General features: G+C 38.6%; 1 long non-coding RNA gene across 1 annotated transcript; it reads left to right on the top strand.

Annotated features, from left to right (window-relative positions):
- Positions 1-44,029: 44,029 nt before the first annotated feature.
- Positions 44,030-57,368, top strand: LOC118491086. Its single transcript, XR_004890321.1, has 3 exons — positions 44,030-44,040; positions 50,959-50,963; positions 56,724-57,368. It is a non-coding gene; the product is annotated as an uncharacterized LOC118491086 (long non-coding RNA).
- Positions 57,369-72,089: the final 14,721 nt, after the last annotated feature.

Genomic DNA, 72,089 nt, shown 5'->3' with positions numbered 1-72,089 from the left:
AGATAATGTGCCAAATCAAAAATGGGTTGTGAAAGGTTCAGGTAATAGTTCTGGTGATGAATCTGATTCCATAAAATCAGAAGAGCCACGTGTTGAGAAAAAGGTTGAAAAGAAAGTTCCAACTATGAACGATGAAAATTTTCCACCATTGCGTGCCGAAAATTTTATGAAGAAAGTTGGAAAAGTTGAAATTTCAAATCAATTTTATTCTGACAAGAAGAAATTTGATGTTGAAAAAACTTTCAACGGAAATGTGAAACGTATCTTTGGAAAAATGGTCAACGGTAAGGCCAAAAGTATCAAAGATTTTTATGCTTCCATAGGACGTGTTTACAAGTCTGTTGAAAGAAAAGATGAAGAAGATGTTGTTACACCCAAGGAAGGTCAGGCTTGGGTGGATATATTTTTCAAAGAGTAAAAACCTGACTTGCCGGAGATCCCAAGTTGGTAATCGTGGATCATGAATTGGCATCATTTTTATCATGTTTGTATAATGTGTTTGAGAAGTTTTGCAGGACTTGCCGGAACTCCCAGGTTTGTAAGCGAGGAGTAGGAATCGGCACCTCGAGAATTCAACCAGCAGATGGTAATTGGTTGAAAAACAGGTTTGAAGTCTGGTTTGTGCATATCTGCATATGGTAAATCAAGGACATTAATTTGTACTTGAATTTTTCTTACAAGTGTTTGAAAGTCAATGTGATGATAAGTTTCCCCATAACCTACGATTGGTAAAATACATCGAACTGATTTTCCGGAAAAACCATTTTGATTAAAACAAACTTGAGTGTTTTGAAATCATTTATGGGAAAATAGTTTGTTGTGAGGGGGAGTTCTGATTGTTTAAGCCAAACGGATGGAGAATTGAGGCGACTCGATATCAGTTATCATGTTCTGTATAGTTTGTTTTCAATTTTCTTTAGATGTATTTGAATTTTAGGGGGAGTAAGAATTTTTTTTAGAAAATCCAAAAACATCAGAAAATTTGAAAAAGCCAAAAACATGATAAAACTGAAAAATGAGTTTTTGTTGCATAAAAGAGGAGATGATAGTACATCAGTGGACTATCACGACACGCTAAAGAAATGTAAAGTCAAAATGTGATAAACAATCTTACTGTGGATGTGTCAGTAGGTTTTCGCACATTTAGTAAGCTGTAACGAGATATAAACCTTAAATCAAACTTGCTTGTTCTGTGGGTTAACACAAACTTGGATATATAGGTAACCCCTGAAATCTTGTTTGAAAGGTCCCGTATTCTGAGATATTAGGTCTTTATGCTTAGTGATATCTGGGGTATTATCCCGGGACTTCTGCTGTATGGAAATACTGACCTAGTCCCCGGATAATACTTTCTACAAAAAGCTTTGAAACATAAGCTCGCCCTCAGCATGCTGATGAAACAATAAAATTGATAGTTGCTGCTGTTGTAATTAAAAGATCCTCTAAAGGGGACCCACCTAAAGTCGAAGTCGTCATCTCTCTGCGTATACGGAAGTATCGACCTGAGCTCTCACGGCCCTCGCACATAACCCCTTTACAGATATCATCTGTGGTATACTCACCTGTAAGACTGAATATTGGGATCTGGATATGGGAGTATATTCAAGTAGTGGGACACACGGATAAGTTTAAGTATCTAAGACACTTATTGCGTATCTCGAAACAGTTGAAATCTGTGTGAAAATTTAAGAGGACAAACATACTGACAATCTAGGTAAATTGTTTAGAACTTAAAATGAAATCAAGCTTAATGGTGTTTGATGATATGTCTCAGAAACTGATATGATCCTCTTGCACAAACTCACAAAAAATATTGTCTGTAAATATTTTATTTCTGTATTGTTTCATGTTTTTACATGTAGTGTTAGTTACTTTGTTTTTGAAAAAATTCAAAAAGATTTTCGGCAACTAGTGTTGAGAAGCTGATTTTCTAAGTTCAAAGTGCTGAACATGAAGAACAGGTTTGGGAGAGTGAATTTGAAGTTGTTAAGTTTGCTTGAATAGAGACAGTAAAAGCTTCTGAATTCAAAATCATTTCTGTAATTTACCATCATAGTCTCTAAACTGTAGAAAAGATTTAATCGTTGAAGAAACTTATGGTTGGGTAGAGATTGTGCAGGTGAACATTTGCCAGGTAATGATCCTAAGAGAGAATGGAGTCAGGTATCGATCTTGAACCTGATAGAATCCTGTGCACGATCTGAGTATGAAGCTGTGAATTCCAGACTACGATCCCAGCAGTTTGAGAGGGGGAGTCTGAAGACAAAAGTTGAAGAAGCAGTTAGAGCCAGTTCTGATCTTGGAAATTGCAATCAAGAAAGAGAAGCTTGTTAGTGATGAAGCTAGAGTTTGCGGACTCTTGCAATGATATATTCTTCTGAGGATGTTTGAAGACTGATAAAGACTGTAGATTGACAAGTGAGAAGACTCGAAGACTCCGTCAACATCCGAGGGGGAGTCTGTTGGTGCACTTACGTCTGTCGACTACGTCTTCCATCGAGTCTTAGAGTTGGATAGATTAGACATGGCACGAAATCCTAGAAACTAGAGATTGTATAGATTCACTTGTATGTTATTAGCTAGGTTAGCTTATGTGTCAGTCTAATAGGTCCGCTTGAATGGTCATGTTGGTTTCGCTTGAACGGCATTAGTGTAGGTCCGCTTATACGGTCATGACCATATAAGCGGAACCTCATTATCTATATATAGGTGTACTTTCAAGCGGACCATAACACATAGTTAAGGGTGTATTCTTCCGGTGAGCCACGAAGTGCTGCCGAAGTGCTGTCAGAACGTGTAATCGAGTTATTGATCAATACAACAGCAAGTTTAAGTGAATGTGACTGAAATAGCACCAAATCATTAGTTTCCGCCTCTTGATTTGGATAGGCATTCTTCTGATCGACTCAAACAGGGCCGAAACACGATCCTACAGCGCAGTTGCTCCTTGTGACCCAGAAAACTTAAGCGGCTTCGCAGAATTGAAGCTCTTGAAGTTACACGATGCATTATTGTTGTTATTATTGTTGTTGTATATCTCATGGTCTTGGGTCACAACGCCGGGAAGCACAGCAGCCACTTGCTGAGAGACCAGGGCTGCGATTTCTTCAATAGTGAAAGATTGTGCTTCACGTCAAGGAGGCATTGTCTAACAAGGAAATAAGAGAAACGAGTGAGGTTGAAAAGCAAAAGAGGTGTCGATAAAACACAAGAGAGGCGATCGTTTGTTCGTTACCTCGAACAAACAAACGATACGCAGAGATTAATCAAAGTAAATGGGTCAATTGTCACACCCCGACCACGTAAAACAACAAAACGTGGCGGAAACGTCGGGGAGTGTTGTAACAGAATCATTGTTTCACAACCATGGAATAAATAATTTTGTTTTATTGAATAAATGAACTCGTTGTTCTAATACAATCAAATAAGTACAACTATTATCTTTCAAGTTTTAAAGTCGCTAAGGCACGAGTCCCTCCTAAGTGTAGCATATATCATCAATCATCACAAAGCAGCACCTGAAACATGTGTAAAAATAGGTACGTCAGCATAAAAATGCCTGTGAGATACATAGGTTTTATTGATTTAGGATTCATGACTTATAAGTTTAAGGAAAATGTTTTAATAAAAGTAGTCATGATCCTTGTAAAAAGTTTTGTTTCCAAAAATGCATTAGTTTTGATAAAAGGTTTGTAGCATATACAAAATATACTTTGGTTTAGGAAAGTCGAAATAGTAACATATTAAAATATATTTTAGATCAAAATCGTTAACACAAGTGTACTAAATAACGCCACGGTATGTAATATGATGAAAACACTTATATATAAGAAGTACCAGCGGCGTATCTACCATGTATCCATCACATTACACCCGTCCCGTTATCTAAACACTAACCAAAACCCAATTGTTAAACAGATAGTATATTAAATATACTTTAGTTGTTAAAATAATTTTCAGTAGTATATCAAAAGTATACTTTGGATTTATAAATAACATATTTAAACTATGCTTTGGTTATGAAAATAACATATTAAACTATGTTTTGGTTTTACAAATAACATATCAAAAAATGTTTTGGGTTTTTTATAAATAACATATCAAAATATGCTTTGGATTTGATAAATAAAATATTTGTTGGTTTTGTACAATATCACATATGAGAGCATATCAAACTATACTTTTGGGAGTATAACTTAATATACAAAAATAATGTGATTTAAGAACTCATTCAGACCTAGCGCATCAAAATACACCTTTGAGACTATAGAAATACCACAAAGGCAATCCCTATTTGGATGGAGCAACAAATTGGTTTCAGGCATTCCATGACAACAGGAATGGGGTGTCAAATCCTATAGCGCTATATCATACTACCAACCGGTCTGGTGAACAAAAATAAATACTATTCCAACAGTTAATTTGATAATTTTTGAAAAATCAATGTTTAAACCATAGATAATCATTTAGTTTGTCAAAAGATAAGTACTAACATGTATAATCAATTATACTTTGAAATCATGAAAATAACAGATAGGTACACATGCTTCACCCCAAAACAGTTGAAAACAGAAAAAGAGGGGAACTATGTACTCACTTGAGAGTGCTTAGGAGTCTTGAACAACTACCAAGCAAGCTAGAGGGGGCACGGAATCAAACGGCACCTAGTATTGATAACTACACAAATAAACCGAACCTAAATCGGGAGATCGGATAGTATGGGGTCTCGTAAACCAAATAAGTGTGGGAACTCATTTGATATGGTTTAACAATACCTACATACTAAAATGAAACCTATCCTAAGTGCTTACGACCCATCACGACCCGTTTAGGTAGCTTACGCTACTTTAACGCGTCGTTTGCATAAAACGCGTTCGGACCGCCTAACTAGTCCTATGACAAGTATTATATGCCTAAACATATTTAATTATGTTGCATAATCAGCTAAGTGACAAAATTTTGGGTTACATATGCTTAAATATCAGTTATCATAAAAAGGGCATTTTGGTAATTTACCTAAGGCATATAAACAACCTATCATACAACTACTTAAACTAGGTGACCATAAAGTTTGATCTCGGAAGGTTATTCCCTATACAACTATGGTCACTAAACATGTTTGGTCGGATCCTAATGATCGACCAAACGGGTCGTGTTCGAAAGTCTAAGCGGGTGTTTAGTCCGCTTGACTTACGACTCTACACAAGCACTAAACTAAAAAGTGACGAGCTAAACATGCTAAAACATGTTTAGTTAAGTTAGAAAACAGGTTTGGTATCAAAAAAAAATGGTTTTGATACCTATAAGTAGCTTGGTTACAAAATACGCGAGAATACGCATTTTGGCCGAAGCTACGACTCGTCACTAAGCCTAGATAACGTAGTAATCAGTAGGTATAGTCACTAGGGACTATGACCATCGTGATTACGCTCACTTTATGAAGTTCAAACGAACTTCGCGTTGACCATAAACTGGTCAAAGCAGAATGTAACACCTCGAAATCTTGTGTCCAATAATGTATTGACACGTGTCTTGAGTTGACACGTGGCATTTAATATTAAATAAAGGACTAAAATTGACAAACCTTGAAAGTATGTAAATTCGAGGGTTATAAATGTCAAACAAGGGTAAGTATACTGTATAGTAACCCTAAACGATGCTCGTACCTTCAAACGAATAAATCATGGATCGTACGGAAGCAAAACGCGGAAGAAAGTGAGAGATTACAAGCTGCGGGGGTTAACTGTGTCAACATGTTTAATTATACCTCTGAGTGACCCTTTGACGTACCCGAGGCTTTGTAACAGTAAAATACGCTCACTGGAATGTACTATATAAATTCCGCGAAGTTCCGTTTTAAAACGAGAAAGATATGATCAAATTCGTACGAGAAGGGTTAAAAGCGTCAACAATGAAAGTTGAGGCTTTCCGAATAATTAATAAGATAACCTGGGACTTGACAGTACGGGTAAATTACACGAGGCCCTTAGTTGTAAATAATCAAGGGCCAAATCGCAAAGTTACCCCTTTAAACCCGAAAGGTCAGGTTATTAATTACCAAAGATTTCGTTACTAAATACCAGGATATTGTTAATCATTACAAAAGATTGAAAAAGATTTAAAAACAACCTTTACGGACCGCAAGGGTCCTGCCTTACGGACCGTAAAGGGGTGAATGATTAAGCTTGTCTCCGCCACAGGCTTACGGACCGCAAGGCCCAAGCCATACGGTCCGTAAGCGATGCCCAGCGACAGAAAGTTGGATGTTGGCTGTTTAAAGCAGTAAAAAATATATGAATGGGTTTCCCAGAGGTATGGGCGTCCCCTACTCGACCCATAGCACCTTAGGACACCTGCCATTGATCCATACTCATTTATAGGATGTGTTGTAAGGATCATAAGGCCCATCTTGCACTATAAAAGGCCATTCATAGTTCACTATTAGAACACACCTCAAAAACTCACCTTCTGATCATTCTTGGAGCTCTCAAGCTTTACTCTATCATTCTAAGTCATGCACTAACCCTCTGTAAGTTGTCGAATCTTTTGTGGTTTAGTTTTTGCTTAGTATTTAGCTAAAAATCAAACCGTCGTAATTACGGTTTGACTTCGAGATTAGTCTACAATGGCTCAGTCATATCTCGAATTGAAAGTAGTTATGTGTTGGTATTTATGTGGGTAATAAACCCCAAAAAGGGTTCCCCCTGATCACCACTCTAACTAGTTCAAATATCGAGTCAAACGTATGCTTAAAAAGTCAACAGAAAGCCATTTTTGCGATTCTTGCATAATCTGTAATATAGATAGTATGAAACCTGTTTGAACACTCATAAAACATGATATTAAGTATATTAACTTGTCTAAGCACGTTGATTCGGCCATTTGATATATTGACACGGTTCGAAGCCGAATGTCGCAAAAGTTTGACTTTTGCTTTGACTTCAGTTCTGACCCGTTTTAGTGCAATGTAGATATGCCTTAGGACACTCTTAGGACCAGGTCACGTGATGGTTTCACCCTCTGTGACCGGTTCGTTGTTTGTCCGAGTCTTTTACGCATTTCCGTTAATTACTTAAAAGTTGACCGTAACGCCCTTTTTAAAATAAAACGAGTATTTCGGACACGTAAAGGGACCATAACCTTGCTTACTAAATTCTAAGCATGTCCCTAAAGATTCACGCCAATCCGAGGTCTAGAATGGGAGTTATGCTAAATAGCGCATTTATAAGAAACTTTTGTAATAAACGGCGCAATTAGCATAACGCCTACCTAAACCAAGATTTCGTCACCAAAACTTTTACCCACTGTAGTAAAATAATATTTTGGGATTTTTAAAGATTTTTAATTAATTTTAACCTGCTCATAACCTGCGGTGATGGCTACGGTTCGGTAAACACCGAATATGCCCTTTTTGGCCAAAACTTGAGTTCTACAAGGTCTTTTGACCCGATTCCAGTTGCTACTGATTTTAAATAATAAATAAGATATTTTAGACTTATTAAACTGATCGGGAAACTCAGGTTTCCTATAGAACTCAGAAAGCCCTTTAAAAGTCTTTAAAATGACCGGAAAACCCTACGGGGCGTATAATGAACTAAATCTCGTTACGGGCATTATGGAAGATATCCTACTGATACCACAACCTCTTTAAAGTATATTGACTTAGGAAAACAGTGTAGGACTCCCACGGTTACCCGTTGCGCCTATTGCGTGCACGGTTCGGCTTATGTAACTAGTTTACATAAATTAGCCGATACGGGTCAAACCATATCATTTTGACCCCAAGATTCAGAGTGTGAATATTAAACCCGCATAAAACAAGTCTCCGAACTTGTTGGGGTCAGAATCACATTCCATTCTCGGTTTTCGCCTTTCACGCGATTAAACCGTATCTATCCCTCGAAACTAACCGGTCTAGGCTACGGCTAATATAAAGACCCGTTAGGATTCTAATAGGTTATTTTAAAACCTTCGTTCCAGAATAGGAGCCCCAGTAAAAGATATCTGTGATTTAACCGATTAAGGACAATACTTGCAAAGGTAAATACTTTTAACTTATTTTCCCTTATACGGGCTTGGGTTACGGTATATAAAATACCGCTTGATTGAGCATCAAATCTTCCATCGCTTAGGTGGTTAATTGAATAATTTGATCGGCTCATTTAAACAGTCTTGTTACTTAAAAGCCTTTGGGGGGTTAATGACCATGTCCCGGATATCCTTGGCATCATTCGAAGAAATGGCCACGACCTTGACAGTCGGGTGTAGGCGTACACCCGGTATTATGTCTATATTATTAAAAGACGTAGCCGATGGTTTACCCACCTCGGTTTTATGCAATGTGGCGTGTCTATTGATCTTTAACCCGGACTAGATCCGGGCTACTGAACGCAAAGAAGGAACATGTAATTCGTTCACAAGATTATAATTTTAAATAATTCTCCCAAGTTATAAAAGAATTTGTGCCTCGTGCATTCAAATCAATTTTAATAAACATTTTACAAAAGTGTCGGTTGAATGTATTTACCAGTGTAAACTGACGTATTTTTCCAAAAAGATTAAGTGCAGGTACTACACGTAATCGGCTGGCAATAGCTCCTTAGCATCTTAAGAAGTCTTGCAAGCTTGATGTCTTATCTGTTGAACAACATTTTTATTTATTTTGATCCCTCCTGTGGATACTATTCAACTACTTGTGATACATTCGATATTACAGTAAATGGTTGAATTATATTTATCTTTATGCTTCCGCTGTGCATTTATATATTGTGGTTTGACTATATTGTTGCCAACTACGTCACGGTAATCCCCCACCGGGCCCACCGGTGATACACGTGGAAATCGGGGTGTGACAGGTTGGTATCAGAGCCAACATTGAGTGAATTAAACACTATCCTAATGTGTTTAATCTCAATGACACAATTGCACATACTTGAGTGTAGACAAGAACATAGGACAAACTCGAATTGTTATTCCAAGGTTGTCTTTTTCTTTTATTATTGTTATTTAAAGCTTTGAAAGCAGGAAATATGCCGCCAGTGATTTTTCGAGGAAGAGGAAGGGGAAGAAGAGGCAGAGGAAAGATCGTTACTCACCACGATCATGAAGCTGGACCTTCAAATACGCGAGCTCCTTCGACCACAAGGAGTGAAGAACCGCAAAGGTGAAGAGACCTTTATGAACCTGCGAGGCATTCCACCTCGCATAGCTCGACGCCATCGTACCGGCACTCATTCGGGCCAAATTCCGAAAATGATCCCAATAACCCGCAACCCTCCTTCATACCTCTACAGCGTTCGGTATCGCACCGAAATTTTGACGACCCTACTCCATACTTCAGAGGTCAGTTTAATCCAGCTGACTACATCCCGGAACCTTCAGGCTTTGTTCCGTTAGGACCACAAGATCACTTCTCCGAAGATCATATGGACGAGGATACTGATCCGACAGAACCTGCTCGTGGTACGCCCACGCACCCAATAGAAATCTCTGATGGGTCATCCTTTCATGGTACACCCTATCAGGGTCCAGATAGCTTCATGGCATTGTTTAATCAACACGAGTGGTACCACACGCCACAGACATCACAACAGCCGCAACATCCGCAAGATCCCTCCGAGGATCCACGTTTCGTGGCAGTTACGCCACCACCTCCGCCACCGGTACAGCCAGTAATGCCTGATCCGCCAAGGCGTAGGAGGACAAATGCTCGTATGTCCACCCGAGGAGGGGAATTCCACTTCAGTACCCCTCGACACTCTAGTAGTAGCCACTACCCGCCACTACAAGAAGAAGGACCTTCAAGTCCTGTACAGGAGGCGAACTCCGCACCAGCTGCACCAACTTCGCCACCATTTGGGTATAACCACCCAATACCTGCATACATGGGTCCATCGGCTTATAACCCGTTCGAACCGTCATCGCAAGCACATTACAACTACAACTATGAGCGCGACCCATATGTGGTAGCGGCTAGGTATAATGCTCGCTATCCCGACGGAGCTCTTGGAAACATGGGAGTACCGGACTACTCAGCTCATGGGTATCCAGCACCTCCCAAACCTCCAGTTCCGCAACAGGCGCCACAACCACGTTTCTCTCCTCCCGAACAAGAAGAAATACTCCACCGTTTGAGCCGTGTGGAAAGAGACTTCGAGGAAGAACGTAAGAGCCACCGAGGATTCCTCAAGGGCTTAGCAAACCTACTGAAGGGCAAGAAGAAGAAACGTGACCATTAGTCCTTATGTATGTTCTAATGTAATGTTTATTTTTTTAAAAAAAAGTCCCTACGTGGACGTTTATCGTATTTCAGTCCCTACGTGGACTTATCTTTAGTCCCTGCGTGGACACTTATCTTGTATTAGTCCCTGCGTGGACTTGTCACTTATATTAAACCTCTATGTAGGTGTGTACTATTTAAAAGTCCCGTTTAGGGCGGTGTGTAATCGTATTAAAATTATGGAATGTTATATTATGAATTTCATTTTGTTATTACTATATATGAAATAAATCAAAATCATTCCTTTTAATTTGATCTGCCTAAATAAAGAATCTTCAGAGTGAAACCTAGCCAGGTGTCTTTTAAGATCCGGCCAAGATGGTAAGACCTAATTAAAAGATTCAGATCCCCTGTTAACCTCTGTAAACATGTTAACAATCATGGCAGATGTGATTCGTTAAAATTATACACGCCATTCTTATGCAAGAGTCCTCTAAAAGGATTCCAAAGCCCAAATTAATGATATAGTAAATCATGGGTTAAATCATCAATGAAGATGATCACTCGTTTAAACATCCATTAGCGATGTAGCGCCTACGGGCCGAACTACCAAACATCCGTTAGTGATGTAATGCCTACGGACCATACATATTGTCATAATAAGGCAAAAGACAGTGGTGGTTTAGGACTCCCTGTCAGAAGGAGTAAAAGGACTACGGTTCAAACCTTCATACCTTGATTCTCCGAAATCTCGGCTAATGTTATAATAACGTCCTCGTGACTAGGCTTTTATGCCACTAGCAATATTAATTGTGATTAGGATAAGTATGTTCAAATCCTAAATAAAAAGTGAGTAACAAATTAACCAGATACGGTCTTCGTTACCATGGTTAAAGAATTGCCATAAAAGACAATTCAATAATAAACTCCTAAATAAAATTTTCATTATCTTCTGCAGCAGATACAAGCTGCTATGGCGAATCCTAATGGAGAAAATAGTCACACAAGTGAAGATGATTATGATAATGCCCAAGTAAATTTAACGGGCGCTCAACTAAAGGCTCTTGTCGACAACGCTGTGCAAGCAGCTCTAGATCGACAATATACAGAATCTCGAAGCAGAACAGTTTCGAAACCACCATCGAAGCCAAAGACACACTCAAAAACCCACAGCAAACCACTATCCAAACCCAAGAAGGACGATGATAACCACTCGTCCAAGCCCAAGAAGGACGACGACAATCACTCGTCAAATGAAAATAGTGTTCGTCGCGAAAGGGAGTATACTGATGCTTCCCGTGCCAGGGGCTGCACATACAAGTACTTTATGTCTTGTAAACCCCGAGACTTTACGGGGGAGAAGGGTGCCGTCGAATGTATGACATGGCTGGATGAGATGGACACTGTGGTGGACATCAGTGGCTGCGCGGAAAGGGATGTAGTGAAGTTTGTGTCGCAGTCGTTTAAGGGAGAGGCCCTAGCTTGGTGGAGGGCGCTGGTTCAGGCCTCGGGAAAAGCTGTGCTTTACAGCATGACGTGGGGGGAATTCGTTTCTCTCATCAAAGAAAATTACTGCCCTCAGCATGAGGTGGAGAAGATAGAGTCCGATTTTGTGTCATTGGTCATGACAAATCTGGACTGCCAGGCCTACTTGACGAGCTTCAACACGATGTCTCGCTTGGTTCCATATCTAGTAACCCCGGAACCAAGGAGAATCGCTCGTTTTATCGGGGGTTTAGAACCCGCGATAAAGGCTAGTGTGAAGGCCTTTCGGCCAACGACCTTCAGGTCTGTGACTGACCTCTCTTTGTCCCTCACAATGGACGCGGTCCGACTGAGATCGCAGAGGAACAAAGAAGCCGAGAAGAGGAAGCGTGAGGATGATACCTCACGAAGGTCGGGAAAGAAACACCGTGGAAACGGTGATGGAAAGAGAGGGACCGAGTCGAGAAAAGATGGGCAACAATCCGGAGAGAAGCCCAAGCGCAAAAACTGCCAAAAATTCCACTTTGGGAAGTGCAGGTTTGGGCCGAACTCACAGTCCCAGTCAAAGACGCATGCTTGTGGACTGTGCAAGTCCAAAGACCACAAGACTATGGACTGTAAGAAGATTAAAGACGCGACCTGCTACAACTGTAGTGAGAAGGGGCACATCAGGAGCAACTGCCCCAAGCTCGCCAAGAAGACCGAGGAAACCAAAAAGAATAACGCTAGAGTCTTCAAAATGGATGTGAAGGAAGCATTGCAGGACGACAACGTAATCACAGGTACTTTCCTCGTGAATAATATATTTGCAAGAGTAATTTTCGATTCAGGCGCTGATAAATCCTTTGTAGACCAAAAATTTTGCAAATTGCTGAACATGCCTATCAAAACCCTAAATGTGAAATACGAGGTAGAGCTAGCAGACGGCACTGAGAAACCGTCTCCACTATATTAGAGGGATGTATGATATCCATTAAGAACCATTCTTTTCCTCTATCTCTACTTCCCTTTAATCTGGCTGGTTTTGACATCGTTCTGGGTATGGACTGGTTATCCCATAACCAGGCCCAGATCGTCTGCAACAGAAAACAAATAGTGCTAAAGACCCCGACTAGTGAAACGCTCACCATTCGAGGAGATACGCAGTATGGATTGCCCGAGAATGTAACTATGCTCAAGGCTTCAAGATGCTTAAAAAGAGGTTGTGTCATCTACATGGCACAGGTGATAATTGAAGAGCCCAAACCAAAGATAGAGGACATTCCTGTCATTTCGGAGTATCCAGAAGTTTTCCCCGAAGATCTACCTGGGTTGCCACCAGATAGACAAGTGGAATTCAGAATAGATATCATCCCTGGAGCAGCTCCTATTGCTAGAGCACCCTACCGGCTAGCACCGATTGAAATGAAGGAATTGAGGACCCAGCTGGATGAACTGTTAGCAAAAGGTTTCATCAAGCCTAGTTCATCTCCCTAGGGAGCACCTGTCCTTTTTGTTAAGAAAAAGGACGGATCGATGCGTCTGTGCATCGATTATCGTGAACTTAATAAGGTCACGATAAAGAATAGATACCCATTGCCAAGGATCGACGATTTGTTTGATCAATTGCAAGGGGCTAGCTATTTCTCAAAGATCGACTTGAGGTCGGGCTACCATCAGCTGAAGGTCAGAGATGAAGACGTGCATAAAACAGCATTTAGGACTCGCTACGGTCACTACGAGTTCCTAGTGATGCCTTTTGGGCTCACAAATGCACCGGCTGTGTTCATGGATCTCATGAATCGCGTCTGTAAGCCGTACTTAGACAAGTTTGTCATCGTTTTCATCGACGACATTCTTATCTATTCAAAGAATAAAGCTGACCATGAGAAACACCTACGATGTATTCTCAAATTGCTGCATCGCGAGAAACTCTATGCCAAATTCTCTAAATGCGAATTCTGGCTACGAGAAGTCCAATTTCTTGGACATGTCGTAAGCGAGCATGGTATCCAGGTGGATCCCGCTAAGGTAGAGGCGGTTATGAATTGGCAAGAGCCAAAGACGCCCACAGAGATCCGTAGTTTTCTGGGATTGGCAGGATACTACAGAAGATTCATTGAGAATTTCTCAAGGATTGCTGCGCCCTTAACTTCTCTAACCAAGAAGAAGGAAAAGTTTATTTGGGGCCCTAAGCAGCAAGAATCCTTTGATATTTTGAAACAAAGGTTGAGCAAAGCTCCTGTGTTGACACTACCGGAAGGTACAGAAGAGTTCGTAGTCTACTGCGACGCGTCACACACTGGCATGGGGTGTGTGCTCATGCAGAAAGGCAAGGTGATTGCCTATGCTTCAAGACAGTTAAAGGTGCACGAAAAGAATTACACCACCCATGACTTGGAGTTGGGTGCCGTTGTGTTCGCACTAAAACTGTGGAGGCATTATCTATACGGGATCAAGTTTGTGATCTATTCAGATCACAAAAGCCTTCAACATTTGTTCAATCAGAAGGAGCTAAACATGAGGCAACGCCGTTGGATGGAGACCTTGAACGATTATGATTGTGAGATTAGATACCATCCTGGCAAGGCGAATGTAGTCGCTGATGCCCTGAGCCGGAAAGAAAGGATGAAACCCATCCGAATCAATGCTAGGAGGATGGAAGTAAAGAATAACTTGATTGAAAGGATATTAGCTGCACAGCGAGAGGCTGTGTTGGAAGCTAATTATCATAAGGAAAAGTTAGGAGTAACTGAGGAGCAGTTAACTCTTCACAAGGATGGACTTTTGAGATTGAATGGGCGAATATGGGTTCCTATTTATGGAGGACTACGAGATGTTATCCTCCAGGAAGCCCATAGTTCCAAATATTCTGTCCATCCTGGAGCAGACAAAATGTATCAGGATTTAAAGGCAAATTATTGGTGGATAGGCTTGAAAAAGTCTGTAGCCGCTTATGTAGCCAAATGCTTGACTTGTGCGCAAGTCAAGGCTGAGCATCAAAAGCCATCTGGCTTGCTACAACAGCCTGAACTTCCTGAATGGAAGTGGGAGTGTGTAACTATGGATTTTATTACCAAGTTACCAAAAATGAGCAAAGGAAACGACACAATATGGGTTATAGTCGATCGACTGACTAAGTCAGCTCATTTCTTACCCATCAAGGAGACTTATAGCTCCGACACATTGGCCCAGCTATACGTAGATAAGATTGTAGCCTTGCATGGTATACCTGTGTCTATTATCTCAGATCGAGATACTAGATACACGTGCCATTTCTGGAAAAGTTTCCAGCAATCTTTGGGCACACGTTTGAACTTTAGTACGGCTTACCATCCTCAGACAGACGGCCAGAGTGAGCGTACTATTCAAACGTTAGAAGACATGCTGCGGGCATGTGCAATAGATTTGGGTGGTAGTTGGGATAAGAACCTACCACTAATCGAATTCTCCTACAATAATAGCTACCATACCAGCATAAAGGCTGCGCCTTTCGAGGCATTATACGGTAGGAAGTGTAGATCGCCTGTTTGTTGGGCGGAAGTGGGAGAGGTCCAATTATCAGGACCAGAGATAGTTTTCGAGACAACGGACAAGATTGTCCAGATTCGGGAACGTCTCAAAGCTGCCCGTGATAGGCAGAAAAGCTACGCTGACCCAAAGCGTAAGGATTTTCACTTCGAGGTAGGTGAAAAAGTGCTACTAAAGGTATCACCCTGGAAGGGGGTGATGCGTTTTGGTAAGAAGGGTAAACTGAGTCCGAGATACATAGGACCTTTTGAGGTTATCGAACGCGTCGGGTCGGTTGCCTACAAATTGAACTTACCAGAAGAGCTCAATGGAATTCACAATGTGTTCCACATCGGCAATCTAAAGAAATGCTTCGCTGATGAATCATTGGTGATCCCACACACAGATGTGCATATAGATGAGAGCTTGAAATTTGTGGAGAAGCCTTTGTCGATTGAAGACCGATAGGTGAAAAAGCTCCGAAGAAAACATGTGCCGATAGTTAAGGTTAAATGGGATGCCCGGAGAGGTCCCGAATTCACGTGGGAAGTTGAATCCACGATGAAGGAGAAATATCCCTATTTGTTTGAGTAAATCTCGGGTCGAGATTTATTTTAAGGGGGTGAGGATGTAACACCTCGAAATTTTGTGTCCAATAATGTATTGACACGTGTCTTGAGTTGACACGTGGCATTTAATATTAAATAAAGGACTAAAATTGACAAACCTTGAAAGTATGTAAATTCGAGGGTTATAAATGTCAAACAAGGGTAAGTATACTGTATAGTAACCCTAAACGATGCTCGTACCTTCAAACGAATAAATCATGGATCGTACGGAAGCAAAACGCGGAAGAAAGTGAGAGATTACAAGCTGCGGGGGTTAACTGTGTCAACATGTTTAATTATACCTCTGAGTGACCCTTTGACGTACCCGAGGCTTTGTAACAGTAAAATACGCTCACTGGAATGTACTATATAAATTCCGCGAAGTTCCGTTTTAAAACGAGAAAGATATGATCAAATTCGTACGAGAAGGGTTAAAAGCGTCAACAATGAAAGTTGAGGCTTTCCGAATAATTAATAAGATAACCGGGGACTTGACAGTCCGGTAAATAACACGAGGCCCTTAGTTGTAAATAATCAAGGGCCAAATTGCAAAGTTACCCCTTCAAACCCGAAAGGTCAGGTTATTAATTACCAAAGATTTTGTTACTAAATACCAGGATTTTGTTAATCATTACAAAAGATTGAAAAAGATTTAAAAACAACCTTTACGGACCGCAAGGGTCCTGCCTTACGGACCGTAAAGGGGTGAATGATTAAGCTTGTCTCCGCCACAGGCTTACGGACCGCAAGGCCCAAGCCATACGGTCCGTAAGCGATGCCCAGCGACAGAAAGTTGGCTGTTGGCTGTTTAAAGCGGTAAAACATATATGAATGGGTTTCCCAGAGGTATAGGCGTCCCCTACTCGACCCATAGCACCTTAGGACACCTGCCATTGATCCATACTCATTTATAGGATGTGTTGTAATGATCTTAAGGCCCATCTTGCACTATAAAAGGCCATTCATAGTTCACTATTAGAACACACCTCAAAAACTCACCTTCTGATCATTCTTGGAGCTCTCAAGCTTTACTCTATCATTCTAAGTCGTGCACTAACCCTCTGTAAGTTGTCGAATCTTTTGTGGTTTAGTTTTTGCTTAGTATTTAGCTAAAAATCAAACCGTCGTAATTACGGTTTGACTTCGAGATTAGTCTACAATGGCTCAGTCATATCTCGAATTGAAAGTAGTTATGTGTTGGTATTTATGTGGGTAATAAACCCCTAAAAGGGTTCCCCCTGATCACCACTCTAACTAGTTCAAATATCGAGTCAAACGTATGCTTAAAAAGTCAACAGAAAGCCATTTTTGCGATTCTTGCATAATCTGTAATATAGATGGTATGAAACCTGTTTGAACACTCATAAAACATGATATTAAGTATATTAACTTGTCTAAGCTCGTTGATTCGGCCATTTGATATATTGACACGGTTCGGAGCCGAATGTCGCAAAAGTTTGACTTTTGCTTTGACTTCAGTTCTGACCCGTTTTAGTGCAATGTAGATATGCCTTAGGACTCTCTTAGGACCAGGTCACGTGATGGTTTCACCCTCTTTGACCGGTTCGTTGTTTGTCCGAGTCTTTTACGCATTTCCGTTAATTACTTAAAAGTTGACCGTAACGCCCTTTTTAAAATAAAACGAGTATTTCGGACACGTAAAGGGACCAAAACCTTGCTTACTAAATTCTAAGCATGTCCCTAAAGTTTCACGCCAATCCGAGGTCTAGAATGGGAGTTATGCTAAATAGCGCATTTATAAGAAACTTTTGTAATAAACGGCGCAATTAGCATAACGCCTACCTAAACCAAGATTTCGTCACCAAAACTTTTACCCACTGTAGTAAAATAATATTTTGGGATTTTTAAAGATTTTTAATTAATGTTAACCTGCTCATAACCTGCGGTGATGGCTACGGTTCGGTAAATACCGAATATGCCCTTTTTGGCCAAAACTTGAGTTCTACAAGGTCTTTTGACCCGATTCCAGTTGCTACTGATTTTAAATAATAAATAAGATATTTTAGACTTATTAAACTGATCGGGAAACTCAGGTTTCCTATAGAACTCAGAAAGCCCTTTAAAAGTCTTTAAAATGACCGGAAAACCCTACGGGGCGTATAATGAACTAAAACTCGTTACGGGGATTATGGAAGATATCCTACTGATACCACAACCTCTTTAAAGTATATTGACTTAGGAAAACAGTGTAGGACTCCCACGGTTACCCGTTGCGCCTATTGCGTGCACGGTTCGGCTTATGTAACTAGTTTACATAAATTAGCCGATACGGGTCAAACCATATCATTTTGACCCCAAGATTCAGAGTGTGAATATTAAACCCGCATAAAACAAGTCTCCGAACTTGTTGGGGTCAGAATCACATTCCATTCTCGGTTTTCGCCTTTCACGCGATTAAACCGTATCTATCCCTTGAAACTAACCGGTCTAGGCTACGGCTAATATAAAGACCCGTTAGGATTCTAATAGGTTATTTTAAAACCTTCGTTCCATAATAGGAGCCCCAGTAAAAGATATCTGTGATTTAACCGATTAAGGACAATACTTGCAAAGGTAAATACTTTTAACTTATTTTCCCTTATACGGGCTTGGGTTACGGTATATAAAATACCGCTTGATTGAGCATCAAATCTTCCATCGCTTAGGTGGTTAATTGAATAATTTGATCGGCTCATTTAAACAGTCTTGTTACTTAAAAGCCTTTGGGGGGTTAATGACCATGTCCCGGATATCCTTGGCATCATTCGAAGAAATGGCCACGACCTTGACAGTCGGGTGTAGGCGTACACCCGGTATTATGTCTATATTATTAAAAGACGTAGCCGATGGTTTACCCACCTCGGTTTTACGCAATGTGGTGTGTCTATTGATCTTTAACCCGGACTAGATCCGGGCTACTGAACGCAAAGAAGGAACATGTAATTCGTTCAGAAGATTATAATTTTAAATAATTCTCCCAAGTTATAAAAGAATTTGTGCCTCGTGCATTCAAATCAATTTTAATAAACATTTTACAAAAGTGTCGGTTGAATGTATTTACCAGTGTAAACTGACGTATTTTCCCAAAAAGATTAAGTGCAGGTACTACACGTAATCGGCTGGCAATAGCTCCTTAGCATCTTAAGAAGTCTCGCAAGCTTGATGTCTTATCTGTTGAACAACATTTTTATTTATTTTGATCCCTCCTGTGGATACTATTCAACTACTTGTGATACATTCGATATTACAGTAAATGGTTGAATTATATTTATCTTTATGCTTCCGCTATGCATTTATATATTGTGGTTTGACTATATTGTTGCCAACTACGTCACGGTAATCCCCCACCGGGCCCACCGGTGATACACGTGGAAATCGGGGTGTGACACAGAAAGTCAAATGCAGTTTGACTTCAACGATAAAAACGAATGAAAAGAACGAAAGAATACCTACAAAAGGTCCCCGCAAGCTCTTGATCCGATTTACCTTCAGGTATGAAGTATAAACTTCAACTTAGAAGGCCAAAATCAGATCAAGTGTGAGGAAGAATGAATGAGAGCATGGCCTTATATAGTTTTTCGCAAACCGTTAGGATCATTTCTTGGCAAGGAGGGAATGATCTTGGCCATACATGTCACACCCTGGCTTTGTGTTGGGTCTAAAACGTGTAGTCTAATGTTATCAACGAATCAAGTCAACAAAGTCAACGCCAACAAGTCAAAGTCAACGGGCAAGTCGACACGAGAAGATCGAAAAATGATATGGCGCGTGGAAGTTCGAGATATGACAGTTTTATTGCTTTGGATAATTAAATATATTTTGTCTAGACAAAATATATTTATTAGCTCATTTAATTAGTTTTCATGTTTATTACTAGTTTTGGCAAGTTATTAACCCTAGGGACTTAAATGTAAATAGCCTAAGTGTGTTTAGGCTATAAATAGAAAGTGATGATTAGGGTTTTAGTAACACACATTTCTAGAGAATTTGGGGGCTAATTGTATTATCATTTGCAAATTATTCTAGTGGGTTTTAAAGCTTGATTTTGAGTGTGTTCATCTTGATTTCATATCAAAATCAGATTTTTGGCTCGATTTGATCCTACAATTTGGTATCAGAGCTTGGTACTCGAATTTGGGATTCAACAATCTCCAAATTCATCATAAAAATCTGATTTTTATTTGAAAAGTTTTGAAACTTTTGGGGTTTTTGATTTTATTTAAATTTTTCTTCAAAAATCTTGTTTTTAAAAAGGTTTAAATTACGTATTTGCTGATTGGGAGTTGAGACTAGCATTAGTTGAAAGATTCATAGTGATTTCGTATCATTTAAAGTGGTTTCAGCTCAAATCAGTAGGTTTTTAGATGAGTTTTTGAAGTTTCTGGGCGATTTTTTTATGAATACAGCGATTTTATTTTTGAATACAGCGATTTTACTTTTCCGGCGAAATTAATTTCCTGCGAACTTTTCCGGCGAAATTAAACCTTGAACGCGAGTTCAAGTTCTCCGACGTATTTGATAAATACGCCGGTAAGTCACATTTTTCTGGCGACATCGTTATTCTGACCATCTTTTTCAGCCATCGTAGTTAGCAGAAAGGAGTAGAAATAGATTCAGTTTTTATTTATTAAAAAAAAACAAGCTCAGATATTCAAGAACAAATATCAAACAGAACCCAGATCTGTATCAAAAACTATCTCCGGCTACCACACTTCCCACCATCATCATCACTCACAACCGTAATAAATTGTTCAAACACCAAGAAAAGACATCAACCAACATCTTAACCGCTACAACACCACCACTTCACCGTAAACCACCGGTCACCGCCTGTCGCCGCCATCCCCTCGCTCCGGTCACCACCACCGCACTTCACCGTCGTTCACCCTTAACCACCGTACCATCATCACCTTACACCTCCACCATCAAACTGCAGAAATTGAAGACCCGAAAACCCCCAACCCGGAGCCCCACCGGAGAACCCGCTCCATTTCTACAACCATCGTCTCCTCCTCCAATTCACCGTCGTCACCACCGCCACTCAAACCCTAACCCTCAACTCCACCACCTTGGTTCACCGTTCCACACCACCTTCACCGTCACACAGCAACTCCGGTCACCACTACCTTCACCGCGAACAACCACTGTACCACCACCACTACCGGGCTACCTTCACCCCACCCGACAACCGCCAAGCTTCCACACCTCCAACCTCCGTACACCACAATCCACCGCAAGCTATCATCTTTGAGTGTGTGTTTTCTATAAGAGAGAGAGAGAGAATAGAAGTGACGGCTGCCCTTCAAAATTAGGGTTTGTTGTGTGTTAGAGCATTCTCATTCAAACCACCAAAATCTGTGTGAGGGGTTTTTAAAATATAAGAAGTATAAAAAGTGGTTGTGAGTGGAGGAGAGAGAAAATGTTACTGTTCATCTGTATATTTGGGGGGACACTGTTCACCCCCTATACTTTTTTAATATATATTGAAAGTGGTTGTGAGTGGATGAGAGAGAAAATGTAATATATATTGAAAAGGAGAGAGAAAAAGTATTTGTTTTTAGTGGAAATATATTGATATAGGAGTTGTTTTTTAGTGGAATGTATGTATATTTTTAGTGGATTGGATGTGAATGCTCTTAGAGAGAGAGAAAAGAAAAGGGTTTGAGTTGTGTTGAAGATTGAGAGATAAAAGGAATATTGGGACTGTTATGTTGCAGTAGTGAAAAGAAAAGGGGAAAAGTCCAAACATTTTATAAAATCTAGTAAATTAACTCTTTGACATCCGTTCATTAAAAAAAATTAACTAGATTTTACTACACCCTATTTATAATTCAAAACTGTTTTTGAATACATATTCACGTACAAATAGATATATGAACTTATTATTTTTAAGATCGATTATTTAGACCAATTCTCACTACAAGAAAACTGGGTTTTTAGTACGTGCAAAAGCGTCCTAAAATGCTATTTTATAGGACCTTTTATTTAATAGGACCAACGGTAAAAGCGTTTCATGTAAAGGGGTCGTAATAAGTCTCAAGACTAAAAAAGCGTCCTAACATCTCAAATAAGATTATGAAACCAATTTAATGGTCGCATAATATGTCTTTGAACAACCAAAATAGTGTCCTAATAAAAACATATTAGGACACTTTTACGATGTTCTAACATGTGCTTACATACTTTTAATCTTTTGATACACTTACAAGCGTCCTTAGAAATTAATTGATAGGACCCTTATAATGTAACATTATAGCTAATTTAGTACCAAGAAAAAGGTCCTAACATACCAAATAAGATTATGAAACCAATTTTATGGTCGCATAATATGTCTATAGACAACTTAAATAGCGTCCTAAAAAGACATATTAGGACACTTTTACAGTGTTCTAATATGTGATTATCTACTTTTAATCTTTTGATACACATACTAGCGTCCTTAAAAATTAATTTATAGGACCCTTATCATGTAACGTTATAGCTATTTTAATATCAAGAAAATGGTCCTAATATCCCAAATAAGATTATAAAACCAATTTTATAAACAGACCATCAACATATAACATCCTACTAGTTATTGTATAACATCAACTAATGAAAAAAATCATTATATTTCAAATAAATATGTAATCATAAAGGAACAAATGATGGTTCACGCATGTAACAGGTTCATATTACTAAGAACCAAAAAAAGAACTAAGAACCAAAGATAGGTTTGCATTAGGTATATGTTCTTGGATGATGATAGGCCCATAGCATTCACAACACTCTTCATGTGATCAATAGTTTGTGAATCTATGATGTGATCAATAGTTTGTGAATCCATCGAAGAAGCACCCTTTACTTTTTGGTTGGCATCTTTCCTGCAAAATGAAACAATAATTCTTTATTCAATATCAATTTAGACTAATCAGTCTCTTTGTAATCATTTCAAATCTAATCATCAGTTCACATATAATAAATAAATATTCATTATAAGCCCAAGCCTAAAAACAGGTTTGTTTAGTTAACAAGCCCATGCTTTGCTTATCGAGCTCTAACCAACTAGCGAGCCTAAACGAGCCTACTATTTAATATAATATATTAATTATATATATAAATATTGATAGTTACTACTTATAAACTTATGAATAATAACTAAATTATATATAAAGTGATAATCATAATTAATGTTAAATAACTAATAACTATAAAATGAGCCGAGCTCAAGCTTTAGAAACAAAGATCGAATCGAGCCGAGCTCGAGCTTGAGCCTAGTCTAATTCAAGCTCAACTCGGCTTGTTTGCACCCCTACTTATAAGTAGACCGGCTTGGGTTATGCTTTGACCGATCAGACGCAATATAACTATTTTAAAAGAAAACGGATCAAAAAACGATTAACACGCATATAAAATCAGTTGATATCACTTACAATAACATTGAGTTGATATTACCATAGCACATCTGCTTCTAACTGAAACAAATTATAAAACAGTTTGGTTGTATGAAATCATACCTTGGGCTACTTGCACAATCTCTTCGGCAAAACCAATTAAAACAAACTTCTTTCCTTTGTCAATGACAAGGAGTGAGATTCATGCTTTGTAAATTTTACCATCCGCTTCAAGTATCTCATCCTTCAAATATTACACAACAAAATTAATCAATCTCCTATGTTTATTTGGTACATGTTATTATTTATATAACAAAGCGTAAATAATGAAATAACCTTCAACTCTTGAGAAGAAAGCTTGTGTGCATCTGAAGCATTAAAAATGCCAAAAAAAAAATACTTGCAATATAAAAAACCAAATCATCATTCTTGGCAAAATGCCAAACCGTCATTCCTGCAACATATTATAACTTTCATTTTACCATTCGTCTTGGTTTTACATTACAAACTAAATCATCATTCTTCGCAAAATGCCAAAAGATATTTCAATATAAAAAATATTAGGCAAAAAGCATTTAAAAATACATTGCAAAACAAAAGCAACTTCATTTTGCAAACTATAGTTATCTTTTTAGCATATTAGCAAATACAATGGACCAATGGTTACCTTGCAGTATAGAAAACCTATCATGGTGAGTTAGAAATTTAATTATTCTACAAGACAATATGAAAACTATAAATAATTTGTATTTTCTAATAACCTTCATATATATCAGGGGATGGTAAAGTTGTCAAAAATAAAAGATAGTGGAGAACAAGGAAGTAATGAAAACCAGCTTCTTAAGTTGACCTGTTGCAGTACAAACTCCAGGTAGGTAGGATTTATACTTAAGAAGTTGTAACATTTCGATCTCAAGTCCTCAATGTTCAATACATAACAAAATGATCAAACCCACCAAAACCTAAATGCATCACTTCAACTTATAATAATCCGTGTTACTGTTGATCAACCAAGAAAAGAAGACTCACCAAATACCGTTCTTTCCATGTCAGTTTTCTCTTCTTTTTGAAATGAGGGGGATCGGGCAAAGACGATGGGAATGCAATTTCTTTCAAATCATATCGAACATAATCACGAACCTTCCTCCACATTACCTTCACCTTCATTCTGAACCCTTGATTACTTCAACCAAATCTGCAGAGTGCACTCAAACTGATAAATTAAAACAGTTCGCATCACAGAGAAATTTCATCGAACACTTGGTACGCACTCAACATAATATATATAAACAGTTTGCGTCACAAAGGAAATTTCTCAAACACTTGGTATGCACTCAACATGATATGTAAAAACAGTTTGCATCGCAGAGGAATTTCATCGAACGGTTGGTGTGCAATACAAAGACACCCAAAACCCACCTCTTTGAACTGGCTATGATTCACAAAGAAGTGGAATCCCTTGCATACAGTAAGCAAGGATAGAGATTATGAACCTTCATTTTATAATTTTTTATCAGCTAACAAAACAAATACATTCATTAATCACCAGAAAGGGGAAGGGGGTCTAGCAGTAAGGTGCTGTCAAAAACTCAAAACGCAACCACAATTGTCGCCACAGTACACCAAACACACACTAACTACAAACAAAAAGAAAACAAAATTAAACAAACTTAAAATTTAATCTTGTTCAAGTGATACGTGTCAGCAACAGTAAAATAGGCTAAACAACATCAAAACAATTGGGTTAAAAAAACCAAATAAACCTACCAGACCAAGCAAAGAACGTGCGGCTACCGGATCGCCGCTTAGATTTCCTCTCCCCCTTTGATTTTGGGTTTATGGTGTTCAACAATCACCGCTTCCATTTCCGTTAATTATCGCCGATTTAGGGTTTCGGGGTAAATCTGCGATGGTGGTATAGGTTGATGGTTGATGTTTTGCTTGTCACTCGTTTAGATACGTGTTTTCCTGGCCACTGGTTCTTGATGAAGATAAAGCATAGGTGTTCCTCTATTCAGATTCTGATGTAGGGTTTAGACTGTGGTGGGGCAGGGTTGGGGCATGAGTTAACATGTAGAGTTCAAGCCCCTTTGCCGGTGAGTGACGTGTCCACCGGGTATGGTGGGGCATGGCTAGCCCGTGTGGCTTGGCAGTTTATTAAAATAAAAATAAAAAACAAAAATTATAAAAAATACACACAATATTTAAAAAAATCCTAAAATTTTATTAAATTCCTAAAAATTACAAAAAACCTAAAAACGATTAAATAAAAAAACCTAGAGCGTTTGGTAAATTTCAAAAAGAGCGAGCTTGTCAAACGGCTTTCGCTCTATGCCCCGAAACTCAATGTTCGCCACCGCCACCCGGTCTTCGTGGCTTATCTCACCGCTCGGAACGGCTTCGTAGTAGGCTTTGAAACGATCAAGCTTCGGCCGTAGCTCGCGCCATTTATGTTGGCACGCGTTTAAGTTGTGCCGGTCGTTTCCCACGTTATACCGGTAGCTAGCAAAAGCCGCCGGCCAGTAACGCGTTTCACCGGGTTGTCGGCCCTTCATTGCGTCAACCACGCTCGTGACAAGAGATAGCTTTTCTTCGTGTGTCCAAGAGGCCATCGATCAAGTGTGTTTGGGTTCGGGTAACAGGTTCGATCAAGTGGGTTTTGGTTGGGGTAGCGGTGGATAGCCAACAAGATTGTTTGGGTGGGGGTAGACGGTGGGGTTGGGGTTATATTTATAATGATGTTGACTGTTGGGTTGGGGTGAACCGCTTGGCTTGGCCAAACGGTTAAATTTTAAATTCTAAATGCCCCGCTATGATATGGCCAACAAGCGAATAGGAGCCGGCCACATAGGACCGTTAGCCCGCCCCACGCCCGGCTTTAAACTTCCGCCCCTTGGGCCACGCTGAAACCCAAACCCACCCGGGGTGGTGGCTTGGGAGTTTTCAGCCCACCCCCGCCCCATACCCCATAGCCTTAGACCGTGGGGTATGGTGGGGCATGGGTTGGGGGCATGGTGCGACACGTGGACTATGGGGCACCCAAGACCAAAAGCCAATTTCAAAGGGGTATGGTGGGGCGTGGGTTGGGTGGCGTGGAAAAAAAGCAAATTTTAAAGGCCTAATGCTCTTGACCAATGAGGTTTTGCCATGTCATGTGGGTAGCCCCGCCCAACGCTCGGGCTGAAACCCCCGCCCAATGGGCCACGCCCAAACCCAAGCCCACCCGGGGTGGTGACGTGGGCGTTTGTACCCAACCCATGCCCCAACCCCCGCCCCATACCCTATAGTCTTATGACGTGAGCAGGGCTCCGGAGTTGGAAGAGATACTGAACAAAGGATTTTTTTAGAGTAAATTACGTTTTTGGCCCCTATGGTTATATCACTTTTACTATATTAGCCCAAAATAAGAATTTTTAACATATCTGTCCCCATAGTCTCTATAACTAACCATTTTGGCCCTTAAGTCTAGATATCATGGGGCCAAAATGGTTAGTTATAAAGACCATGAGGGTAGATATGTTAAAAATTCTTATTTTAGGTTAATATAGTAAAAGTGATATAACCACAGGGACGAAAAACATAATTTACTCATTTTTTTTACTTGCATAACAATCATGAAACTCAAATCTAAAATACTCTGATGTTCACACTACCTTCTTTCTCCATTAGACACCTAGCAATTTGTGGAGGTGGTGTCAAAAGGGGAAGAAAAGCACGTAGGATCTATGATAAAGCATGGCAAAGCAAGAAATATAAGAGATGTTACTTCTCTTTTAACCTAAGCAAAACTTTGCTATATTTTACTTTTACTATTTTACTGCTAACACTATTCATAATCATAATCGCCCACTAACCATATATATAACTAGTGAGATTTTCCACGCGTTGCGGCGGGCATTCGGTCAGTATCGGTTTGATTTGTTACGATACTGATACGATAGTGGCACTAAGTTTAACAACCGAAAGAATTACATCAATTGAAAACAATATAAATGAATACCAATACCAAACTCCGATAATACAGGTATCCGTTATTTGATCGAAATCTGTTCGTTTGGCCACTACCTCGATAGGAACATTGAAAAAATCATTTATACCTAACTCGCTCACTTAAAAAAGAAGAATTTTTATCGAAACGTAGTACGTCACAATAAATAGAACTTGATAAAAATGCAATTTATTTATAAAAGATAAAAATTAAATGATATGTATTAAAATAACTATTTCGCACCTTCATGCCTTCTTCACTATATATGGTAAAATCTAAAATTTCGAGCCATTGATTTTTTTGGATTGAACCAACTAATCCTAAAATTCGCTAAACGTTATTGAAATTTTATTATTAAAACCATCTCTTGTTAACCAATTGGCATTGAGAATGCTCATTGAAGGTTTTACTAAGAAAAAAAAAGGCAAAAATATTGCACCCCCTTGGCTCGAACATGCGTCACCGCATCATTCGCGGATGCAACTCGGGCAGCAATGTTTTTGTGTTTTAATTTGCTTGAAATTGTTTTTATTCTCTGATTAAAATTGAGGTATAATAATAAAAAAAAGCCATCGCCGGCAGCTTACTTTATCAAACACTCACTATTTATGGGCAGTTTGTATTCATATAGATAATAGATAATTCCATTATAATTTTAATATATAGCTACTATTCATTTCATTCTAATTTTAATATATAGGTAAAGGTAATTTTAATATATAGATAATTGGGGGAAAATTAAAAGATTTAGAGGGAACTAAAATTTTTCGATAGTCTAAAAGTTTGAGATTTAGGGGGGAAATTGGTTTTGAGAGGGAAACTGAAATAAAAGTTAAAAGCAGTTTATATATTTTTTTATGTAAAAAAAAGGTTTTACTATTTTTTTCTTTTTTGAAGTTGAAATAAAACAATATTTTTAATTTAAAATATTAAAGTGTAAAAAATATTGTTTTTGGACATTTTTTATTTTGTTGGCAAATTTTTTATATCAGGATAAGGGCTTGAAATTTCAGTGGCATAAGTAATGTGTCATTAAAAACTTAAATTAGTGGCATATAAGTTAAATGCCACTAAAAGCGTGTATTAAGCAACTACAACATACGTAAAGTGACATTAAAACATATATTAGTGGCAAAAAAACTTAATGCCATTAAATGTGTGTGCCACTAAATGGTTTTTTGTTTGTAGTTATAATAATTACTTTTTCATCGCAATTACTTGTTTTTTAATAGTTATCTCTATGTGAACAGATATTTATCACAACTAGTACATCTGCTGGGTTAGATCAGATCTTGCCTCAGATGTTCTATCATAAATATTTTGGGTTGGAACTCACTTGGAATAGATAGAGTAGTTTTGACTTGTCATGTTTGGGCTAGACAAATATTCTTATGTACTTTAATGTAATGGTGTAACCGTGAGGTTTGGATGGTGTATACCCCAACACCTTGCTCGGTTTTAATTTATGAATGAAAGTTTGAGTTGCCCATTCAAAAAATATTGTTTGAGTTTGTGTCCCACTTTCAACCAGAGAAAACCACAACCCAGGGTGGAAATGAATGTAGCAGGATGAATGATGAAACTTTAGTTTCAAAACTATTGTTTGTTTACTACCATCCCGTGTAATCACGGGTCAATAACCTAGTGTTATTATAAAACTCTAGCGAATAAACGTCCTATAAAACTTATGTTTAACGACTCGAATATTAAGTATCCTATTACGGTGTATTATAATAACACCATAATGATTAAGCGTCCTATAAAGGTTAAAGTTATAAGACCCTAGTGTCAACTGTCCTATTAGGTTATGTTATAATAGAACTCTAGCGAATAAACGTCCTATAAAACTGATGTTTTATGACTCAAATATCAGGTGTCTATTACAGTGTATTATAATAACACCACAATGATTAAGCGTCCTATAAAGGTTAAATTTATAAGACCTAAGTGTCAAGTGTCTTTTTAAATTATATTATAATAAAACTCTAGCGAATAAGCGTCCTATAAAACTAATATTTTATGACTCAAATATCAAGTGTCCTATTACGGTGTATTATAATAACACCACAATGATTAAGCGTCCTATAAAGTTTAAAGTTATAAGACCCAAGTGTAAGTGTCCTATTAAGTTAAGTTCTAATATGACTTCGACTAGAAAGGGTCCTATAACACTGAACATTTACGACTTAACTACAACGTGTCCTATTAAGTTATGTTATAATAGGACCCCAGATGATCAAGTGTCCTAATACAGTACCACATAATGGGACACTAACAATTAAATGTCTTATAAAGTACTTTATTAGGATCTACATTTTAAGTGTCCTATTAAATTATATGATAATAGGACCCCAAAAAAATCATCCATCCTATTAAATAGTTTTTTAGGACACCGGTTTAGTAGAGTATATTATGAAAGGACCCTAAAAGTTCATTAGTCCTATTAAATAGTTTTTTAGGACCCTCTTTTACAAGCGTCCCACAGAAAAGGTCCTAAAAAGCCATTTTTGTTGTAGTGTCTTATGGGTTCTAATTAATTTATATTGTATATACATTCTGTTTGTTTGGGTCGTGTCTTAAAAATTTTATTTATGGGCCTAGAAATTTGATAAAAATCGGGCCAGGGTTTTAAAATTGTTATTTGTGGGCCTATAATTTTAATCAGTTTCGGGCCGGGTTTTCATAATTTATTTTTGGGCCTTTTAAAATTAACTTGTGTTCGCAGAATTTCACCGGGCCAGGCGTTTCAAGTTCATTTGGACCAAGTACTACTAACATTTGGAGTTGATACGGGTTTAATTTTTGAAGTAACTTGAACCGGGTTTTAAGTTGAGACAAATATTTTTCGAGCTTTATAAAAAAAAAAAAAAAAAAAAAAAAAAAAACCATGGATGAAACTCAGAAGGAGTACGATAACTTTAGAAGTGTTCGTGGTGAAAGTTTGTCTGATCATATTACAAGGTTCATGAATTTGCTGACAAAGATGAAGAAAGCTGGAATTCCCGTTACCAACCGTGCTAAAATCAAAAGGTTGCTAGATTCACTACCAAAAGAATGGAGTATCCGGTGCATGAAGATTAAAGATGACTTTATAAGGTATCCTACAACGCTGACAGATGTCGTGGACGCTTTGAAATCTCTTGAAATGGAGGTGAATCAGATTGGTGTCACTCCAAAAGCAAGCCCAACAACACCTACCAACATGAGTTTCCTTTCCCCAATCAGTGTAGGAAGTTCATCATTTGTTTCAGCCAGGATTCTAAATAATCTTCCAGCAAGTTCTGCAAAAACATCTTTAAGTGAAAAAGAAATGGTGAAAATTGCAAAGTCAACAACTGATAATGGGAAGAAAGTTACTGAGGAGGATGATAAGGTGAAGCAGATTGAGAAGGTGGATGCAGGATTCAGTGAAGCAGGTAGAAAGAACGAAGAGAAGACGCCTTTTGAAGCCCAGCATGCAGAATCTAGCAAGGAGAAGGAAGAAAAGGACTTGGTAAACAGCATTCCACATAGCTTTAAAGTAAAGTTATGCACATCTGCATGCGTTGATGTCGTGGCACATTATAAGTCTCTAAATCTAGAATTTGAGAGACAAAAGGACAAAGCTTTAAAATTTAACAAAGAGCTTAAACAGAACGAGGCCGCATATCAGAGAAAGTTGAATTCAACTTTAGCTGAAATGCAAACTCTAAAAGAATTTGTGTTTAGAAAAGATTTTATCATTAACGATCTCACAGATAGATTAGAAAAAGCTTTGAACAAAAAGAATAAATTACAAATTATAATAGACAAATGGAATGTCAGTCAAAAGACATTTACTGACATCAAAAACCGCCAACGACCGATGCATGTAAAAGATGGGATCGGGTATAAGGATAGGCAAGGAAATGAAAGAAAACTCTTCTTTCCACCACATAGCAAAAACTATGTGCCTATGCCAACTCCTCATCCTGACAACGATTTAATTGATAAAAATGATTTGATTGCTCAAAATATCAATTGTGAAAATGATAAAATCTCTAAAGTTTCTGAAAGCAGTGAAGAGGTGATTGAGCGTGAGGAGGATGCGTGCGACGAGGATTGTGGTGGCACGAAAATAGGAATAGGGTATTCAGGCGACAGTTATACTACTGTTAACTGGTTCGCCTGGAACTGTGAGAAATCAAACAAAACCTTAAAATGTGTTGACTTAAAATCTGCATTTTGTGATGAACAAGTTGTGTGTGAACCTCCTGTGTTTGTTCCAGAATTGAAACAAAACAGATTCGGAAAATTCCTCACTAAGGAAATTCCAGAATTTGTTCCATCTCATATAGGTACCTCAGAGTCAGAGAAAGAGCTAAATGAAGAAAGTAGCAGTGAAGACTCAAGCACCACAACTTCAGAAGGTGGCGAAGGAAGCTCAAGTGATTCAGAAACGTCAGTAACAGATGCTGGTAGAAAGGTTGAAAACCTTGAACCATCGGGTGTTCAAGAACCAACAACCCCAAATGACTCTGCAAGTCTTGAAAATCAAGATCCATTGGAAAAAGACTTCCACATTGATGATTGCACGAGTTCAGATGATGAATCAAAGACAAATGAAAGTGTTGGTGAGTCAAAGATCAAAAGATCATCTGAAGTTGTCGAACATCACGTCTGTCAACATGCTGAGACAAGCTCAAAGCAATCCCCTTCCCTAGTTGCATCACACGGAACTGCAAAGTCTCAAAAGCCATTCAAGGCTTGTTTTAGGTGTGGAAAAGAAGGTCATGTGCTCAAGCAATGCCCAGAGCGACACGATCCAGACGGTAAAGGCAACCAATATTGCTTCTCTGGATCAAAAGGTAAAAATCACACATCCTTGAAAGATCAGATGAAAAACTTTTCATCTAGGTCTCCACATGTGAAGACGATTTCACATTATTAAACCAACACAGGTTTGGCGAGTTAAACCAATGGTTGTAAAAGAAATCACTGAGGGAAAAGATTTGGTATATCGAGAGGTTTCTTATTTTGATGAAAGGGAACAACCCAAGACTACGATGGCTTGGGTTCCACTCTCTAACTGAATTGCTTATGAGTGTAGGAACATCCAAGGAGGACTGTTAGTAACACCGGTTATTATCAGTGGTTGTTTCAACTACAAGTTTAAAAAGGAATATCACATGTTTGGTTATGGTATCTAACCTGGTCGCACACTCAACTGCACTGTAACACACTCATTTTCTTGCTGACATATGCTTTTGTGTTCCTGGTGTGGAAGACTTTTTTTTTTTTGTAAATACATGTTTTATAATTTTTAATTTTTCAGTAATTGATTGTACATAAATAAAATTTTAGGGGGAGTATTAAAATACTTCCTAGACCATGAGATGTGATTATTGCAAAATAATCATGATCTTATATGAGAAATGATAGGAACTAACTTGATTATGTCTTCGCATGAATAGGATCTGATGGAGGATACGGCTCCAAGTTAACGATATGTCGGTAGGTTCAGCATTTCAGATAAGTAAACTACATCTTGGTGATAAAGATAACGTCTACACAAGGATTCTGGCTTTTCTCAGGCATTACGCGTCATAGTGGGTAACACGTTGCGGCATATGGCTTAATGGTCTTAAATCTTGCATTGACAGATTGCCAAAGTCTGAGATCTCGGGTCTTTATATTGGTATTTCATTCGGGGATATCATAGTTGTTCTTCTGCTGCATCCAGATACATGCTGACCTAGACGCTATGATATCCTTTTAATAATAAGTGCCTTAAAAAAAAAACAGGCCAAACCCCTCTCACATTAAGTGCCACATTTGGCCAAAACCTAGATAGATTAGTTTGGTCACTCTGCTGTACGGAAGTACTGACCTGTTCACCAAACTATCTGTCTTAGCCCTCGGTAGTTCTTGGGATCTCTGTTGTACGAAAGTACAGACCTGATCTCCGCTCTATCGTTGAAGAGAATGAAACCAATATACTCACCTGTTATGAGGAATCTTTGTGCATACCTTGATCGCGGGGGTATGTCCTGATGTGGGACTCACGGGCATAATGTTTCTATTCTCAATAGCTTATGTGGGGGTCATTGAAGACTTGTCAATATACCCAAAACATGATAATTAATCACCGGATGTATGTAGAAAGAATGGTGCATGGATTTAAGCGGACAAACATACCAGCAATCGTTCTTGAGTCGTAGCTATCCTAAAGAAAGTTGAAGTGTGGCTAGACTTTTCAAGTTGGTATGATCTCGTATTTGATCAGATCTATATCTCAAAGGTTGAAAGTTAAAAAAAAATTAAAAAAAAAAAATCTAAAATCCAAAAATATTTTTGATTCGTGTAGAGTTGTTTTTCTAAGTCTTCCATATCACATCAATCGTGTCTTAAACCGCTTGAGATACTCTTTCCATTGCACACCACAGATGAATACGGTTTTGTCTGAACTTTGAATCAGTCTAAAAGAAAATGTGGAGTTGTGTTTATATCTGTGAACATGTTACTTCGACTATTTGCTGCAATGATGGCCGATCATCAATTGAGCAAGATACCAGACCAAAGCACCGGTTTCCTAAAGATTGTAGAAGACACCAAGCTAGGAATCCTCCTCCTACGTCTTCTGATTCACTCAAGCTAAAGAGAGTTGAAAAAGGTTGTTCCTGTTTGTAAAAGATGATGCATGAAAAAAGGGGGAGCTTATCCAGATAAAGTACTCAAAGAGCAAAGTGTCAAAAGAAGATCTTCAGTGAAGAATATTTGGAAAGCATCAGTCTAGGGGGAGATTGTTGGGTCTAAAATTGAGACTGAAGCTTGCCAAATTGAAGATTACAACACGCATGAAGTTGACGGTTCTAAAGATGACGTAAGAGTTTGATAACATTAGCCTAAGGGGGAGATTGTTGGGTCTAAAACGTGTAGTCTAATGTTATCAACGAATCAAGTCAACAAAGTCAACGCCAACAAGTCAAAGTCAACGGGCAAGTCGACACGAGAAGATCGAAAAATGATATGGCGCGTGGAAGTTCGAGATATGACAGTTTTATTGCTTTGGATAATTAAATATATTTTGTCTAGACAAAATATATTTATTAGCTCATTTAATTAGTTTTCATGTTTATTACTAGTTTTGGCAAGTTATTAACCCTAGGGACTTAAATGTAAATAGCCTAAGTGTGTTTAGGCTATAAATAGAAAGTGATGATTAGGGTTTTAGTAACACACATTTCTAGAGAATTTGGGGGCTAATTGTATTATCATTTGCAAATTATTCTAATGGGTTTTAAAGCTTGATTTTGAGTGTGTTCATCTTGATTTCATATCAAAATCAGATTTTTGGCTCGATTTGATCCTACACTTTGCGGAAGCGTGGTTAATTTGGTGTGACTTCTTAATACCATAGCTTAATCATAACAAAGCTATATGAAAATGAAACCATGCAAGATCATTCATTGATTTAAGTTTTAAAACAAAAGTTACATAACATTGTCTTAAGGCGTTGACTCATGCAACGGACACTACAACCTGATAACATAAAAACATTGTTTGAAAGACACAACACCAACATGAAATAAACCCAGTTTAAGGACTGTGACTCGTCTAGGTAAAAGTCACATCCCCTAAACTTGGATGACCTCGAAACTCTTATGCAGCGGGAAATGTAGCATACCGCGCCAGATCTTTAGTTCCCTGAAATACATGTAAGTTGGAAAAATCAACTAAAATTGTTGAGCGAGTTCATGTGTATGTGAGTTAATATAAACCTTTGTAAAATGTCTGTATGTATGAAAATTCCTGGTACGTAGCAATAAGGAAAAAGAGATCAATTAATGTGTAGCTAATACATTAATAAGTGAAATGGCCTAGGAAGCACTCAAACCTGTAACGCATATTTCATACCGGTCCTTCCGGCGGAACGACATAGTCAGCACATGCAGCCACACGCTGGCTCATGTGTCGGGCTCGCAACACCCGATAGATCTATCACTCATGCCTCTCGGTCCTTATACAAGGATTAATGGTCTTACGATAATAGCCTACCCATTCACATGATCTAGGTAATAATCCTCCTTACGCTATCCATAATATGTGAAAAGTACTTGAAATCATAGTAACATGTATTTCACCCCCGCAGTTTAGAAAATTGAAAACAGTAAAGAGAAAAAAAAAGGGGGGGACATGAACTCACCGAAGTGCGTCTCTAAAAAGTATCTCCCAGTCAACCTGCTGTGCGACGACCTACACGTACTAACTTCTATTAGACGGACGGCCGTGCCTTAGCTTAAGGGTTAATGTCTTTGGGAAATAGTTAGGCAACTATTTCGTAATTACACTTCGGAATTATTTGGTAAATATATTCCTTCCCAAGGATGGGGGTTTTAATACATGTGCGTTTATACAATTCCAAGACTTTCTTATTAAGTCCCACTTAATAAATATACTCTAATTCTTTTGTCCAAAATATTCTATCTCCAAATTATAAATATCTTTCCCAAAAATATTATATTTTATTTCATTTGTCTAAAATACTCTACTTCCAAAATATAAATATTTTTTCCAAAAATATCATATTTATTCCATATAATTTTCCCCAAAATAACACTCGTCAAAATACACACTTATGAGTATTTTCTAAAAATGCGTGAGTTATGTTTAAAGATCGGGTGGTATTAATAATACCGTTGTAACTTAATATTTATCGTGAAGGCGTTCGCATTATTTTGGAGTTGTTAACATTTGGTAATATTATTTTTACTCTAAAAATAATATTTAGATAGTTTGCAAAATAATCACAAAATTTACGCAAGTCTTGTTATGAAAATATGTATTCTAAATATATATATTTTAGCAAGTTTATTTGTGAAAATCCCACCCCCGACACTTAAAAAGTTTTTTAATAAAAATCGTGGCGAAAGTTATTTGGGAAAACAAGTTAAAAATATAGTCATAACACTTGTGATAAAAATATTTACAAGTGTTAGATTTTTGAAAAAAAATTCGCCAGAGTTTCCCCTGTAACTGGAGGTGGCCACGCTTTCAAGCGTATCATTTTCTTTTAAAATTCAAATCAACAATTTTCTCAATCAACACTAAACAATATTCAAACCATCAAACTAGTCAAAATAGATATAAATCGCAAAAATACATGAACTTGTGGTTAATATGTAGTAATTTCCCCATATTTTTAGTAGACCTTTTTGTAAATGAACTCGGTTTCTTGTGAATCTCGTTTTTAAAGAAAATACATTTCCACAACTTCTTGTCAAAATTTACAAAAATAATTCTTTGTCAAAACTTCTTGTTTCACAAGTGTCTACACACTCGTGTGTTCCCAAAAATCACCCTTGTTTATGAAATATCCGGTTTAGAAAATATGATTTCACTTGACACTTACTTTTTCAAAAATACCACTTGTAGATCCTTATATCTACTAGTTTAGAACTTCATTTCATAAGAAATATTGTTTTTACACAAGTTCATGTTTAATAGTAGTAGTGTTCTTCATCTAACCTCTTTCACACTTTAACATACTCTAGGTCATGTTACATGAACATGACTTAGCCGGGTTAGATGACGATCCGAGCTACTACTAGCATAAATCAACACTAAATATTCATAATAAAACAAGTCTCACAAGTTTTACACAACTCTATTGCCTTTATCCAACATGTTTAACATCTTTGTAAACTTTTAGTATGTAATCTTGTATGTTCGTGATTTTTAACCGACAAAGTTCATTTTAACCACTTTAGAATAGATCAAGAAGGCGTTTAGAGTCACTTACTACTAGCTCAAGGCTAGGGAAGAAACTAGTCGGAAATCGGGTGGATAAAAGCAATGTAGCGAGGTCCTTCGCAATCCGAGTGCACCGAGCTTCCTTATACGCAATCCTTAACCCTTGTATATACTTGGAATGTCTTGTATGAAATCGAAAATGATGCATGGGTGGTGCTTGGTGTTCGGCCAAATGGAGCAAGAGAGGAGAGAGTAGAGTTTGAATTTTCTAAGTGTGGTGAAGTGATTAGTGGACCATGCTTGATACTTATAGACAAATCTTTCCAATTTAACCAAAGGTTATAGTGTCCACTTGATATTACACAATTAAGATTATTTTAATCTATAAAGGACAAGGGGTGTCCCCCTAGGGGACGATTTCGGTTAAGGGGGGGGGGGGGGGTTCATAGTTCAATTTCAACTATATAGTTAGGATATAGTTAGATAATTAGGAGGTTAACCCGGTTACTAGCATGTAGTGAGTTGTGACGGGTGTTAGGGTATTCGGGGACCCTAACTGGCTCAGAAAAAGAAAAAACAATGTTAATGACAATATTTTTATGTTCCGGGCGTAGTCCGGTTGTTCGGTTGGATAGTGATCCGTTAAAGTGCTTAACAAAGCTTTAAAGTGTCGTAAATGCTATTTTTAGTGACACAACTTATTCCCGACACTTTGGAAAGTGTCTAGTAATATTTTCTCATGTTTTGGCACTTTATTAGTTAGCTTAATGCTGAATTTTTATTTAAAGTGCTGAATTTTGTATTTAAAGTACGTTTTAGGCACATCCGGTCACTATAACTATCACCTAGTGACGCAGTTCTACAACCCTCTTAGCCCTACACTATCTACTTGTGTAGTAAACTATCTCTGGCTTATACAGGCCTTAGAGGCAGTGCCTGCCTGGTGCTGGCTATATCAGCATGTTAAATGGGTTATCCGTTCATTGTGATACTGTGCTTTTGTGCATCAAGGTTGTCACTAAAGCTCTGTACGTAAATGATAGAGTGACAGCAAATAAAGTATGAGGCCCGGTTATATATTTTTCAGAAATCATGTAGTAGTTTATTTACAACTGCAAGCAAGCACAGTAATTGAGTAGTAATTAAGTATAAATTAATCGTACGGATACCTGAAATTTTTAGGGTTGTCACATTCTCCCCCCGTTAAAGAAATTTCGTCCCCGAAATTTGTACTACCTTAACTCCTTATGGTTACGTCACACATGTATGTTTATAAATAACATCAAGGTAGATAATCATCAAACTAAATCAAACCTTACTCACATTTGGTGGGTCCAAGACTATATCAACCCGAATTCTAGGGTTAAAAGATGTGTGCGCATAGTAGTTGATGTCAGAGGTACAAGACGTACTTGACGTATAACCTAATGTAACCCAGCTAGCGGGGGGGTTCCACAAAGAGGAGCCTTGACTAAGAAGACTCTCAAACGATCGATCGCAATGTGCAAACGAGTTTTCACGAAACATAGCACCCGCTATATAATTTCAAAAATCCACAACTCAAATATAATAGTAAATTGATCTGTCAACTCCCGAGTAGATAAATGGTAAAGTTTAGTGTTTTGACATTCTTAAAATTCGAAAGTACGCTGAATGAAATACAGGCGAATCGGGTATATCACGGTTCGTAGTTGCATCAGAAATGTTTAAAAGATAAGTCAACAATAGTTGATGTAGTTTTGTGTGAAACGGATGACCATGATTAGCATAAGCCACAAGTTTGTAATGACACCACAAGGTGTTGCAATGACATAATTCCATAATTGCGGTGATTGAACAAGTTCACCGTGTTTGTGATCAGATGAAAGTGTACTAAAACAAACCGGAAGATGAAACTAAGTACTGCAAGACATTTGATTGATAACGAGAGAATCGTTAGGAGGTACACCATGATATGAAATGAATTTATGTACCTTTGACTCAGCACGCAAGTGTGTTGAGAGTGCTTTAATTGTGGTAAACAAAACGGATTTAGGGCAAGTTGTCAAATTATCAATTAAATCTGTGTACGAAGTGAGTAGTCAGATAAGCGCAAGCTTCAATTCTGAGAAAGTATCACTGTAAGGTGCCGAAATCTATCAACGATTTAGTGGAGTCATAGACCAAACAAGTCTACTACGACTCGAAACAAAAGAATCTGTGCCAAAGTATTAGAATATGATGCTCTCAATACATCATATAATACATCATATGGTGTCTCAAATCAAACATGTGAACTGGATAAGTTCAAGCAGTTGAACATAGTTGTAACCCAACAATAAACGTACATATCAACAAGGAAATCTTGACATGATAGTAAACACGTAACTTGAAAGAGAGTGGTTTCATGAAAGTATGTTGACTTGATAACAACAGAGTCATCAATGACAAAAATGTAGGTTATTTGAATCACAAACTAGTAATTAGCTCTGGCAACGTAATATCTGAACTTTAATGGAGTGCTTATTCGAAATGAAACCGCATGCGTAGCAAACGGTGCATGGGTTATACATAAGTTTTCAACTGATGAAGCGGTGCGCTTCTACCAAAAGAGAGAAGTGACCAAGTATACGAAGCAAGCATGTGTTCGCTCTCAGCGAAGGAAAACAACGTGATGCAACTACTTGAGGGGAGTAGAAATGCAAATTTCTACTTGTTAGAAGTGAAAGTGAAGACTTCAACGGAAGAAAATTTAAGTACTTTCGGTTTCGTTAACTGCAATGACAAGTTGGCCAAGTTAATGATGTTTGATTGAGTTGACAGATATGGTTCCTAGATGTAAGGCTTCTAGTTTCTCCGGATTCCGCATCGCGTGTGGATCTGGTTTATACATTGTGTAGGAAGCAGCATTTGTTTATGTCTAAGCACAATCATTGTCCCACAATTTCATCCTGGTATATTCCCTGAATTTCTCCACTAACGATGTTCAATCGTCGATCAGTTGTGTAGTAGTAGTTGGGTCCTCATAGTCAGTTATGTAAGAGGTTCGTTAATCCTTAGCAAGAGTCACTGACTCTGGTGGGATAGCTCGTTCAGCTCCTGGTAGTTGACGTTTACTTGAAAATCATCATCCTTCTTTTTGACGAGCAGAAATGGGGTTACCCAATAGGGAGTCTTGGTCTGTTATCTTCCTTCTCTAGCAACCACTGAGGTTACACTGGCAATAGATCTAGCGTAAACCTACGCTCTCCAAGTTCCCTCTTGCCAATTCCACCTACTTCGTTGGCTTCCACTAGCTTCCCGTTAGCTAGTACTATCGTGTGCGGGTTATTTATCTTACTTGCTACTAAACCAAGTATACTCTTACTCTAGAGATACGAAGCTAAAATTACAGCAGTATCAAGTAGCGCAAATGCATAGCATTGAGTAATATGGGACGTACCGATATCCATGCTTGGATTCCTGACGTGCTTCCCTAGCCCGGTGTTAGAAATCTTTCCCATAATTTTGTTTAATCTCTCTTGGGCAATCTTTCCTATAGTGCTTCATATCCCCGCAGTTGTAACATCCCTTATCTTTTCCTTTTCCTTTTCCTTTCTTTCCATGCTTCGTCTCACGCCAACACGTTTCCCTGTTGTGTCCCACTTTGCCACAGTTGTCACACTTCCCATTTTTACATCGCCCAATATGATGGCGTCGGCACCTGTCGCATTTAGGTAGTTTACCCATGTACTCTTTTCTCTTTTTTGCCTTGTTGTCGCTACTCATTTGGGTACCCTGTTTGAAATTTGCTAACTTTCTATTGTTATCCCCAGATGACTCTATATGAGTCTCCTTCTTCTCCTCGGAGGTTGAAAATTTGTTCATCCTGATTGCTTCTTCAGTTAAGGCCACACTTAGATTGATGGCCTCCGCAATCGTTGCAGGCTTTGATGTCGTCACCATGCTCATGATTTGAGGTGCCAATCCCCAAATGAAACGCTCAATCTTCTTAAACTCTAGATCTACCATGTATGGAACAATACGCGACAGAACTTGGAGCTTCTCCACGTACTCAGCTATTTTTGGACCTTCCATCTTCAAGTTCCAGAACTCAGTTTCCACCTTCTGGCTTTCTGTTCTTGAGCAGTACTTTTTATGCATTAGCTCTTTCAGTTCGTCCCATGATAAGGCATATGCAGCAGCCTTGCCCATCGTCTGAACCTGGAGTTTCCACCATGACAGAGCCCCATCTCGAAACAGCCCGGAAATGTACGTGACCTGATCCTCTGGGGCGCATTTGCTCGCACGCAAATCAGAATCCGTCTTCTCAATCCAGCGCATGAAGGCTACGGCACCCCCAGTGCCATCGAAATGTAGGGGCTGGCAGCCCAAGAACTGCTTGTAGGTGCAGCCGTTGGGTGGTTTATTTCCGGAGGTACCTCCGCTGCGCTCGGAGCAAAAGGCCTCGTACTGTGCGATGAACTATAAGAGGCGTTCTTGAAATTCCGCCTCTGTCGTCGGCAGAGGGTTGTTGGTATCGGTGTTCCCTCGAGTCGACATCTTCCTAGAAGAGAGTCGGTTAGGTCGGGTCTTAGTAAGGACACGAGCATACAAGTCCCTATTTAACGAATAAGACCTCATAGGTATATTACGTTTACGTAAATACGCAGTTGTTTAACAATTAATCACATATTATCACAGTTATAGCACAGCTTGCAAATAGGAACGTAGCAAGTAAACATGTGGTATTATAGTTATAGCACAAATATGTAGATCATCAACATGCTTAGTAAGAACATAGCGACGATATTTTTCGTCAGTCATTAGTCATAAGTATTGTCGCGTGCTTAAAGATGATCGGGCTTTCATTATCCTCCAGCCGCAATCACTGTGTCTTACAAAATGCATCACAACAGAAGGGACACAGGGTCACCCTACCCTTGTCCAACAAGTATATCAGTGCATCACAATTACGTGGTCAGAAGTGATCCTCAAAAGTCTCCGCAATCCCCGCTTATCATTAGCATCTTTTCCCAAGCGTAATGCAATCCGCTTAATCCAGAAATCAACTATACTGGTGACTGAGGTGGAGGAGGAAAGAAAAGTATACTGTTAACGTGCGTGAGTCCCTCCTCGAGCTTGTATATACATTGAAGTAATTATTTGGTCTGCCGCTCGATAGTTTAGAAATGAACATCAGAATCCCAGGAATGGTGAAAGAACAAAGGTCAAGAACACAAAGGAGTCTTGATGTATGCGGCGGATCAAAGCATGTTGGTGATAGACAGGCTGGAGAACGTGGTATTTTGCATAAACTTTTCAGACAATATGTGGTCTTGTGATGTAGACACTCAAGTCATGTTTTTGGTTATGTAATGTTTTAGAGTTGAAGTTGCCAATTGTGGCGTCAGCTTAAGTTCCAGCATTCTATGACTCATATCCTTAACTGTAGTTGATGTTACAGGAGCAACTCATCTCGCGTGTGGCCTTTATAATGTAAGGGTCTAACTTCAGCACAGTGTACAATAGGAATCATCGAGATGGCTCGTCCGACGTTGTAGAGGTGAATGTAGCAAATGGTGCGACCTGTGCAGTTGGGAACATGCTGTTGTAGCAGATGAATCGTTATGCGGGTGCTGACCTGAAGTACCTCCCCGAGGTGCGGTTATATTCTGAAAGGAAGCTATAGGCATCTTGGCGCAATGGACGTTGGTCTTCATAGGGGAAATGAGCAACGTCAGCAGTTGCGGATGTAAAAACGAACATCTCACAAATGAGGAGATTGGCCGATGCACGTAGATATAAGGGGTGCAATGTATGGCAGACCAAAAAGGAACAGGATCGTGATCACGTAAAGGTGTAGGTTCAGCAGGCGCAACATCAAGCTGACCCAAATGGTGTAGCAGCTGGCTCGAGTGCAGGCTCTGGGTCATGTAACGGTGTGGTGAGTATCAGTGGTGAGTGTGGGAACAAAGGTGCTTCCATAGGAACTGAAACAGGAGCTGAAACAGGAGTCACAAGGGGGCGTCACAGGAAACTCGAAAGGTGGGTGACCATCAGCATCGTCTATCCACTCACTTCAGGTGTGAGCGTGTCGATGACCCAAAAGGTGCATGATCGAACCGTACAGGCACAGGGTCAGGAAGAGGGGCGACAACAACAGGCTCAGCGGGAATATCAGCAATGTGAGGGGCATCAACATGAGCGTCAACAGCATGCTCATCCTCCAATAGTGGAGCAACAATAGGATTATCGTCGATACATCATCAATCAAAGGATCAACAGCGGGTACAACAGCATGAATAGGGTCATGCTCGAATACAGGGTCTGGAGCAACTACTGGCTCGGGGCCATTGCAGGCTCCGGATCGTCAAACGTCATCTCAAAAATCTGCGGGATCAGCAAACATGGGGTCAATAGGGTCCCTCATGGGCTGATCTAAGTGAATAAACTCAATGTCATGATCGGGATCAAAGCCCGGTGGGAAAACAGGATCCGAATCGTCATCAACGTCATGACCATACTCAAAGCTAGGGGCAGGGGAAGGTGCAGCGGATGATGCCATATCGGGGTCCGTGCCGTGCGAAATGATGTTGCACTCCCTGCGCATGTGAAGGTGCAGATGTCACAGACTCAAAGGAGTCGGGGTCGGTGAGTGGATGGGTGCCTCCTCCGCAGGAGCATCAGCGAGAAGTAGGAGATCACCAGCAGCAATAAGGGCCTCACCCTCCAAGTCATCCTTGAGTGGGTCCTCATCAAACAAGTCGACGTTGTCGTCGGCGATTACGTCAAGGGCATATCAACAATAGGGTAAGCGGCAAGGGGTACAGGGGCAGGGGTCACCGCGAGCGGCAACTGCCTAGTGATAGGGCCATCAGCGGGCTCAGCCACGTCATTGGGCAGCGCAAATAGCTGGAAATCATCATTGTCCGTGCTGGTAGTATCTGAGGTATACACCTCGTGCTCTGATGAGACTATGCCGTCTGATACTATGGGCATGGGGTCTGTGGTGTCCGACTCTCCAAGGCCGGATGAAGGCAGGTCGTCTGTTATACAAACACGCATAAGCACACATAATCAATCACATAGTCAAATAAACATATTAGTCACCAATACGCAATCAAATAGTTCTCCTAGTCCCACTAGCCTCCCAGCCTCCCAGACTGATCTTCCTAGTCCCACTAGCCTCCCAGACTGCTCTTCCTAGTCCCACTAGCCTCCCAGCCTCCCAGACTGCTCTTCCTAGTCCCACTAGCCTCCCAGCCTCCCAGACTGCTCTTCCTAGTCCCACTAGACAACTACCTCGGTTTCCCAGACCGAGCCTCAGCCTCCCAGACTGAGCCTATAAATAATAAATAAAATGTGCTCAACATTTGTTTGTAAAAACGTTTTAGATCTGGACTTAAGTGGTATGCAATGTAAAAATTTTTTCGTGAGAGCCCTAGTGATCATAGTCTAGACTCGAGAAAGAATCCTAGTTCGCTATGCTTAGAGCTCTGATACCAAGCTGTCACACCCTGGCTTTGCGGAAGCATGGTTAATTTGGTGTGACTTCTTAATACCATAGCTTAATCATAACAAAGCTATATGAAAATGAAACCATGCAAGATCATTCATTGATTTAAGTTTTAAAACAAAAGTAACATAACATTGTCTTAAGGCGTTGACTCATGCAACGGACACTACAACCTGATAACATAAAAACATTGTTTGAAAGACACAACACCAACATGAAATAAACGCAGTTTAAGGACTGTGACTCGTCCAGGTAAAAGTCACATCCCCTAAACTTGGATGACCTCGAAACTCTTATGCAGCGGGAAAACGTAGCATACCGCGCCAGATCTTTAGTTCCCTGAAATACATGTAAGTTGGAAAAATCAACAAAAATTGTTGAGCGAGTTCATGTGTATGTGAGTTGATATAAACCTTTGTAAAATGTCTGTATGTATGAAAATTCCTGGTACGTAGCAATAAGGAAAAAGAGATCAATTAATGTGTAGCTAATACATTAATAAGTGAAATGGCCTAGGAAGCACTCAAACCTGTAACGCGTATTTCATATCGGTCCTTCTGACGGAACGACATAGTCACCACATGTAGCCACACGCTGGCTCATGTGTGGGGCTCGCAACACCCGATAGATCTATCACTCATGCCTCTCGGTCCTTATACAAGGATTAATGGTCTTACGATAATAGCCTACCCATTCACATGATCTAGGTAATAATCCTCCTTACGCTATCCATACCATGTAAAAAGTACTTGTAATCATAGTAACATGTATTTCACCCCCGCAGTTTAGAAAACTGAAAACAGTAAAGAGAAAAAAAGGGGGGGGGGACATGAACTCACCGAAGTGCGTCTCTAAAAAGTATCTCCCAGTCAACCTGCTGTGCGACGACCTACACGTACTAACTTCTATTAGACGGACGACTGTGCCATAGCTTAAGGGTTAATGTCTTTGGGAAATAGTTAGGCAACTATTTCGTAATTACACTTCGGAATTATTTGGTAAATATATTCCTTCCCAAGGATGAGGGTTTTAATACATGTGCGTTTATACAATTCCAAGACTTTCTTATTAAGTCCCACTTAATAAATATACTCTAATTCTTTTGTCCAAAATATTCTATCTCCAAATTATAAATATCTTTCCAGTAAATATTATATTTTATTTCATTTGTCTAAAATACTCTACTTCCAAAATATAAATAATTTACCCAAAAATATTATATTTATTCCATATAATTTTTCCCCAAAATAACACTCGTCAAAATACACACTTATGAGTATTTTCTAAAAATGCGTGAGTTATGTTTAAAGATCGGGTGGTATTAATAATACCGTTGTAACTTAATATTTATCGTGAAGACGTTCGCATTATTTTGGAGTTGTTAACATTTGGTAATATTATTTTTACTCTAAAAATAATATTTAGATAGTTTGCAAAATAATCACAAAATTTACGCAAGTGTTGTTATGAAAATATATATTCTAAATATATATATTTTAGCAAGTTTATTTGTGAAGATCCCACCTCCGACACTTAAAAAGTTTTGTAATAGAAATCGTGGCGAAAGTTATTCGGGAAAACAAGTTAAAAATATAGTCATAACACTTGTGATAAAAATATTTACAAATGTTAGATTTTTGAAAAAAATTTCGCCAGAGTTTCCCCTATAACTGGATGTGGCCACGCTTTCAAGCGTATCATTTTCTTTTAAAATTCAAATCAACAATTTTCTCAATCAACACTAAACAATATTCAAACCATCAAACTAGTCAAAATAGATATGAATTGCAAAAATACATAAACTTGTGGTTTGCGTAAAATATGTAGTAATTTCCCAATATTTTTAGTAGACCTTTTTATAAATGAACTCGGTTTCTTGTGAATCTCGTTTTTAAAGAAAGTACATTTCCACAACTTCTTGTCAAAATTTACAAAAATAATTTTTTGTCAAAACTTCTTGTTTCACAAGTGTCTACACACTCGTGTGTTCCCAAAAATCACCCTTGTTTATGAAAGATCCGGTTTAGAAAATATGATTTCACTTGACACTTGGTTTTTCAAAAATACCACTTGTAGATCCTTAGATCTACAAGTTTAGAACTTCATTTCATAAGAAATAATTTTTTTACACAAGTTCATGTTTAATAGTAGTAGTGTTCTTCATCTAACCTCTTTCACACTTTAACATACTCTAGGTCATGTTACATGAACATGACTTAGCCGGGTTAGATGACGATCCGAGCTACTATTAGCATAAATCAACACTAAATAATCATAATAAAACAAGTTTTACAAGTTTTACACAACTCTATTGCCTTTATCCAACATGTTTAACATCTTTGTAAACTTTTAGTATGTAATCTTGTATGTTCGTGATTTTTAACCAACAAAGTTCATTTTAACCACTTTAGAATAGATCAAGAAGGCGTTTAGAGTCACTTACTACTAGCTCAAGGCTAGGGAAGAAACTAGTCGGAAATCGGGTGGATAAAAGCAATGTAGCGAGGTCCTTCGCAATCTGAGTGCACCGAGCTTCCTTATATGCAATCCTTAACCCTTGTATATACTTGGAATGTCTTGTACGAAATCGAAAATGATGGATGGGTGGTGCTTGGTGTTTGGCCGAATGGAGCAAGAGAGGAGAGAGTAGAGTGTGAATTTTCTAAGTGTCGTGAAGTGATTAGTAGACCATGCTTGATACTTATAGACAAATCTTTCCAATTTAACCAAAGGTTATAGTGTCCACTTGATATTAGACAATTAAGATTATTTTAATCTATAAAGGACATGGGGTGTCCCCCTAGGGGACAATTTCGGTTAAGGGGGGGAGGGGGGTTCATAGTTCAATTTCAACTATATAGTTAGGATATAGTTAGATAATTAGGAGGTTAACCCGGTTACTAGCATGTAGTGAGTTGTGACGGGTGTTAGGGTATTCGGGGACCCTAACTGGCTCAGAAAAAGAAAAAACAATGTTAATGACAATATTTTTATGTTCCGGGCATAGTCCGGTTGTTCGGTTGGATAGTGATCCGTTAAAGTGCTTAACAAAGCTTTAAAGTGTCGTAAATGCTATTTTTAGTGACACAACTTATGCCCGACACTTTTTAAAGTGTCTAGTAATATTTTCTCATGTTTTGGCACTTTATTAGTTAGCTTAATGCTGAATTTTTATTTAAAGTGTTGAATTTTGTTTTTAAAGTACGTTTTAGGCACATCCGGTCACTATAACTATCACCTAGTGACGCAGTTCTACAACCCTCTTAGCCCTACACTCTCTACTAGTGTAGTAAACTATCTCTGGCTCATACAGGCCTTAGAGGCAGTGCCTGCCTGGTGCTGGCTATATCAGCATGTTAAATGGGTTATCCGTTCATTGTGATACTGTGCTTTTGTGCATCAAGGTTGTCACTAAAGCTCTGTACGTAAATGATAGAGTGACAGCAAATAAAGTATGAGGCCAGTTATATATTTTTCAGAAATCATGTAGTAGTTTATTTACAACTGCAAGCAAGCATAGTAATTGAGCAGTAATTAAGTATAAATTAATCGTATGGATACCTGAAATTTTTAGGGTTCTCACAATTCAAGTGTTAGAAAATGATTGGGGGACTTGTTCTCCACACAAACCAGCCCATAGCATGAAAAACCATTGATCAAAACCATCAAAATCGAGCTAAATGACCAGATTCAATGTTTCTGGCTGATGCGCTCTCGCTCCCCGCGTAAGAATTAAGCTTAGGCTTACGCCGCAGGCCTAGGGACTTTGACAGATTTACACTTTTAGCCCCTACATGCCCAAAACTTGGTTTTCGATGCATTTTTGACACGTTTAAGCCCCGTTAACCTCATTTCAAGGCTCTAAAATAAATTTAAAGTATTGGGAACTCAAAACATGCTCAAAAATATCTCGGATGTCGGTTCGTTCGGTCGTACGGTTGCGTTATTCGCTTAATTACGACGGAAGTCGTAACAAACGCAAAAACGATCCAAATTAAGCGACGAAAGGAATTTTATCATGCCAAACACTAAAATAAAATATTTTAATGCTTAAATAAATTTTTGGGTGTCCGGATATATTCAGAACGTAAGATATGCGCGAAAATGCAAACTTGTGCACTTTTTGACGCTTCTAGTCCCTATTGATCAATAAAGTTTATTTTAGCATACCAAACCCCCAAAGCCTATTTCTAAGCTATGTAGAGGATATTTAGGGTATGTTTAACTTATGATCAAGTTCCAGAAGGTTCATTACTATACAAATCCGTATAGTTTTGCAGTTTGACACAATTAGTCCCTGCGATGGAACAAACTTGATTTCAACACACCAAACCATCCAAAACTCATTTCTAAGTTATGTGGAGGTTATTTAAGGTATGTTAAGCCTATTTTACTATTCCGGAGTGTTTGTTGCATTAAACTGGTTATATTTACGGGTCAGATCGCGTATAACCTTCCAAAAAGCGATTTAAAACCCGAAATCGAACAAGAATTGACATGTGCAAACGATACACATATTTATACAACTCCCAAGTATGAAATACAATATTTCATTGGTTTGGTATTTGTTTGATGATTGAAGTGACACAGATGTCACAGTCTCCCCTACTTTAGGAAATTTCGTCCCGAAATTTAATTCTAGAGTAAACTTGTGAAGACAGCTGTGACGGTTTCGCTTTCAAATAAATCCATTGAACCCTTAAGTAAAACTCTGGGCCAGGTTAGGATTCTTAGCGAAATTGACAACCCTCAAAGTGAAGTCCTTGTAGTATCAAAACATGGGGTTTCAAACTACGGACAAAGGAACGTTTCTTATGAAGACTTATCATAGGAAACTTGTGTGTGCTTGAATTCAGAATTGGGGAGTGTAAGATAAAATGACATTGGTCAAGGTCCAAGACTTCTCCCGTATCATTACTCTTGTCACTATAGGTCTTAACACATGACAAAACTTCCTGTGGTTTCTGTGCACTGAATTCCATAATTATGTAGGCCTCCATAATTACGTAATTCCTTGCACAGTCCGCACAGTTCATTTCATAATGCGTAAGGGAAAAATCAATTGAATAAACATGAAGCGACTTGACTAGACCACCAAAGGATCTTTTTAACTAGATCAACGAACGATCTTTTTAACTAGATCAACACATGATCTTCTTAACTAGACCGTCGTACGATCTCCTTAAATAGACCACTTAAGGGATCTTTTCAATTATATCATCACATGATATTCCTAACCAGATTTTCAAATCAATCTGTTTAACTAGACCACTCGAGGGGTCTAATTATAGAATAGTACTTTAAAACCCAAGGGACTTTACTACAACGTTGAAGTCCATTAAGGATTTAAGATAGTACCTTTGGATATCCTACTATGAATCCCTCATATGAGATATGGAAGATTCTACGAGGATTTGGATGGATCACATAAAAACACAAAACATATAAGAAAACACATAAGCACATATTCACATAATTAGTTAACTTGATCTTTAATTTGTTATCTTTGGTCATGGGTTTAAACATAAGAATCTAACTATGGAGATAGAAAGATCTTAATAGGAATTCGGATTTATCCTTATTGAATCGTAATATACGTATTAAGGCATATGAATAATTCAATTTAGGTCTCTGATTTGATTGATAATCATCCATAAGGATCTAAGTATGAGGATAGAAAGATCCTATTTTGGAATTTGGAATTTTTTGTAACGAGAGGTGTTTCGACACCTTGCACTAGGCGTGCTTAAGTCGATACACAAGGTAGAAAGTTCATGAGGTTGAGGTGCTAGATATACCAAGCGACATATGAACCAGAGTTTGAAGGTTTGAACAGCAGCAGGATTTGTCACAGCTTTGCTTTGGATTGCAAAGCGGTACATGTTAACCAAATGTCCCCATCGCCCACTGTGCGTACATTTGAAATAGAGTATCTGATTTGGATGATGACGGTTGCATTGGTTGCTCTAAGGAGCGGTTCCCTTGTATGGCTTCATCCCTGAGACGAGTCATGGTGATAGCTAAATCAACAGCCTTCTGGTAGTACGACGCCTAATTAATGGACAAATGCAGCACCTAGTTCGGACATTGTTGTTGCGATGAAGAGGCACCATGAAGAAAATGGGAGACATGGGAGGAAACAAAGGAAATGAAAACAGAATAACAATGCATAAAATTGCGATCATTTGTTTGTAACCTCAGGCAAACAAATGAGACGGTGACTAATCAAAGTAAATGGGTCAATATAATGTATCGCGAAGACATGATCGCCTATAAGTGGACACTCACCCCAAGAGTTTCCAGGTAAGAGTGACTGGTCCGATACTGCGGATTTGTACGAACACTCTAGCCTTAGACAGAAGACCCAGGGTACAGGCATCCACCCTTCCAGTTTGCACCTGTTCATATTATTTAGACCAAACTTTGACGAGATTTTGAAAACTTAGGGTTCAAAACCTAGTAATCAATCATCCTAGAACAGATTATTAGTTTTCAAAGCAGATTCAAGATTTATGTTCTTATTGTGCTTCTCACCTAAGGATAAGTGACGGTATTGTTTTAAAACTAAACACAAGATAACTTGTGTTAGGGTCCTAGGAAGGTTATAGTCTAGGTCAAAGCATTACTAATAACCTAATTCCCTAAAACCATTGGCTCTGATACCAACTTTTCTGTCACACCCCGACCACGTAAAACAACAAAACGTGGCGGAAACGTCGGGGAGTGTTGTAACAGAATCATTGTTTCACAACCATGGAATAAATAATTTTGTTTTATTGAATAAATGAACTCGTTGTTCGAAAACAATCAAATAAGTACAACTATTATCTTTCAAGTTTTAAAGTCGCTAAGGCACGAGTCCCTCCTAAGTGTAGCATATATCATCAATCATCACAAAGCAGGACCTGAAACATGTGTAAAAATAGGTACGTCAGCATAAAAATGCCTGTGAGATACATAGGTTTTATTGATTTAGGATTCATGACTTATAAGTTTAAGGAAAATGTTTTAATGAAAGTAGTCATGATCCTTGTAAAAAGTTTTGTTTCCAAAAATGCATTAGTTTTGATAAAAGGTTTGTAGCATATACAAAATATACTTTGGTTTAAGAAAGTCGAAATAGTAATATATTAAAATATATTTTAGATCAAAATCGTTAACACAAGTGTACTAAATAACGCCACGGTATGTAATGTGATGAAAACACTTATATATAAGAAGTACCAGCGGCGTATCTACCATGTATCCATCACATTACACCCGTCCCGTTATCTAAACACTAACCAAAACCCAATTGTTAAACAGATAGTATATTAAATATACTTTAGTTGTTAAAATAATTTTCAGTAGTATATCAAAAGTATACTTTGGATTTATAAATAACATATTTAAACTATGCTTTGGTTATGAAAATAACATATTAAACTATGTTTTGGTTTTACAAATAACATATCAAAATATGCTTTGGGTTTTAGAAATAACATATCAAAATATGCTTTGGATTTGATAAATAAAATATTTGTCGGTTTTGTACAGTTGCGTTGTCGTACGGTTGTTTGGTCATACGGTTGCGTTGTTCGGTTAATTACGACGGAAGTCGTAACGAACGCAAAAACGATCCAAATTAAGCGACGAATGGATTTTTATTATGCCAAACACTAAAATAAAATATTTTAATGCTTACATAAATTTTTGGATGTCCGGATGTATTCAGAACGTAAGATATGCGCGAAAATGCAAACTTGTGCACTTTTTGACGCTTTTAGTCCCTATTGATCAACAAAGTTTATTTTAGCATACCAAACCCCTCAAAGCCTATTTCTAAGCTACGTAAAGGTTATTTAGGGTATGTTTAACTTATGATCAAGTTCCGGAATGTTCGTTACTATACAAATCGGTGTAGTTTCGCAGTTTGACATAAATAGTCCCTGCGATCGAACAAACTTGATTTCAACACACCAAACCATCGAAAACTTATTTCTAAGTTATGTGGAGTTTATTTAAGGTATGTTAAGCCTATTTCACTATTCTGGAGTGTTCGTTGCGTTAAACTGGATATATTTACGCATTGGTGCGCGTATAACCTTTTAGAAAGCGATTTAAAGCTTGAAATCGGAATTAAATCTAATTGAAAAAATCACCAAACACAAATGCACACATAATAACAAAAAAACACATATAATAACACCAAATCACATTGTTTTATTAATAACCAACATTGTTTTACATTGAACCATGACTATAGAACACAGTTGTCACAGTCTCCCCTACTTCAGAAAATTTCGTCCTGAAATTTTAACTAGAGGAAGATTGTGAAAACAAATGCGGATATTTTTCCGTCATCTGGTCCTTACGTTCCTAAGTAAACTCTGGGCCGCGTTTGGACTCCCAACGAACTTTAACCAATTTAATCCGTTTGTTCTTCAACTGTTTGAAAGTATGGTCCACGATCTCCACGGGTTTCTCGACAAAGTGCATCGTTTCATCGATTTGGATCTCGTCGAGAGGAATGTGAAGATCAGCATCAGCTAAACACTTTCGCAAATTGGACACGTGAAAAGTCGGGTGAATATTCCCAAGCTCTGGAGGTAGCTCTAGTCGATAGGCAACCTTCCCAATTCTTTCCACAATCTTAAATGGTCCCACATATCGAGGTGCAAGTTTTCCTTTCTTTCCAAATCTCATGACTCCTTTCCAAGGTGAAACCTTGAGTAGGACACGGTCTCCGACTTGAAATTCTAAGGGCTTGCATCTTATATCCGCATAACTCTTTTGACGACTTCGAGCTGTCATAAGATTATCGCGGATTTTCTTGATTTTGTCTGTTGTTTCCAGAACGAGCTCTGGTCCAGTAAGCGAAGCTTCCCCGATCTCATTCCAATAGACAGGTGAACGACATTTTCGACCGTAGAGAGCTTCGAATGGCGCCATATTGATACTAGCGTGATAGCTATTGTTGTAAGAAAACTCGATCAGTGGCAGATGAGAATCCTAATTACCATCAAAGTCTATCACGCATGCTCTAAACATATCCTCCAAAGTTTGAATCGTTCACTCAGATTGACCATCTGTTTGGGGATAATAAGCAGTGCTTAGATTCAGTTAGGTTCCGAAAGCAGATTGCATGGTCTTCCAGAAATGAGATGAAAACCAAGCATCACGATCAGAAATGATATCCAAGGGCACACCATGTCGTGATACAATCTCATCAACATAAATCTTTGCAAGTTTATCAGCAGATAGATCCTCGCGAATTGGAATAAAATGAGCTGATTTCGTTAATCGATCGATAACGACCCAAATAGCATCATGACCTTTAGAAGTACACGGTAATTTAGTGATGAGATCCATCGCAATGTTCTCCCACTTCCAAACCGGTATCTCTGGTTGTACAAGCAAGCCAAAAGGTCGTTGATGTTCAGCCTTGACTTTGAGACAAGTTAGGCATTTTGATACGTACAAGGCAACATCCTTCTTCATACCAGGCCACCAGAACTTAGTACAAAGATCCTTGTACATTTTATCAGCACCAGGATGGATAGAATATCGAGACTTATGAGATTCGTCCATTACCAAGGTGCGAAGATCTTCTTGTTTTGGAATCCACAAACGATCCTTGAAGTAGAGCAAACCATCGTCCTTCCTTTCGAGCTTAAGCTCAAGTTGACGTGGCAATTCCTCACCTATCAAATTTTGTGAAACACAAAACTGCTGAGCTTGAAGAACACGAGTTTAAAGATCGGATAGCGTTTGAACAGAATGAAGCTTGACTCGCTCTTTTCGACTGAGCGCATCGGCTACGACATTCGCCTTACCAGGATGGTAACGAATCTCGCAATCGTAATCGCTTAAGAGTTCAACCCAACGTCGTTGCCTCATGTTCAGCTCTTTCTGATTGAGAATATGCTGAAGACTTTTGTGGTATGTGAAAACCACACACTTCGTTCCATAGAGGTAGTGTCTCCAGATTTTAAGCGCGAAAACCACAACACCTAACTCAAGATCATGAGTCGTGTAGTTCTTCTCGTGAACTTTCAGCTATCTAGATGCATATGCAATAACTTTGCCTCGTTGCATGAGGACGCAACCAAGGCCTAAGTTGGACGCATCGCAGTAGACAACGAAATCATCGTTTCCATCGGGCAGAGATAGAACAGGAGCATTACATAGCTTCTGCTTCAGCGTTTGAAACGCTTCTTCTTGCTTGGGTCCCACTCAAAAGGCTTATTCTTCTGAGTCAAAGCAGTGAGTGGAACGCGCAATCTTTGAGAAATTGGAAATGAATCAATGATAATAACCAGCAAGACCAAGAAAAGATCGAATCTCTGTAGGTGTTTTTGGTGTATTCCAGTCTTTAATAGCAACAATCTTGGATGGATCCACATGAATGCCCTGCTCATTGACTATATGACCCAAGAATTGAACTTCTTTAAGCCAGAATTCACACTTGGAGAATTTAGCAAAAAGTTGTTCCTTCTTAAGGAGTTCCAATGTTAAGCGAAGGTGTTGCTCGTGCTCGGCTCGAGACTTCGAATAGACAAGAATATTGTCGATGAACACAATAATGAACTTGTCTAAATAAGGTTTACAGACCCTATTCATTAAGTCCATAAAGCTAGCTGGAGCATTCGTCAAACCAAGAGGCATGACAGTGAACTCATAATGCCCATATCTTGTGCGGAAAGCAGTTTTGGGAATATCTTCTTCGAGAACACGAAGTTGAATATCTTCTTTGAAAAGCATGAAGCACCTTGCAGCTGGTCGAAGAGATCATCAATTCGGGGTAGGGGATATCGATTCTTGATGGTAAGCTTATTAAGCTCTCGATAATCGATACACATTTGAAAAGATCCATCTTTCTTTTTCACGAAGAGGACAGGAGCTCCCCAGGGCGAAAAGCTCGGACGGATGAATCCTTTATCAGATAACTCTTGAAGCTGCTTCGATAACTCTTGCATCTCCGATGGTGCAAGACGATAAGGCGCTTTTGCAATTGGGTTGGCATTGGGTACAAGGTCAATATGAAACTGGACTTGACGAACTGGAGGCAAACCAGGCAGTTTATCAGGAAACACCTTTGGATAATCCCGAACAATCGGAATATCCTGAATACTCTTGCTCTTGTCTTTCTCCTCGGTGACATGTGCCAGAAAAGCAACATATCCTTTTCGTAAATACCTTTGGGCTTCCATACACGACATAAGCTTCAATCCACCTGAAGGTTTCTCACCACGAACTTCCAAAACATCGCCAAAAGACAAAGGAATACGAACAATCTTATCGAAACAAACCACCTCAGCGTGGTGTTTGGTTAACCAATCCATTTTTCTATCATACGCGTCAACGCGCGTATTTTCAGTAACCATATCAATCCTTTTAATTGGGGTAGCGTGCATCACATGATAGCCCTATGTGTTGTTTACAACACTTTAGCATGCTAAAGTATTAACATACATGTACTTACCGGATTTGCGATCAAGCCTCGAACCGAACACCAATCTTTATCAAGAGCATAAGGTTTAAGTCCAAGCATAGTTTTCCCCACCATACTGTCAGTGTGTATAATACGTCATTGAACCCCAATCCTCGATGCCAACCTAATTATGACTTTTGGATCGCAATTATCATGGCTATCGAAAACTGAGTAGGAGTCATGGAGTAAGTGAACAATTTGTAGCCTTTATAGTTGTCAGCTTTCGCATCGCCCGGTGTGTTTTGGGAATCGCTTTGTGCATTTGGTTGCCTGCCATGCCTCTTGGCATACGGTGGGGGCCACTTGCCGGGTGGTTTTCGGAAACATCCACCGTAAAGGTGCATGAGTTGTGTTTGGTTTGTTACGGGTAGTTGGCTCTTTGCTTGCGCAACAACTGCCACCTGACTTACCTCTTCAGATATTTGCCTAGGCTTGTATAGCCTAAGCAGATTGTGGGTTTCCTGTGTTGCCTACCTACGTCATGGAATTGTCCCGATCGATCAAAGTTGCTTTCATCTTGTGTCGTCTTGATGGCATAAGATGAACCATAAAGCTGTCTCTTTGCACCGCATCGTTAATGCATGCATTGATGTTGTGGCCCATTGAGCATTGCTTGTTACCTTGGATACGGAACCTTATGTGGGCATGGGTCCTCAGGGTTCCTTTCAGCCCTCGTTTAGCGTTCGCGCTTCTCTTAGAATGACTGCCCAGCTGGAATGGGAAGCCATTCTGGATGGGCATTGTCAAAGAGGAATGCATCCTGCCAGTAGTCATATGCTTTTCTCAAAGATTAAGCCATGCATGTGTAAGTATGAACAAATTCAGACTGTAAAACTGCGAATGGCTCATTAAATCAGTTATAGTTTGCTTGATGGTATCTTGCTACTCGGATAACCATAGTAATTCTAGAGCTAATACGTGCAACAAACCCCGACTTCTGGAAGGGATGCATTTATTAGATAAAAGGTCGATGCGGGCTTTGCCCGTTGCTGCGATGATTCATGATAACTCGACGGATCACACGGCCCTTGTGCCGGTGATGCATCATTCAAATTTCTGACCTATCAACTTTCGATGGTAGGATAGTGGCCTACTATGGTGGTGACAGGTGACGAAGAATTAGGGTTCGATTCCGGAGAGGGAGCCTAAGAAACGGCTACCACATCCAAGGAAGGCAGCAGGCGCGCAAATTACCCAATCCTGACACGGGGAGGTAGTGATAATAAATAACAATACCGGGCTCATACGAGTCTGGTAATTGGAATGAGTACAATCTAAATCCCTTAATGAGGATCCATTGGAGGGCAAGTCTGCTGCCAGCAGCCGCGGTAATTCCAACTCCAATAGCGTATATTTAAGTTGTTGCAGTTAAAAAGCTCGTAGTTGGACTTTGGGTTGGGTCGGCCGGTCCGCCATCAGGTGTGCACCGGTTTACTCGTCCCTTCTGTCGGCGATGCGCTCCTACCCTTAACTGGGCGGGTCGTGCCTCCGACGTTGTTACTTTGAAGAAATTAGAGTGCTCAAAGCAAGCCTACGTTCTGTATATACATCAACATCTGCTAACCTCCTATCTACTGATCATACAAACTGCTGACCTACAACTGCTGATCAAGACAAAGACTGATGAAGAACTAAAGCTCTGCTGCTCAATCTACTGCCTTGTTTTAAGCACTGCTGTCGAGTGGTGTGCTACTCCTATAGCGCTATATATGTTAAGTTGAGGGCTTAGCAAAGTTAATGACATAAAGCATGTATAATCTAGCATTAACCTAAGTAAACAAGTAGCATGTATAACGGATTGAGAGCATAAAGTATGTTTTAAGTGTGTGAGTGTGTATTTTGTATAATGACATGTTACAACCCAAAGTGTCTTTAAAAGTAAATGGGTCAAGTGTACTCACGGTTTTGCAAGTCTTGAACTTGAGAATCCGCGAGTGAGTTGTTTGTTGATTAGGGGGTTGGAACACCAAGTCCTTCTACACGAAGTAAACAAGGCGTATGAGTATCGGAGTATATTTTAAGGATCATGAACAAATTTATGATGTTTTACAACGAACAACAGCTGCAATGTCAAAGTTTACTGAATGGATGGCTGCAAATGAAAGGTATGAGTTTGGCTGGAAATTGACGTATGCCGAATACCCAACTTTGTTTACATGGCATGAGAAGGAAAGAGTGTGGGAGCCCCGTAAAGGTTCATTTCAAACTACTGGACTTGTATATTATGTAAGTCCTACGATGGGTGAAAAGTATTATCTTAGAATGCTATTAAATGTTGTGCGTGGTCTGAGAAGTTTTAAAGAGATTCGAACTGTTGACGGGGTGGAACATCCAACGTATATGTCCACTTGTAAAATCACATGCAAGGGCATGCAAGACCTGAATACATGGCCCCCACTGCTGGAAAAAGGCATAAGATTCGAAGACATAAAAGTTGCATGGTCAAAGCCTAAGAGTTCACAAAGTTTTGTCTTCTGATGAAGACTTACGGACCGCAAGAAGACCACCTTACGGTCCGTAAGGTGGCAGAGCTGGGCGAAAATAATTAAAAGGCGGATACGGACCGCAAAGCCAAGGGCTTATGGTCCGCAAAGTTTGTAATTTTCGCCCAGCTCCGCCACCTTATGGACCGTAAGGTGGTCTTCTTGCGGTCCGTAAGCCTTCATCAGAAGACAAAACTTTGTAAACTCTTAGGCAATATTGAAGCTCCCAAGTTGCATCGGCATGAGGTCAATAGGAAAAAGATGGTTAACAAGGTTCAACTGAGAACCACGAATAACAGAATCGAGAACAAGGGGTTTACCAGTAGCAACTTCAACAGATAGGGGTTTCCTCAGTTTAGTTCTAGGTATCGCAAGCAAAGGTTCAAATGACAATGAAACAAAACTTCTATCGGCTCTAGAATCAAAAAGAATAGATGCAGGTCGATTGTTAACAAGAAACGTACCGTTAACCACCTCGTTGTCGGCCCTCGCTTCGTTTGCATTCAGATTGTACGCTCGCCCACGAGTGGGATTCCCATTCGCATTGACGTTCGCATTCGGGTTCGCATTAGCATTCGCGTTCGCATTCACCAGCCTCGGACAGTTGTTGCGAAAATGACCAAACTCTCCACAGATAAAACATGAACCCGGTGGGAATCTTGCAGCATTCCCCTGAATCGGTGCTTGAACCTGGGCAACCTGATTCTGTCCCAAACGGTAAACATTGGCCAAATGCTCAAGTTTTCCACACGTTGTGCATTGCTTGCAAGCTTGCTGTGCAACATGATGACCGTTGCAGCGTGCACAATGAGGTGCGGTACCAGCATATGCCTTCTTCGCAGGCAGTTGAGCCGGTGGGTTCTGCAGGTTCTGAGCAGTCTGTGTTGTCTGTGCTGTAACAGCAAAGTTCTGAGCACCCTTTCGCTTCCTCGATTTCTTCGACGCCTCACCTTCCTTACCCTTACCCTTTTTCTTGTCTTTCGCAGAATCGGTCGATTTCTTTTTATCACCCTTGCGGGTGAGTTTACCCTTCCTGACTTGAGACTCAGTCAGGGTAGCAGACAACTCGATCGCTTGACGAAGGGTAGTAGGATTAACACCGGTCACAATATCCAGAATAGAATAGGGTAGACCATCGATATATCTCTCGATTGCTTTCTCTAGTGGGGTAACCATAGTGGGACACAATAGACAGAGTTCCTCAAAACGATCCATATTTGCTTTAAATCGTCAAACTTTCGTTCCAAAGCTCGAATTTCATGACGGGTACAAAACTCTTTCATCATGAGAGCCCGAAGCTCTTCCCAGGTTTGTGCCAACGCCACTTCGGCACCCCTATCGCGCATAATACCATTCCACCAGGTAAGCGCTCGCTTCTCAAACACGCTTGAAGCAAATTCAACCTTGGCGAATTCGGACACTGCACGTGTCTGAATGTGCTCTCGATACTCTCAAACCACTGCAGGAGCGCAGTTGCACCTTGTGACCCAGAAAACTTAAGCAGCTTCGCAGAATTGAAGCTCTTGAAGTTACACGGTGCATTATTGTTGTTATTATTGTTGTTGTATATCTCGTGGTCTTGGGTCACAACGCCGGGAAGCACAGCAGCCACTTGCTGAGAGACCAGGGCTGCGATTTCTTCAATAGTGAAAGATTGTGCTTCACGTCAAGGAGGCATTGTCTAACAAGGAAATAAGAGAAATGAGTGAGATTGAAAAGCAAAAGAGGTATGGATAAAACAAAAGAGAGGCGATCGTTTGTTCGTTACCTCGAACAAACAAACGATACGCAGAGATTATTCAAAGTAAATGGGTCAATTGTCACACCCCGACCACGTAAAACAACAAAACATGGCGGAAACGTCGGGGAGTGTTGTAACAGAATCATTGTTTCACAACCATGGAATAAATAATTTTGTTTTATTGAATAAATGAACTCGTTGTTCTAATACAATCAAATAAGTACAACTATTATCTTTCAAGTTTTAAAGTCGCTAAGGCACGAGTCCCTCCTAAGTGTAGCATATATCATCAATCATCACAAAGCAGCACCTGAAACATGTGTAAAAATAGGTACGTCAGCATAAAAATGTCTGTGAGATACATAGGTTTTATTGATTTAGGATTCATGACTTATAAGTTTAAGGAAAATGTTTTAATAAAAGTAGTCATAATCCTTGTAAAAAGTTTTGTTTCCAAAAATGCATTAGTTTTGATAAAAGGTTTGTAGCATATACAAAATATACTTTGGTTTAAGAAAGTCGAAATAGTAATATATTAAAATATATTTTAGATCAAAATCGTTAACACAAGTGTACTAAATAACGCCATGGTATGTAATGTGATGAAAACACTTATATATAAGAAGTACCAGCGGCGTATCTACCATGTATCCACCACATTACACCCGTCCCGTTATCTAAACACTAACCAAAACCCAATTGTTAAACAGATAGTATATTAAATATACTTTAGTTGTTAAAATAATTTTCAGTAGTATATCAAAAGTATACATTGGATTTATAAATAACATATTTAAACTATGCTTTGGTTATGAAAATAACATCTTAAACTATGTTTTGGTTTTACAAATAACATATCAAAATATGCTTTGGGTTTTATAAATAACATATCAAAATATGCTTTGGATTTGATAAATAAAATATTTGTTGGTTTTGTACAATATCACATATGAGAGCATATCAAACTATACTTTTGGGAGTATAACTTAATATAAAAAAATAATGTGATTTAAGAATTCATTCAGACCTAGCGCATCAAAATACACCTTTGAGACTATAGAAATACCACAAAGGCAATCCCTATTTGGATGGAGCAACAAATTGGTTTCAGGCATTCCATGACAACAGGAATGGGGTGTCAAATCCTATAGCGCTATATCATACTACCAACCGGTCTGGTGAACAAAAATAAGTACTATTCCAACAATTAATTTGATAATTTTTGAAAAATCAATGTTTAAACCATAGATAATCATTTAGTTTGTCAAAAGATAAGTACTAACATGTATAATCAATTATACTTCGAAATCATGAAAATAACAGATAGGTACACATGCTTCACCCCAAAACAGTTGAAAACAGTAAAAGAGGGGAACTATGTACTCACTTGAGAGTGCTTAGGAGTCTTGAACAACTACCAAGCAAGCTAGAGGGGGCACGGAATCAAACGGCACCTAGTATTGATAACTACATAAATAAACCGGACCTAAATCGGGAGATCGGATAGTATGGGGTTTCGTAATCCAAATGAGGTGGGAACTCATATTATATGGTTTAACAAGACCTACATACTAAAATGAAACCTATCCTAAGTGCTTACGACCCATCACGACCCGTTTAGGTAGCTTACGCTACTTTAACGCGTCGTTTGCATAAAACGCGTTCGGACCGCCAAACTAGTCCTATGACAAGTATTATATGCCTAAACATATTTAATTATGTTGCATAATCAGTTAAGTGACAAAAGTTTGGGTTACATATGCTTAAATATCAGTTATGCATAAAAAGGGCATTTTGGTAATTTACCTAAGGCATATAAACTACCTATCATACAACTACTTAAACTAGGTGACCATAAGGTATGACCTCGGAAGGTTATTCCCTATACAACTATGGTCACTAAACATGTTTGGTCGGATCCTAATGATTGACCAAACGGGTTGTGTTCGAAAGTCTAAGCGGGTGTTTAGTCCGCTTGACTTACGACTCTACACAAGCACTAAACTAAAAAGTGACGAGCTAAAAATGCTAAAACATGTTTAGTTAAGTTAGAAAACAGGTTTGATATCAAACCAAATGGTTTTGATACCTGTAAGTAGCTTGGTTACAAAATACGCGAGAATACGCATTTTGGCCGAAGCTATGACTCGTCACTAAGCCTAGATAACGTGGTAATCAGTAGGTATAGTCACTAGGGACTATGACCATCGTGATTACGCTCACTTTATGAAGTTCAAACGAACTTCGCGTTGACCATAAACTGGTCAAAGCAGAAAGTCAAATGCAGTTTGTCTTTAACGACAAAAACGAATGAAAAGAACGAAACAATACTTACAAAAGGTCCCAGCAAGCTCTTGATCCGATTTACCTTCAGGTATGAAGTATAAACTTCAACTTAGAAGGACAAAATCAGATCAAGTGTGAGGAAGAATGAATGAGAGCATGGCCTTATATAGTTTTTCGCAAACCGTTAGGATCATTTCTTGGCAAGGAGGGAATGATCATGGCCATACAAGTGTTAGAGAATGATTGGGGTCTTGTTCTCCACACAAACCAGCCCATAGCATGAAAAACCATTGATCAAAACCATCAAAATCGAGCTAAATGACCAGATTCAATGTTTCTGTCTGATGGCTCTCGCTCCCCGTGTAAGAATTAAGCTTGGGCTTACGCCCCAGGCCTAGGGACTTTGACAGATTTACACTTTTAGCCCCTACATGCCCAAAACTTGGTTTCGGATGCATTTTTGACACGTTTAAGCCCCGTTAACCTCATTTTCAAGGCTCTAAAATGAATTTAAAGTATTGGGAACTCAAAACATGCTCAAAAATATCTCGGATGTCGGTTCGTTCGGTCGTACGGTTGCGTTATTCGCTTAATTACGACGGAAGTCGTAACGAACGCAAAAACGATCCAAATTAAGCGACGAATGGAATTTTATGCCAAACACTAAAATAAAATATTTTAATGCTTACATAAATTTTTGGGTGTCCGGATATATTCAGAACGTAAGATATGCGCGAAAATGCAAACTTGTGCACTTTTTGACGCTTTTAGTCGCTATTGATCAATAAAGTTTATTTTAGCATACCGAACCCCTCAAAGCCTATTTCTAAGCTATGTAGAGGATATTTAGGGTATATTTAACTTATGATCAAGTTCCAGAAGGTTCATTACTATACAAATCGGTATAGTTTCATAGTTTGACACAATTAGTCCCTGCGATCGAACAAACTTGATTTCAACACACCAAACCATCCAAAACTCATTTCTAAGTTATGTGGAGGTTATTTTAGGTATGTTAAGCCTATTTTACTATTCCGGAGTGTTTGTTGCATTAAACTGGTTATATTTACGGGTCAGATCGCGTATAACCTTCCAAAAAGCGATTTAAAGCCCGAAATCGAACAAGAATTGACATGTGCAAATGATACACATATTTATACAAATCCCAAGTATGAAATACAATATTTCATTGGTTTGGTATTTGTTTGATGATTGAAGTGACACAGATGTCACAGTCTCCCCTACTTTAGGAAATTTCGTCCCGAAATTTAATTCTAGAGTAAACTTGTGAAGACAGCTGTGACGGTTTCGCTTTCAAATAAATCCATTGAACCCTTAAGTAAAACTCTGGGCCAGGTTAGGATTCTTAGCGAAATTGTCAACCCTCAAAGTGAAGTCCTTGTAGTTTCAAAACATGGGGTTTCGAACTACGGACAAAGGAACGTTTCTTATGAAGACTTATCATAGGAAACTTGTGTGTGCTTGAATTCAGAATTGGGGAGTGTAAGATAAAATGACATTGGTCAAGGTCCAAGACTTCTCCCGTATCATTACTCTTGTCACTATAGGTCTTAACACATGACAAAACTTCATGTGGTTTCTGTGCACTGAATTCCATAATTATGTAGGCCTCCATAATTACGTAATTCCTTGCACAGTCCGCACAGTTCATTTCATAATGCGTAGGGGAAAAATCAATTGAATAAACATGAAGCGACTTGACAAAGGATCTTTTTAACTAGATCAACGAACGATCTTTTTAACTAGATCAACACATGATCTTCTTAACTAGACCATCGTATGATCTCCTTAAATAGACCACTTAAGGGATCTTTTCAATTATATCATCACATGATATTCCTAACCAAATTTTCAAATCAATCTGTTTAACTAGACCACTCAAGGGGTCTACTTATAGAATAGTACTTTAAAACCTAAGGGACTTTACTACAACGTTGAAGTCCATTAAGGATTTAAGATAGTACCTTTGGATATCCTACTATGAATCCCTCATATGAGATATGGAAGATTCTACGAGGATTTGGATGGATCACATAAAAACACAAAACATATAAGAAAACACATAAGCACATATTCACATAATTAGTTAACTTGATCTTTAATTTGTTATCTTTGGTCATGGGTTTAAACATAAGAATCTAACTATGGAGATAGAAAGATCTTAATAGGAATTCGGATTTATCCTTATTGAATCGTAATATACGTATTAAGGCATATGAATAATTCAATTTAGGTCTCCGATTTGATTGATAATCATCCATAAGGATCTAAGTATGAGGATAGAAAGATCCTATTTTGGAATTTGGAATTTTTTGTAACGAGAGGTGTTTCGACACCTTGCACTAGGCGTGCTTAAGTCGATACACAAGGTAGAAAGTTCATGAGGTTGAGGTGCTAGATATACCAAGCGACATATGAACCAGAGTAAACACCTTGCAAAGCGGTACATGTTAACCAAATGTCCCCATCGCCCACTGTGCGTACATTTGAAATAGAGTATCTGATTTGGATGATGACGGTTGCATTGGTTGCTCTAAGGAGCGGTTCCCTTGTATGGCTTCATCCCTGAGACGAGTCATGGTGATAGCTAAATCAACAGCCTTCTGGTAGTACGACGCCTAATTAATGGACAAATGCAGCACCTAGTTCGGACATTGTTGTTGCGATGAAGAGGCACCATGAAGAAAATGGGAGACATGGGAGGAAACAAAGGAAATGAAAACAGAATAACAATGCATAAAATTGCGATCATTTGTTTGTAACCTCAGGCAAACAAATGAGACGGTGACTAATCAAAGTAAATGGGTCAATATAATGTATCGCGAAGACATGATCGCCTATAAGTGGACACTCACCCCAAGAGTTTCCAGGTAAGAGTGACTGGTCCGATACTGCGGATTTGTACGAACACTCTAGCCTTAGACAGAAGACCCAGAGTACATGCATCCACCCTTCCAGTTTGCACCTGTTCATATTATTTAGACCAAACTTTGACGAGATTTTGAAAACTTAGGGTTCAAAACCTAGTAATCAATCATCCTAGAACAGATGATTAGTTTTCAAAGCAGATTCAAGATTTATGTTCTTATTGTGGTTCTCACCTAAGGATAAGTGACGGTATTGTTTTAAAACTAAACACAAGATAACTTGTGTTAGGGTCGTAGGAAGGTTATAGTCTAGGTCAAAGCATTACTAATAACCTAATTCCCTAAAACCATTGGCTCTGATATCAACTTTTCTGTCACACCCCGACCACGTAAAACAACAAAACGTGGCGGAAACGTCGGGGAGTGTTGTAACAGAATCATTGTTTCACAACCATGGAATAAATAATTTTGTTTTATTGAATAAATGAACTCATTGTTCTAATACAATCAAATAAGTACAACTATTATCTTTCAAGTTTTAAAATCGCTAAGGCACGAGTCCCTCCTAAGTGTAGCATATATCATCAATCATCACAAAGCAGCACCTGAAACATGTGTAAAAATAGGTACGTCAGCATAAAAATGCCTGTGAGATACATAGGTTTTATTGATTTAGGATTCATGACTTATAAGTTTAAGGAAAATGTTTTAATAAAAGTAGTCATGATCCTTGTAAAAAGTTTTGTTTCCAAAAATGCATTAGTTTTGATAAAGGGTTTGTAGCATATACAAAATATACTTTGGAATAAGAATGTCGAAATAGTAATATATTAAAATATATTTTAGATCAAAATCGTTAACACAAGTGTACTAAATAACGCCACGGTATGTAATGTGATGAAAACACTTATATATAAGAAGTACCAGCGGCGTATCTACCATGTATCCATCACATTACACCCGTCCCGTTATCTAAACACTAACCAAAACCCAATTGTTAAACAGATAGTATATTAAATGTACTTTAGTTGTTAAAATAATTTTCAGTAGTATATCAAAAGTATACTTTGGATTTATAAATAACATATTTAAACTATGCTTTGGTTATGAAAATAACATATTAAACTATGCTTTGGGTTTTATGAATAACATATCAAAATATGCTTTGGATTTGATAAATAAAATATTTGTTGGTTTTGTACAATATCACATATGAGAGCATATCAAACTATACTTTTGGGAGTATAACTTAATATACAAAAATAATGTGATTTAAGAATTCATTCAAACCTAGTGCATCAAAATGCACCTTTGAGACTATAGAAATACCACAAAGGCAATCCCTATTTGGATGGAGGAACAATTTGGTTTCAGACATTCCATGACAACAGGAATGGGGTGTTAAATCCTATAGCGCTATATCATACTACCAACCAGTCTGGTGAACAAAAATAAGTACTATTCCAACAATTAATTTGATAATTTTTGAAAAATCAATGTTTATACCATAGATAATCATTTAGTTTGTCAAAAGATAAGTACTAACATGTATAATCAATTATACTTTGAAATCATGAAAATAACAGATAGGTACACATGCTTCACCCCAAAATAGTTGAAAACAGTAAAAGAGGGGAACTATGTACTCACTTGAGAGTGCTTAGGAGTCTTGAACAACTACCAAGCATGCTAGAGGGAGCACGGAATCAAACAGCACCTAGTATTGATAACTACATAAATAAACCGGACCTAAATCGGGAGATCGGATAGTATGGGGTCTCGTAAACCAAATGAGTGTGGGAACTCATATGATATGGTTTAACAAGACCTACATACTAAAGTGAAACGTATCCTAAGTGCTTACGACCCATCACGACCCGTTTAGGTAGCTTACGCTACTTTAACGCATCGTTTGCATAAAACGCGTTCGGACCGCCTAACTAGTCCTATGACAAGTATTATATGCCTAAACATATTTAATTATGTTGCATAATCAGTTAAGGGACAAAAGTTTGGGTTACATATGCTTAAATATCAGTTATGCATAAAAAGGGCATTTTGGTAATTTACCTAAGGCATATAAACAACCTATCATACAACTACTTAAACTAGGTCCATAAGGTATGACCTCGGAAGGTTATTCCCTATACAACTATGGTCACTGAACATGTTTGGTCGGATCCTAATGATCGACCAAACGGGTCGTGTTCGAAAGTCTAAGCGGGTGTTTAGTCCGCTTGACTTACGACTCTACACAAGCACTAAACTAAAAAGTGACGAGCTAAACATGCTAAAAGATGTTTAGTTAAGTTAGAAAACAGGTTTGGTATCAAACCAAATGGTTTTGATACCTATAAGTAGCTTGGTTACAAAATACGCGAGAATACGCATTTTGGCCGAAGCTATGACTCGTCACTAAGCCTAGATAACGTGGTAATCAGTAGGTATAGTCACTAGGGACTATGACCATCGTGATTACGCTCACTTTATGAAGTTCAAACGAACTTCGCGTTGACCATAAACTGGTCAAAGCAGAAAGTCAAACGCATTTTGACTTTAACGATAAAAATGAATGAAAAGAACGAAAGAATACTTACAAAAGGTCCCCGCTAGCTCTTGATCCGATTTAACTTCAAGTATGAAGTATAAACTTCAACTTAGAAGGCCAAAATCAGATCAAGTGTGAGGAAGAATGAATGAGATCATGGCCTTATATAGTTTTTCGCAAACCGTTAGGATCATTTCTTGGCAAGGAGGGAATGATCTTGGCCATACAAGTGTTAGAGAATGATTGGGGGGCATGTTCTCCACACAAACCAGCCCATAGCATGAAAAACCATTGATCAAAACTATCAAATCGAGCTAAATGACCAGATTCAATGTTTCTGTCGGATGGGCTCTCGCGCCCCGCGTAAGAATTAAGCTTAGGCTTACGCCCCAGGCCTAAGGACTTTGACAGATTTACACTTTTAGCCCCTACATGCCCAAAACTTGGTTTTCGATGCATTTTTGACACGTTTAAGCCCCGTTAACCTCATTTCAAGGCTCTAAAATGAAGTTAAAGTATTGGGAACTGAAAACATGCTCAAAAATATCTCGGATGTCGGTTTGTTCGGTTGTACGGTTGCGTTATTCGCTTAATTACGACGGAAGTCGTAACGAACACAAAAACGATCCAAATTAAGCGACGAATGGAATTTTATCATGCCAAACACTAAAATAAAATATTTTAATGCTTACATAAATTTTTTGGGTGTCCGGTTATATTCAGAACGTAAGATATGCGCGAAAATGCAAACTTGTGCACTTTTTGAAGCTTTTAGTTCCTATTGATCAATAAAGTTTATTTTAGCATACTGAACCCCTCAAAGCCTATTTCTAAGCTATGTAGGGGATATTTAGGGTATGTTTAACTTATGATCAAGTTCCGGAAGGTTCGTTACTATACAAATCGGTATAGTTTCGCAGTTTGACACAATTAGTCCCTGCGATCGAACAAACTTGATTTCAACACACCAAACCATCCAAAACTCATTTCTAAGTTATGTGGAGGTTATTTAAGGTATGTTAAGCCTATTTTACTATTCTGGAGTGTTTGTTGCATTAAACTGGTTATATTTACGGGTCAGATCGCGTATAACCTTCCAAAAAGTGATTTAAAGCCCGAAATCGAACAAGAGATATGTGCAAACGATACACATATTTATACAAATCCCAAGTATGAAATACAATATTTCATTGGTTTGGTATTTGTTTGATGATTGAAGTGACATAGATGTCACATCAATATAATGTATCGCCGAAGGCATGCTCGCCTATAAGTGGACACTCACCCCAAGAGTTCCCAGGTAAGAGTGACTGGTCTGATACTGCGGATTTGTACAAACACTCTAGCCTTAGACAGAAGACCCAGGGTATAGGCACCCACCCTTCCAGTTTGCACGTGTTCACATTATTTAGACCCAAACTTTGACGAGATTTTGAAAACTTAAATGGTTCAAAACCTTATAACAAAGTGTTCAAAACCTAGTAATCAATCAACCTAGAACACATGATTAGTTTTCAAAGAGGATTCGAATTTAGCGTTCTCATTGTGGTTATCACCTAAGGATAGGTAACGGTTTTGTTTTAAAATCTAAACGCATGAGACTTATGTTAGGGTCCTAAAGTTATAGTCTAGGTCAAAGCATTACTAATAACCTAATTCCCTATAACCATTGGCTCTGATACCAACTTCTTCTGTCACACCCCGACCACGTAGGACAACAAACCGTGGCAGAAACGTCGGGGAGTGTTGTAACAGAAGCTATTGTTTCATAACCATGGATACAAAAAGAGTTTCGTTTTATTGATAAAATTAAACATTACATTGTCTTAACACATAGAACAAACAAGTTTTATATCGTCTATCACAGTTATTATGTCACTAAGGCCTTGTCCAGATCCTATGTGACGCATGCATCCTAGAAATCAATCAAGCATCAACACCTGAAACATATGTAAAAACTTAGTCAGAAAAGAAATGCTGGCGAGTACATAGGTTTTATAAAAGTGTCAGAATCATGGCTTCGTTTATATGTTGCAGTACTTAATTAGACTATGAGAGTCAAAATACAAACCTTGTTTTGAAAAATGTATTGCAACATAGTTACCCAACTCAAATCAAGTTGGTTATAGTTTATAAAATCTGGTAGCCATGATTCTTAACCCAAAAACATTTGTTTTAGAAAACCAACTTGTAAAACATCTTGTAAAAACTCGATAAAAACTCGTATGGTTTATATCTTTTAGAAAACATCGTTGTGTGACATCGTTTCAAAATCGTTTACCCAAGTGAACTAAATAACGCCACGGTATGTAATATGATGAAAACACTTATATATAGGAAGTACCAGTGGCGTATCCACCATGCTTTCATCACATTACACCCGTCCCGTTATCTAAACACTAAACAAAAACCAATCGTTTACCCAAATCGTTTAACTCGTTAAAATCGTTTCAAAATCGTTAACTCGTTTAAAATCGTTTAAATCATCCTCATTTTAATTTGTGAAAAACTATTTATGGTCGTCTCGCTAACAACATTCAAACCTTCGTGACTCGATCACCTTGCTTCTCGCTTCTCGAATTAACAAACCACCAAAGGGTAAGTTAACAATCACAGATTCAGTCGTTACCCACAACCCCTCACACATAACCATGGGTGCAGTAAAATAACGGGATTTATCAGATCCTATGGTACCATAACCTAATACTGGTCGGCTTGATCAATGCTAATGAATGTCATTTGTTATGTAACTACAACCAATAAGTTTGTTCACTTTATTGAAATCGTTATTAGTTTTGTATAAACCATCTTAATTGTTTTTTAAAAACCATTGTTTAAACCTTGAAAATCATTTTATACATATGAATCACCCCAAAACAATTGAAAACAGTAAAATAGGGGAACTATGTACTCACTTGTAGTGCAAAGTATCCTCAATCAAATAGAACTTCAACAACTCAAGCAAACCAAGGGAATCAAGTAGAACCTAGTAATCAAACCACTAGTCAAACAATAGACATCTAAATCGGACGATCGGATAGAATGAAGTCTTGTAAACCAAATGAGTGTTGGAACTCATGTGATATGGTTTAACAAAGCTTACATCCTAAATGAAACCTAACCTAAGTGCTTTCGACCCATCGCGACCCATTAAGGTAGCTTACGCCACTTTAACGCGTCGTGCGCGCAAAGCGCGTTCGAGACGTCTAACTAGTCCTATGACAAGTATTATATGCCAAAAAATGTTTAAATGTGTTACATAATCAGTTACGTGACAAAAGTTTAGGTTACATATGCTTAATTGCCAATTACACGTGAAAAGGGTATTTTGGTAATTTACCTATGGCATATAAACTACTTATCATACAACTACCTAAACTAGGTGACCATAAGGTATAACCTTGGAAGGTTATTCCCTATGCTACCAAGGTCACGAAACATGTTTGGTCAGATCCTAATGATCGACCAAACAGGTCGTGTTCGAAAGTCTAAGCGGGTGTTTAGTCCGCTTGACTTACGACTCTATACAAGCACTAATCTAAAAAGCGACGAGCTAAACATGCTAGAACATGTTTAGTTAAGTTAGAAAACAGGTTTTGATATAAAAAAAACGGTTTTGATACCCTAGAGTAGTTTGGTCACAAAATACGTGAGAATACGTATTTTGGCCGAAACTAGGACTCGTCACTGAGCCTAGATAACGTGGTAATCAGTAGGCATAGTCACTAGGGAGTATAACCATCGTGATTACGCTCAGGTTATGAAGTTCAAACGAACTTCGCATTGACCATAAACTGGTCAAAGCAGAAAGTCAAACGCAGTTTGACTTTAACGATAAAAATGAATGAAAAGAACGAAAGAATACTTACAAAAGGTCCCCGCAAGCTATGATTTTCCAAGTATTCTCAGGTATGAAGTGGCTAGCACTTCAACTTAGAGAAATCTCAGAAAAATCAAGTGGGTTTTGCAAGTGAATGGGTTGGGTATTTATAGGAATGCTAGAACCATTAGGATCATTTATCAGGAAACGAGCTTCGATCTAGTCCGTACACCTCATACCCACTATTTTGAGAAACCATGGGCATAAAAAACAAGCACATAGAATCAAAGAAACCAGGTGCAAAGGTGTAGAACAGCTGGAACAAGCTGGAAAACACATTCTGATGTCTGGGACCTGCTTACGGACCGCAAGAGAGTCCCATACGGTCCGTAAGGACCCTGCAGGTCAGGCCCCTAAAGCCCCAAACTTGTTATATGATGCATTTTTGGCACGTTTAAGCCCCGTTAACCCCATTTCAAAGCTCTAAAATGAAGTTAAAG

The sequence above is a fragment of the Helianthus annuus genome, chromosome 4 (genome assembly GCF_002127325.2).
Source record: "Helianthus annuus cultivar XRQ/B chromosome 4, HanXRQr2.0-SUNRISE, whole genome shotgun sequence".
NCBI classification, from domain to species: Eukaryota; Viridiplantae; Streptophyta; class Magnoliopsida; order Asterales; family Asteraceae; genus Helianthus; species Helianthus annuus.
The sequence above is the reverse complement of the archived record's forward strand: the minus strand, read 5'-3'. Positions and strand labels throughout refer to the sequence as shown.